Raw genomic sequence first — 72,089 nt, 5'->3', positions numbered from 1 at the left:
CAAAGGATCTGAGGAAAATAATAGCTGTCTGTAAATGACAGAAAGACTTTTTAAAATGTCCGTTGTTAAAGAGTTGATGAGAATTCATTGTAATGAAATTGACAAAATTTGGTTGTTTCTGTGATGTACAACATTTTAAAATAACTGGAATTATGACAATAACATCATACTAGGGCAAATCACGGAGAAGGAAATGGCAAGCCACTCCAGTACTCTTGCCTAGAAAATTGGAGGAGCCTGGTAGGCTGCAGTCTGTGGGGTCGCTAAGGGTCGGACACGACTGAGTGACTTCACTTTCACTTTTCACTTTCACACATTGGAGAAGGAAATGGCAACCCACTCCAGTGTTCTTGCCTGGGGAATTCCAGGGACAGGGGAGCCTGGTGGGCTTCCGTCTATGGGGTTACACAGAGTCGGACACAACTGAAGTGACTTAGCAGCAGCAGCAGCAGTAGGGCAAATCAAACTTTAGGATTTTCAGGAACACACACACACACACACACACATATATTAATATAATTATATAATATAATAGCATATATTAAGAAGGCTTAGTCTCACTTTTTATTTGGCAGTGTTTTCCATGTAGTTTAATATATTAAATCAGCCTAGTTTAACATCCTTATTTTTATGAAGATGTAGAACAAAATCTTTGAGATGTTCGAGGGACCATCTGGAAAATCCTGCTAGTTTGAGCTGAGAAAGAGTTCATTTAGAATTTGTTTTGTGGAAGTTTGTAAATGTTATAAAAAGGTTAAGCAGATCACAGCAAATAGAATCACAAATAATTATAAAATAATACTTATCTTTTGAACAAAGTGACAATAAACTATTTCAAAGGCAAATACTGAAGGTTACCTAATTATGAGAAAAACTAGTCAAAGATCAGATAAAGCTCAGGGAATTATTTTGTAAAACACAGTCTTTGCTTTCTAGGCAGATATTACTTAAAAGGGAAAGAGAAACCTTTTACAATAGCCTATTATCAAGAGCAGACCAATAATACAAAAAACTATGTCCTTTAGCAGATGAAAGAATATAATTTTATATAAGTACATTACTGATATTAAAGCTTACTTGAAACACTTTCATAATATAAATTCAATTTTAGCCAGCTTGATTACACAAGGTAAAATTTTCCCTGGCTTTCTTTCTTCCCAACTTCGTATTTAATTTGGCTTTCATTCTCTCTTTTTCCATTTAGAAATAACTTTTCTTTTTACTTTGGTAAAATTTACCTTATTTTTCCCCCAACATATATTTAAATATCTTATACTTTTTATTTTAGCCAAATTCTTTCCTACTTTCTTTGCAAATGGAATTGTTTTCCTTATTTATAATAATTTTAATTTCATGTACATACACATTAATTTTAATTACATTCAGTTCAGTTCAGTCGCTCAGTCGTGTCCAACTCTCCATGACCCCATGAATCACAGCACGCCAGGCCTCCCTGTCCATCACCAAATCCCGGAGTTCACTCAAACTCATGTCCACAGAGTCGGTGATGCCATCCAGCCATCTCACTCTCGGTCGTCCCCTTCTCCTCCTGCCCCCAAACTTTCCCAGCATCAGAGTCTTTTCCAGTGAGTCAACTCGTCGCATGAGGTGGCCAAAGTATTGCAGCTTCAGCTTTAGCATCAGTCCTTCCAATGAACACCCAGGACTGATCTCCCTTAGAATGGACTGGTTGGATCTCCTGGTGATACAAGGGACTCTCAAGAGTCTTCTCCAACACCACAGTTCAAAAGCATCAATTCTTCGGCGATCAGCTTTCTTCACAGTCCAACTCTCACATCCATACGTGACCACGGGAAAACCATAGCCTTGACCAGATGGACCTTGGTTGGCAAAGTAATGTCTCAATATATTATCAAGGTTGATCATAACTTTCCTTCCAAGGAGTAAGCATCTTTTAATTTCATGGCTGCAATCAGCATCTGCAGTGATTTTGGAGCCCCAAAAAATAAAGCCCGACACTGTTTCCACTGTTTATCCATCTATTTCCCATGAAGTGATGGGACCAGATGCCATGATCTTTGTTTTCTGAATGTTGAGCTTCAATCCAACCTTTTCACTCTCCTCTTTCACTTTCAACAAGAGGCTTTTGAGTTCCTCTTCACTTTCTGCCATAAGGGTAGTGTCATCTGCATATCTGAGATTATTGATATATCTCCCAGCAATCTTGATTCCAGCTTGTGCTTCTTCCAGCCCAGTGTTCCTCATGATGTACTCTGCATAGAAGTTAAATAAGCAGGGTGACAATATACAGCCTTGACGCACTCCTTTTCCTATTTGGAACCAGTCTGTTGTTCCATGTCCAGTTCTAACTGTTGCTTCCTGACCTGCATACATATTTCTCAAGAGGCAGGTCAGGTGGTCTGGTATTCCCATCTCTTGAAGGATTTTCCACAGTTTATTGTGATCCACACAGTCAAAGGCTTTGGCATAGTCAATGAAGCAGAAATAGATGTTTTTCTGGAACTCTCTTGCTTTCTCCATGATCCAGCGGATGTTGGCAATTTGATCTCTGGTGCCTCTGCCTTTTCTAAAACCTGCTTGAACATCTGGGAGTTCATGGTTTACATATTGCTGAAGCCTGGCTTGGAGAATTTTGAGCATGACTTTACTAGCGTGTGAGATGAGGGCAATTGTGCGGTAGTTTGAGCATTCTTTGGCATTGCCTTTCTTTGGGATTGGAATGAAGACTGACCTTTTCCAGTCCTGTGGCCATTGCTGAGTTTTCCAAATTTGCTGGCATATTGAGTGCAACACTTTCACAGCATCATCTTTCAAGATTTGAAATAGCTCAACTGGAATTCCATCACCTCCACTAGCTTTGTTCGTAGTGATGCTTTCTAAGGCCCACTTGACTTCACATTCCAAGATGTCTGGCTCTAGGTCAGTGATCACGTTATCGTGACTATCTTGGCCGTGAAGATCTTTTTTGTACAGTTCTTCTGTGTAATCTTGCCACCTCTTCTTAATATCTTCTGCTTCTGTTAGGTCCATACCATTTCTGTCCTTTATTGAGCCCATCTTTGCATGAAATGTTCCCTTGGAATCTCTAATTTTCTTGAAGAGATCATATATAATTATATATGTATACATATTAATACATGTATAAATTACAATTTTTAACCCTTAAAACCTTAATTTCTAAGGTAACATATGTGAGTGATTGTGAATTATGTCTGTTACACCAGCATTCTTTAGATTTGCAAATTTATAAATTCATTTATTAATTTCTAAAGGTACTTGTTTCTTCATGGAACAGTCTTTCAATGAAGTACTAGATAAGTTTACTAATATTTCCAAAATATCTTTCATTTCTTTGTCATAAGAAACCACAAGTAGATAAACTAACATTTAATAATTGTTTCACTATTTCATCTTATTTGGAAATAACCTAGATTTTCAATATATTTCCATCATTTAACTGAGATTAGTAAAACTCCAAGTTTTACTTGGAGAAGGAAATGGCAACCCACTCCAGTGTTCTTGCCTGGAGAATCCCAGGGACGGGGGAGCCTGGTGGGCTTCCGTCTATGGGGTCACACAGAGTCGGACACGACTGAAGTGACTTAGCAGCAGTAGCAGCAGTAAAACTCCAAAGTTTCAAGTTACCTGAAAGATTTTGAAAGCTATTTCTTAGTGCACATAGCATAAAATATAATTACAGCTAAAATGTTTATAAACTTCTAACCATTTATATCTATCTAAATAATTAGTCCCAACAATTGTGTTTAGATGACCCATGAAAACTTCACAAGCCATTAGGTAATATCAGCCATCATTCTAAGTTACTTTTGGCTGAGAAATTTTGCATCAGATAATATGAATTTGGCTATTAAGCCTGGGTGGAGTAAAAGTTATTTGCATTAGATTCAGTGTTTGTTGTAGTCAGTTACTCAGTCATATCCAAATCTTTGCAACCCCATGGGCTGCAGTGCACCAGGTTTCCCAGTCTCCCGGAGTTTCTTCAAATTCATGTGTGTTGAGTTGATGGTGCCATCTAACCATTTCATCCTATGTCACCCCCTTCTCCTACCTTCAGTGATTCCCAGCATCAGGGTCTTTTCCAGTGAGTCAGCACTTTGAATAAGACATCTGGTCTTGTGTAAAGATATGGATTATGAAAAAAGGATTCAGTTCAGTTCAGTCTCTCAGTCGTGTCCGACTCTTTGTGACCCCATGAATCACAGCATGCCAGGCCTCCCTGTCCATCACCAACTCCCGGAGTCCACTCAAACTCATGTCCTTCGAGTCAGTGATGCCATCCTGCCATCTCATTCTCTGTCATCACCGTCTCCTCCCGCCCCCAACCCCTCCCAGCATCAGAGTCTTTTCCAGTGAGTCAACTTGTCACATGAAGTGGCCAAAGTATTGGAGTTTCAGCTTTAGCATCAGTCCTTCCAATGAACACCCAGGTTTGATCTCCTCTAGAATGGACTGGTTGGATCTCCTTGCAGTCCAAGGGACTCTCAAGAGTCTTCTCTAGCACCACAGTTCAAAAGCATCAATTCTTCAGCAGTCAGCTTTCTTCACAGTCCAACTCTCACATCCATACCTGACCATTGGAAAAAACATAGCCTTGACTAGACGGACCTTTGTTGGCAAAATAATGTTTTTTAATATGCTATCTAGGTTGGTCATAACTTTCCTTCGAAGAAGTAAGCGTCTTTTAATTTCATGGCTGCAGTCAGCATCTGCAGTGATTTGGGAGCCCAAAAAAACAAAGTCTGGCACTGTTTCCACTGTTTCCCCATCTATTTCCCATGAAGTTATGGAACCAGATGCCATGATCTTTGTTTTCTGAATGTTGAGCTTCAAGCCAACCTTTTCACTCTCCTCTTTCACTTTCATCAAGAGGCTTTTGTGTTCCTCTTCACTTTTTGCCATAAGGGTGGTGTCATCTGCGTATCTGAGGTTACTGATATTTCTTCCAGCAATCTTGATTCCAGCTTGTGCTTCTTCCAGCCCAGCATTCCTCATGATGTACTCTGCATAGAAGTTAAATAAGCAGGGTGACAATACACAACCTTGACATACTCCTTTTCCTATTTGGAACCAGTCTGTTGTTCCATGTCCAGTTCTAACTGTTGCTTCCTGACCTGCATACAGGTTTCTCAAGAGGCAGGTCAGGTGGTCTGGGATTCCCATCTCTTGAAGGATTTTCCACAGTTTATTGTGATCCACACAGTCAAAGGCTTTGGCATAGTCAATGAAGCAGAAAGAGATGTTTCTCTGGAACTCTCTTGCTTTCTCCATGATCTAGCAGATGTTGGCAATTTGATTTCTGGTTCCTCTGCCTTTTCTAAAACCTGCTTGAACATCTGGAAGTTCACGGTTCACATATTGCTGAAGCCTGGCTTGGAGAATTTTGAGCATGACTTTACTAGCGTGTGAGATGAGTGCAATTGTGTGGTAGTTTTAGCATTCTTTGGCATTGCCTTTCTTTGGGATTGGAATGAAGTCTGACCCTTTCCAGTCCTGTGGCCACTGCTGAGTTTCCCAGATTTGCTGGCATATTGTGCTGTTTTTAATTCCTCAAAGAATTGTGCTGCTATCTAAATGATCTCAAAAGACTGATACACCCACCTATGTTGGATTGTTTTCCCTCCATCTGGGTACATTTCACAAGGTTTTTGAGGAGAATCTTTTTTCTAATGTCCCACTTGTTTACAATTGAGACATCTATCCCTTAATTATTATTTTTTTATGAAAAAAACCCTCGGAAGGTATATTAAGCGAGACCTAGGAGAAGAAGGAAATGGCAACCTGCTCCAGTGTTCTTGCCTGGAGAATCCCAGGGATGGGGCAGCATGGTGGGCTGTTGTCTATGGGGTCACATGGAGTCAGACATGACTGACGTGACTTAGCAGCAGCAACAGCAGGTGCTGTTTAGCTTTTGTAACAGACGTTTCAATGAAGCTATTTTGGAATCTTAAAACTTTTTAGAAGCTTCTACATATCAAATAAAATAGGTAATCCTTTCTATTTGATATGGGAACACTTACTTTTGAGTGTATTTCTTACTTTGATGTACAGTCTTATCTAATTGTAACATTCCACCTAATGGCTGGGCTTCCCTGGTGGCTCACTTGGTAAAGAATCTGCCTGCATTGTCAGCGTCCTGGGTTCAATCCCTGGATCAGGAAGATGGAAAATGAAATGGCAACCCACTCCAGTATTCTTACCTAGGAAATCCCATGAACAGAGGAACCTGGTAGGCTATAGTCCATGGGGTCACAAAGAGTCCGAAATGACTTAGCAAATAAATGGCCTCCACATAATGGCTTTTGTAATTCTGTGTTGTCTTTAGTAAGACTTTGCCATTTTGTAGAAATCTACAGCTTCTAGGACTATAGGTCTTAGACATGAAATAGGCAGGTATACCAGAGGATGGTGTGGTCCACTCTTCTTGTATAAAGAATCCCATTTCTTTTAGCTAGGGCTTGAATTTCTTAGAGCCAAACTAATACCTAAGGGGGATGTGCCTTTGGGTTGGGAATTATACTGTTTTCTACAGTATACCTTGTTGAGTGAAAATTTCCTTGAAGTTGGCAAGCTCCCTTTTGTCAATCTGAACATGTTGCAGGAAGGGCAAGTCCTTCCAGGGCCCAAGAGTGGGCTTTTCTCTCATGCTCAGGTGATTGTCCCAGGAGATGCACATGCTGACAAAGCAAAAGCCTTTATTGAGAAGGGGTGCCCAGACTGAGAGCAGTAGGAAATGGAACCCAGGAGAACTGCTCTGCCACATAGTTCACAGTCTTAGGTTTTATGCAAATGGGGTTACTTTCCAGGTTGTCTCTGGCCAGTCATCTTGCTTGGCCCATGTTTTGTCTTACTCAGCCTCCTTGGTGGCATGTACATTTCTCAGTCAAGATGGATTCCAGTGAGAAGGATTCTGGGAGGTTGGTAGGACATGAAGACTGGTATCTCTTTCCTTCTTTTGGCCCCTCTTCAATTTTCCAAGTTACTTTTCTGTGGCAGCACCATATTTCTTATTGATGCCTCTTGTTACATGCAAGTGGTTGTCATAGTGTCTGACTAAGGTGGGTGGTCTCAGCCAGTGGTTCCCTAACAATCATGACCAACTTATCCTATTAAGGGAGTCTTCCTGAGATAGCAAGAGCTCCAAAGCCTTTAAATTCTCTACTTGTGCCCACTAATTTTCATAGCTTTTTGGCTTTTGAGCTGCCCATTAGCAATAGCCTAGACATGGTACAACTCAAGCTGAACCCATTCCCACCTCAAACCCTGTTTTGTATTTAACTTGAATCTAGTCTGATCCCAACTGGTAACCATCAACAATTCCTATGGAACTTTGAACTGGGGAAAAGGATTGAATCAACAGACCTCAACAAATTGTGAACTACAGCTCCCACCAGCAGTTTCCGGTTTGGAATCTGGAAACATTATCAAAGGTTGGGACTTTCCACTTAAAAACTTGGAAATTGCTGTCTGAAAATCTAGGGGCTTGATTCTACATAGAATTAAGCCATTCACTGGCTTAATTAGGCTCTGGGAAAAACTGCTTACCAGCTCAAGCTGCCTAGCCCAGTAAAGAAAAGTCAGTTAGATGAAGGGCTGGATACAAAAAGAGTGGGGCTCATAACCAAGGAGAACTTAGTCATGGCTCTAGTAAACAGTGAGAAAAACAGTGACGTGAGATGAGTGTTCATGGGATACAGCCCCTGTTTCTCATTGTCTCTCAGTGCCATCAGAAATTCACTTTAGATCCCACTACTGACACCAAAATTGTTAAAACAAAAACTTCAATTGTGCAAATGTAAAGATCTAATGCTTTTGAACTGTGGTGCTGGAGAAGACTCTTGAGAGTCCCTTGGACTGCAAGGAGACCCAACCAGTCCATTCTAGAGGAGATCAATCCTGGGTGTTCATTGGAAGGACTGATGCTAAAGCTGAAACTCCAATACTTTGGCCACCTCATGTGATGAGTTGACTCACTGGAAAAGACTCTGATGCTGGGAAGGATTGGGGGCGGGAGGAGACAGGGAATGTGATGGCTGGATGGCATCACCGACTCGATGGACATGAGTTTGAGTGGACTCCGGGAGTTGGTGATGAACAGGGAGGCCTGGCGTGCTGTGATTTATGCGGTTGCAAAGAGTCGGACACGACTGAGCGACTAAACTGAACTGAACTGAAAGATCTAATTGATTCAACAATTCATGCATTGGGCAGCATCCTATCTAGTAAGTAGAAAGGTGTTCCCAGGAGTTGTACAAAAGGGAAGTTTTTTGTTGTTGTTGTTTTGTTTTTATAACCAGGAAGAGGGTGGACGAGAAAATTAAAGGAGTTGATTATTTCAGGTTTTCTTCTTTTAGGGGAAGACAGGAAGTCTTAGACAGATGACCTCACTAATGTTGATCAGGAATTTCCAGGCCAATTGATTTAAAATTTGATTCCTGAGAGAGGCTGAAACTGCAGTCAGGTTAGGTACTAAATCTTGATGGGGTTTAGCATAGATGATTCCACTTTGGGCCTGTTATTTCTTTTTAATAGCACGAATATACCTTGCATTTCAAAATAAAGTAATTTAAATGGTATATAAGTCATAACATCCACAATGCCGTTCCCCTTTATTCATGCAAATAACTAGAGTTAATTCTACATTTTGAAACATATTGAACTTTATTTTGTTCAAAACCTTTAGACCCATTTGTATCTTCCTTATATTTTTCACTTCAAAAAAATTGTTTTCCCTATTTCTGTTTTGCACTGGTTATTTATTTTAGATAAATCAGAATTGTAATATAACCTTGCCTTAGGATGTTTATGTTCCCTGGTAGAGGATAAGGGAGGACAGGAATTCTCTGTCTTCTGCAGCTGTTTGAAGGAGTAGGTAAAGAGAGAGTGGAAATGGATAGGGTGGAGCCAGCCTTCCACTCTTCTTCATAGTTTCTGTCTATGCTATAGAGATTTGCTTTCTTTCCTTTCTGTTTTCTGTTTGCTTTTTAAAAATAGCTTTGAAGGAATGGAGATTTTCTGTGGTAGCTGATAGCAAATACAGAAAGGCTCATTTGCATATAGATGTTTCAGCTTGCAACTGCATAATCCCCAGAGAGAGGCCTTGTTTAAATGGGCAGGCAGGCTGGCACAGGGCTGCTGGGTTCCTAATGAAAACTAAATTGAAACTTGGGAAACATTTGCCTTGGAGGTGGCCAGGCTTTTTAGAATATCAATTTAAATCTGAAAGACACAGGTAGTCCCCTGCAGAATTGCCCCTTACTCTTTAAAGCCCTAAGACAGAGGATAGAGAGAAAACAGCAAATGATTGGGTAAACCAGAGTTAACCATGCACTTCTTAGAAATTCTGCCTGAAGATTTCGAATCAGTGAGCAGGTGGGAAAGTGGGAAAGAGCAGAGAGTATGGAGGCACCATCTATTCTAGAAAGGCCTTGGAAACAGAAAGGCCCTCCTCGAGGTGTCTGGGTTAGCCAAGACTTTTGAGACAACTGGTAATTCATTTATAGGCTAAAGACTTTTCAGATTGAATGTTCCCCCTGAACTTGACTGTGGGCTAAGCAGATAAGGACAACTCTGAAAACAAGATAATGTGGAAAGAAAAGAGATTACAAAAAGGTCAAAAGATTAGCTGGGGTATAAATGGAAGTCAGAGGAAAATAAGGGAAAAGGTTAGAAACTGATACCAGCCAAGGAAGATAAATCAAGTAAGAAAGTAGAGGAAATGGACACAGGAGAAAAATAAGAAATGAGATCAGGGGAACTGACCACAGGATAGGAGAGGAATACAAGGATGATTAAAAATAGAAATGCAAGAAAACAAAAGAACTGAGAATGTGGATTAAAAAATAAAAGCATCAAACCGGATGCCTCTGAGGCTTCTGTGCCTGAATCTAATGAGAACTGGATGTGTCAAAATTTTTCTGTATTCCTTTCCCAGCAATAGTATTTCTTCATTGCTACCCAAAACATTATTTTATAATAATAAGATAATAACCCATTTTTATAACACATGTGTATGTACACAAGCACACAGATGCATGCCAGCTCACTAGATATAAAGCATATTTGTAATGAGGTACATCCTCCCCATGACAGAAAATGCATGCCGTGTAATATAAATCCCTATTTGCTGCCCCTCAGCTGAATCTCAAAGAAAGCATCTATTATTTTACCAAGGTCCAATGAAGCAGATTATCTTCTGGGAAAGAGGAGAATTGTGAATTCTACCTAAGGTTGCTTACTGAGAATCACCTACCTGTAAGGCTGCATCTGTTATGCATGAAGGGAAGTAAAAGTGAGGAGGATACAACAAGTACAGCTTATTTATCCAGTAGCTACTCTGTCCCAGGCCATGTCCTCTAATGGGACAGAGAAGTGTCACTGGGGTTAAGAGTTCATCCCTCTGCTCAAAAGGTACATGATCTATGGGACTTAAGTAGAAAAACATTTGATCTATCTTTTAATCCATCATTCATGGGTCCAAGACTTTAAAAAAGCAAAATAAATAAGCAAAACTCAAACAAATACAGAATCTAAGTATCTAAAGCTAAATGTACTGTGTACTAACTATATGTCATCTATTATGCTAGCATTTATATTCAATATTTAATTCCCATAGCCAATATCTGAGCTAATTTTCTTAAATGAAGTATAGTTGATTTACAGTGTTTTAGGTTTACAGGAAAGGGCTTTAGTTATGTATATATTTTTCAGATTATTTTCCATTATAGGTTATTACAAAATATTGAATATAGTTCCCTGTGCTATACAGTAGGTCTTTGTTGTTTATTGTGTGTGTGTGTGTGTGTGTGTGTATATATATAGTAGTATGTATATATTAGTCCCAAATTCCTAATTTATAGCCCCCACACTTCTCCTTTGGTAACCAAAGTTTGTTTTCTATGTCTGTGAGTCTGTTTCTGTTTTGTAAATACATTCATTTGTATCATATTTTAGATTCTGTGTGTAAGCAATATCACATGATATTTGTCTGACTTACTTCACTTGGTGTGATAATCTCTAGGTCCATCCATGTTGCTGCAAGTGGTATTATTTAATTTTTCATAGCCAAGTAATATTCCTCTATGTGTGTGTTGTGTGTGTGGTTGTATGTGGGAACATACACATCTTCTTTATCTGTTCACCTATCAATGGACATTTAGGTTGCTTCCAAGTCTGAGCTATTGTAAATAGTGATGTGATGAACATTGCGTGTATCTTTTTTAATTAGACTTTTCATTTTTTATGGATTTATGCCCAGAAGTTGGATTGCTGGATCATATGGTAGCTTTATTTTTAGTTTTCTAAGGAACCTGCATACTATTCTCCATAGTGTCTGTAGCAGTATACATTCCCACTAACAGTGTAGGAGGGTTCCCTTTGTTCTACACATTCTCCAGCATTTATTATTACAGACTTTTGATGGCCATTCTAACTGGTGAAAAATGGTACCTCATTGTAGTTTTGATTTGTATTTCTCTTATAATTAGCAGTGTTGAGCATCTTTTCATGTGACTTCCATTTAGGTCTTCTGCCCATTTTTGATTAGGTTGATTGTTTTATTGATATTGAGCTCCACAGTCAATTTTTGAGAAAGGTATTTTTGTTAAACTCATTGTATATACAGATGAAAAAACTTAAAAATATTAAGTAACTTTACAAATTCGTATTTTTTAAATCTGAGGCTAAACCAAAATATTTGATATGAAAACCCATGTGTTTTAAAAATATAATAGATATTCTTCAGAATGCAGGGTAAGTATCTTTAAAATGAAAACTAGTTAGTGCTTTATTATTTACCAAGGTCTTACTTCTAGGGAGAAATACTCAATTTTAGTTGTACTGACAACTCCGCTTGAAATCCATTTGAGCAATATCTACATCACGTTCATAAAGTATTTTTTAAAAATAAATTTAATTGTGCAAGTTTATGGCTGTTGGTTGTAATACTGTTCAGAGAGTCAATTAGATTTTTCACTTAGGAGTTCTGGCAGAGAGTTGACATAGAAAATCGTTCTAATCAATATTGCAAGTTCAGTCCCTAACGTCAAGCATTGTGTGATTGAATGGTGCATGACTTCAGGATATTGTTAAAGGTTTATTTTTGTTGGTAAAGATATTATTTAAATGTGACAAAATACTCACATATTAGTTATACTTAAGAAATTAAAGGAAGGAAGGAAAACAGAGAGGAAAGTAAATGAATCTTTTTGGATGAGAGGATCCTTACCTTCTGTTTTACTAGTTTACTTGGTGTACTTTCATCTTGTCCCTGACCCCAAGTGACTCTAAGCCAGGGCCAGATTTCTCCTCTGGCCAGAATTTCTTTTTAAGTGTTTATAGCTAAATTATGCAATTAAAGGCAAGATAAAATTTATATAGAAAATTATAACCTCCAATAAAGAATAGATGCCAGCAAAAGAGAAACCCTTTCTCTTAGGCATTTTAATGACTGTTGGAATAAAATCACTCATTACTCTCAGGCACACTGCATTTTGGTTGACCTTGTGGAATGTCTGTTTGATGGTTTTCAGAATCACTTATCCATGCAGTTTTGGCATCTCTGTGCTGTGTTAGCAATCTCCCTTTTGTATTAGATTTTACTTCAGTCATTTATGTAGGTTCTGAATTCCCCTCCTTATTTCCCATCAAAATTTGTACAAGTACAAAAGAGTACTTGCAGGCTCTGAAATAATCTCAATATTTGAAAATATTTAATCTAAATCATCAATATACTTCTAGGAAGAGTGGAGAAGTTAAATACCAGTTACCTCCTTGAAGTTCCAGGACCACTGAGACATTCTTTAATGTAATGATGAGAATCCTTAAGAAAAGTTTGGGAAACTTCTTAGTAAACCCATGGAATGTTTATCACCACTAGATGTGTTTAGTTTGGATTTTGCTTCTACCTTCTTATCAATGATTAAAAATGGCATCAGTGTCTGCTCAGAGATAAAAATTCATGTCTTTAGATTTTCTATCCTTTTAAGTAGTTTCACATTATTTAAATATTTATTAGGTGGTTGTTTACTATTTGCCTAGTAGTGTGCTTTGTATCCATGTGCAATCTCATGTCAGACTCTTTGTGACCTCATGAACTGCAGCACTCCAGGCTTTCCTGTCCTTCATTATCCCTCAGAGTTTGCTCAAAGTCATGTCTGTTGAGTTGGTGATGCCATCCAACCATCTCATCCTCTGTCACCCCCTTCTTCTCTTGCCCTCAATCTTTTCTAGCATCAGAGTCTTTTCCAGTATGTCGACTCTTTGCATCAGGTGGCCAAATTTTTGGAGCTTCAGCTTGAGCATCAGTCCTTCCAGTTAATATTAAGGGCTGATTTCCTTTACGATCACTGATTTGATCTTGCTGTCCAAGAGACTATCAAAAGTCTTCTCCAGTACCACAATTTGAAAGCATTAATTTTATGGTGCTAAGCGTTTTTTATGGTCCAATTCTCACATCCCTGGCTTCCCTTGTGGCTCAGATGGTAAAGAATCTGCCTGTGATGCGGGAGACCCAGGTTCTATCCTTGGGTTTGGAAGATTCCCTGGAGAAGTGAATGGCAACCCACTCCAGTATTCTTGCATGGAGAATTCCATGGACAGAGGAGTCTGGCAAGCTACAATCCATGGGGTCGCAAAGAGTCAGACATGACTGAGTGACTAACACACACACAACACATACTCATATCCATACTTGACTAGTGGAAAAACCATAGAATACCTTTGTCAACAAAGTGATGTCTCTGCTTTTTAATATGCTATCTAGATTGGTCATAGCTTTTCTTCCAAGGAGGGCATGTCTTTTAATTTTGTGGCTGCAGTCACTGTCACAGTGATTTTAGAACCTAATATTCCCATTTTATAGATACACATATAAAGAAATGAATCGCTTATCTGAGACCCAATATCTAAGGAGTGGCAGACTGGGATATGGATATAGGTCTGTCTGACTCTAAAGCTCTAAATATGCAGTGCCTACTCAAGGTTACACCAGAAACCAGCCATGGACATCTGATATCATAAAATTCATTTTCTGTTACTTTTAATAAAAATGCTCATCTTTGCTTGAGAACAAGAACCTATTTCCAGGCCATGAGGTCTGGGTGGGATGGTCTCACTTCCTGATTCCCGGGGTAAGCACAAGATGCAGGCCTGGCCAATCAGACTTTTGTGACCCTGGCCACTATGGTTGGACAGAGTGATACTTGGGATCACTATGTTGGCAGAGACTACATAAGAAGAAGCCAAGATCCTAAGAGGTGAGAAATGGAAAAAGCCCCAGGTCTAGCAATAATGTTTGACCTCCTGCATCTAATCAGACCTTGGATCTTTTAACTTATCAGTGTAAAAGCCAACATATGTCTTGTTACTTTTGTTTTCCTTAAATTAACTTGAATTGGAGTTCACTTTCAATTGAAAAAGGCCTGGTGAAGGAATACAGATAAACCTCACTTGGCCATGAGACGGTACAGTCAGGAACCACCAGGGAGCTCTCTGGAATCTCTTCCTGTGGTCTTTCACAGTTGCTGACTCTCTCAAAGCACTGGTGGTGCCCCCTCTTTCAGTTTGGTATTAAAATCAATGGTTGTATTTTAAAGTTTACACCATGCTGTTTCTTTGTTTTTTGTTTTCCTGTTAAAGTCTTTGAATAAATTATATCTTTCTTCCTTTGGCTGTTTTATTTGTTCTCATTACTGACAACTGGATCAGCAATTCAGATGGAGTCCAGGTCAAGGAGGTTTATAATGATCACACCTAGGTTTATAATAATCACATCTAGAAGTTTGATAATGAGTAGCCAGGGAAGATATTTTTTTAAGCATTTCGTTACAATTTCATGAAACAACCCATAAATTTCTGAAAGCAAGAATCATTGGATAATTAGCAGGTTATACTGCTACTTTAAAATTTTTTTATTCAAATGACCAAAAAATTAATGTTATATTTTTGAAAGGCAAAGATTTGCTTTAGAGGTCCAAATTTAGATCCCTCTGTCTTCCAGTATAGAAATATGCCCTACAAATGATTATTAAAAATTAGACAACGAAAATTGAATCTTGTCCCCTGGTCTGTAACTAATCTAAGGTACCAAAATCCCCAAACTGACTTGACTATATCGCCTTTGTCAAAGTAAAAATTTTCTTCTCCAGTTAAGCTCCTATTTGTCTGTCTGTCTGTCGTTAAAAGAGTGACTTGCCTACCTTGCTACCTTACATTGCTAGGCTGTGTAATCACATATTATGATGATGGGTTCACAATCCATGAAAGCTTTATAAGGTATATGAAAGATGTTGCTGTTAATAGTGAACAGGACCTTTCAAAATTTACTAATTAGCCACCACACAAACGTTCAGATGGGACCTGATCTTCCGTGTCATCTCTTCCCTGAGATGAAAGCCATCTCAGTCATAATCAACATTCCCAGAATCTGATTAAATGCAATAAGGAGTGGGGAAAATTGTTTGTAAATTAAAAAATGCTACACAAACACAAAGTATTTATCAGTAGATAATGTTGATAATCTGGAAAACATTGCCAAGAATTTTGGAATTAAAAAAAATGTATATCAAGGCATTCCAAGGATTCTGGGAAGCACGTGGTGATAAGGGAAAAGGGAATTCCCCTTTTGAGAAAGTTTATGCCTCTTGACCAAGTTTTATTAACCACAGCCATCTTATAGACAGGCTTGAGTGACATGTCCAAATAAGATAGTGAGGGTCAGAAGTAGGATTTGAAGTGACGTCTCTCTTACTCCTAAGACTGAGTACTCAGTGCTATTCTACAGAAGTGAGACCTTAGTTCTCAAAAGCCAAACACCATAATTCTTTGTTTGCATCTTGAAATTGCCACATCTCATTATAATACTATCATTCTGATCAGAACCTGATGATATAACTCAACAAGGATTTGTTAGACACCCACGGAATACCTTCTAGGTAGAAAAACAAGAAATAAAGGATATTGTCCTTGCCATTTTATATCTAACTCATGATATTAATAGGTAGATATTTAAAAAGAAACTCCATGCAATTAAGAATAAGAGCAAAAACCTAATTTGTAACACTTTTCAATTTCTTTTCCCCTTCAAATTTATTAAAGTATAATTGACAAATATATACTATATTTAAAGTTTACAGCATTATGATTTGATGAATGCATACTTTGTGAAAGGATTCCCACAATTAAGTTAATTAATGCATTTGTCACTCCCATGTTTACTCTTTCATTTTCATTTAATGACCCCCCCGACCCCGCTTTGGTGAGAACACTTAAGTTCTACTTAGCAAATGTTAAGTATACATCCAGTATGATCAACTATAGTCTCCATGATGTACATTAGATCTACAGACCTTATTCATCTTATAACTGAAAGTTTTTACCCTTTGACTAGCCTCGCTCTATTTTCTCTATCCCCCACTCCATGGCAATACCATTCTACTTTATTTCTATGAGATCTTTAGTTTTTTAATTTGCTTTTTGTTTGTTTTTAGATTCCACATATAAGTGATATACTACTGTATATTTGTTTTTCTGTCTGGTTTATTTCACTTACCATAATGCCCTCCAGGTTGATTCATATCGTAAAAGGCAGAATTTCATTCTTTTGAAGACTGAGTAATATTCCATTATATGTGTGTATGTTCATGTGTATATATGTGTATATACATATGCATGTACACACACGCATATATACATATATATGTATATATACAGAGAGAGAAAAGTGTCTCTTCTTAATACCATACTGTCTTGATTAATACCTTATAATACAGTTTGAAATCAGGAAGTATGATGCCTCTTGCTTTGTTCTTCCTTCTAAAAATTTGGGGTCTTCTGTGCTCCCATACAAATCTTAGGAATTTTTGTTCTGTTTTTGTAAAAAATGACATTGGAATTTTGAAAGAAATTGCATTGAATTTTTAGATCACTTTGGATAGTGTGGACATTTAAACAGTCTAACCATGAACACAGAATATCTTTTCATTTATTTGTGTCTTCTTTCATCAGTGTTTTATAGTGTTCAGTGTATAGTTCCTTAACCTCCTTGGTTAAATTTTTCCTAAGTGTTTTATTCATTTTGATATTATTGTATATGGAATTTTTTTTTTAATTTCTTTCTTTTTTTAAAGCTTCTTTTAAATTTGAAATAGGAAGTGATATTTTCCAGAAAGTTAAATTTTTGTACTAGCTATATCCTTTTACTAATATGCTGTATCAATTATAATCAAGCTTGTATTTCACTTTTGGTAAAAGGAAATTATTTTGTCCTTAGTTTTAAAAAGGATTTAATGAGATAACCTTGTAATTAATTCTTTAAATTCTTTTTGATAGCTTATTTTTCATATATAAAAATGTAGCTTATTTATGTATATTGATTTTATATCGTGAAAATTTACTGAATACTTCTATTCTAAAGTTCTAACAGTTTTTTGGATGGTATCTTGAAGGTTTTCTAAATATCATATTATCTGCAAATAGAGATAATTTTACTTTTCTTTCTGATTTGGTTACCTTCATTTCTTTTTCTTATCAAATTGCTCTGGTTAGGAATTTCAATATTTGGAGAAGGCAACGGCAAGCCACTCCAGTACTCTTGCCTAGAAAATCCTATGACAGAGGAGTCTGGTAGGCTGCAGTCCATGGGGTCGCCAAGAATCGGACATGACTGAGCGGCTTCACTTTCACTTTTCACTTTCATGCATTGGAGAAGGAAATGGCAACCTACTCCAGTGTTCTTGCCTGGAGAATCCCAGGGATGGGGGAGCCTGGTGGGCTGCCGTCTATGGGGTCGCACAGAGTCGGACACGACTGAAGTGACTTAGTAGCAGCAGCAGCAGCAGCAAGAATTTCAATATTATGTTGAATAAATGTGGTAAAAGTAGGCATCGTTTTATTATTTATGATCTAAAAGGAAAAGCTTTTCACTGTTAAGCATGATGTTAGCTGTGGGCTTGTCATATACTGTCTTTATTATTTTGAAGTACATTATGTAATTTGTTGAAAGTTTTATCATGAAAGGGTATTAAATTTTGTTGTATGCTTTTTCTAAGTCTTTTGATACAATCATATGATTTTTATGCTTCATTTTGCTAATGTAGTGTATATTGATTTAGCACTTCCTAGGTTCTGTAGTGTGAAAACTTCCACCATAGTAGATTTCAAGCTGTTAGCAGTTTCTTGATTGGCTTACAAACTTCCTGAAACTTTGGAAGTCAGCTCTTGTGAATCAGTACGAGACTGCTGATCAACTCCAACACATCCTAGAATGGAGCTTCTCTTGAAAAAGGGGGAGCAGAGGCTGGGAACGACCTGCTTTATTTGTGTGATATACTGTAACTTTAGATCAATCATCATGGATAGGTGTATAGATAACTACAGTTACCTGTCTTGGATCTTATGAACTCCTCCTACCCAACTGGCTAATATGTGGCTTTGTCTGCTTGGGCTGAAGTAACAACAACAGCGTAAACAACTAAACAAACAAAAAACGTAGACTAGGTGACTTAAACAACAGAAATTTATTCCTACAGGCTGAGTCCTAAAGTTTCAAGATCAGGGTGCCAGCATCTTTGGGTTCCAGTGCAGACAGCTGTCTTCTCACTCTCCTCACAGATCGGAGAGAGATCCTTTTTCTCCTGTTCCTTCTTAGGGCCACTAATCCCATTCATGAGGGCTGAATCCTCACAATCCAATTATCTTCTCTAGACCTCATCTCTAAATGCCATCACACTGAGGATTAGGCTTTTAGCATATGAATGATGTTGGGACATAAACATTCCATCCATGGAAACAGACATTGAGAGTGACTACTACACTAGACTCCCATACTTGATACTGGTGAGAAGCAGTTCCCTAAAAGGTCAAAAGAAGAGAAATATGAATTGGATACACAAAATCCGTGGGGTTATGTACAATCATAGAGAGAAAGACAAGATATACAGATATATAATTATCAAGAATGTATGACTGAATGGACATGAGTTTGAGTGAACTCCAGGAGACAGTGAAGGACAGGGAAGCCTGGTGTGCTGCAGTCCATGGGGTCACAAAGAGTCAGACACAACTTGGCAACTGAACAATAAAACAACATCCTGAGTAGTCACAATAATTGCATAGAAGAAGTGAGGGAACTGGGATATTTCAAGAATTCTTTTTTTTTTTTTTTGGTTTAGAAAGCAAAAGGATACATTGGAGAAATTACCTATCTGCATGATTAAGTTTTTAAAAACTTTGAATATGCCTTATTTTTAAAGATAAAGTGTACAAATAGACCCAGTGTTCTCTTTCTCACTAAAGTAATATTAGGAGAACATTTAAAACAGAACCATTAAGTATACTGCTTGTTTTAGGATTGCTAAGATTATAAATATGAGTTTTTCAGTTGCCATAAACATAGGTGTATTTTAAATGCTTCAGTCCCGAGCAGTTCTGTCACTATAACCTCAACCTTTGATACTTTGTTTTGATCAATTTTTGGCTCTGAAAAGGACTTTCTTTTTTGTTCTCTTATTCTGTATTCTGCTTCTTTATGCAGGATTTGACTGCCATGTTGCAAAAATACATTTCCCAAGCTTAAAAAATAACAACAAAACTCAGCACCACACATTTGGCCCCATTGAACAGTTTCATTCTTTACAATTAACAATTAATTCAAAGAGAGTTGAGATGTATGTTTCTTCCTCTATTCATCAAGGCAATTGTCAATTGAAAATGGAGGAAAATAGCAAATGAAGCTCATACACTTCAGAAGCTCTTAGCAAAAAAAAAAAAAAAGGCAGGAGAAGACACTCTTCAGGAGCCTTTACAACTTAGAATGAACTTTTAATTATACTGGTAAAGATTCCAGTGTTTTCATGTATATTATAGCTCAAAGGATGAAAAGAACATTCTCGAACATTTTCTTTAAATATTTTTGTGTGTCAGTTTGGACTGCTATGAAAAACTCTGTTGGCACCCAACATTGAGAAAAAGTAAGGATGTTCCTGACATTATTATTTATAAGATAAAATAATTAGAAACATTTTAAATACATAAATATAGAGGATGTATATCATAACCTCAGATATGCAGATGACACTACCCTTATGGCAGAAAGTGAAGAGGAACTCAAAAGCCTCTTGATGAAAGTGAAAGAGGAGAGTGAAAAGGTTGGCTTGAAGCTCAACATTCAGAAAACAAAGATCATGGCATCTGGTCCCATCACTTCATGGGAAATAGATGGAAAAACAGTGGAAACAGTGTCAGACTTTGTTTTTTTGGGCTCCAAAATCACTGCAGATGCTGATTGCAGCCATGAAATTAAAAGACGCTTGCTCCTTGGAAGGAAAGTTATGACCAACCTTGATAGTATATTAAAAAGCAGAGACATTACTTTGCCGACCAAGGTCCGCCTAGTCAAGGCAATGGTTTTTCCTGTGGTCATGTATGGATGTGAGAGTTGGACTGTGAAGAAAGCTGATCGCCGAAGAATCGATGCTTTTGAACTGTGGTGTTGGAGAAGACTCTTGAGAGTCCCTTATACTGCAAGGAGATCCAACCAGTCCATTCTAAAGGAGATCAATCCTGGATGTTCATTGGAGGGACTGATGCTAAAGCTGAAACTCCAATACTTTGGCCACCTCATGAGACGAGTTGACTCACTGGAAAAGACTCTGATGCTGGGAAAGGTTGGGGGCGGGAGGAGAAGGGGACGACGGAGAATGAGATGGCTGGATGGCATCACCGACTCTGTGGACATGAGTTTGAGTGTACTCCGGGAGTTGGTGATGGACAGGGAGGCCTGGCGTGCTGTGATTCATGGGGTCGCGGAGAGTCGGACACGACTGAGCGACTGAACTGAACTGAACTGATATTATGGTGTATCCACAAAATAAAAATTAGGCAGACATTTAAAATATTTCTAAAAAAATGAAAATTATGCTCCCATTTTAAGTGGGGAAAAAACATTTGATACTTTGATAATTTTTGACAAACATGTAATTCTATGTAACAACATCTCCATTAAGATATATACAATATATATACTATCTGTACAATATATCAGTTCAGTTCAGTTCAGTCGCTCAGTCGTGTCCGACTCTCCGCGACCCCATGAATCACAGCACGCCAGGCCTCCCTGTCCATCACCAATTCCTGGAGTTCACTCAAACTCATGTCCATCTTGTCGGTGATGCCATCCAGCCATCTCCTTCTCTGTCGTCCCCTTCTCCTCCTGCCCCCAATCCCTCCCAGCATCAGAGTCTTTTCCAGTGAGTCAGCTCTTCGCATGAGGTGGCCAAAATATTGGAGTTTCAGCTTTAGCATCAGTCCCTCCAATGAACACCAAGAATTGATCTAGCTTTATTCTTATATCCCTGTCTTTCACTATCTCCCAGAGTTTGCTCAAACTCATGTCCATTGAGTCGGAGATATCATCCAACCATCTCATCCTTTGTCTCCCCCCCACCCCTCCTGCTCTCAGTCTTTCCCACTATCAGGGTCTTTTCCAATGAGTCAATTCTTCACATTAGGTGACTGAAATATTGGAGCTTCAGCTTCAGCATCATTCCTTCCAGTGAATATTCAGGGTTGATTTCCTTTTGGATCGACTGTTTTGATCTCCTTGCTGTCCAAGAGACTGTCAAGAGTCTTCTCCAGCTCCACAATTGGAAAGCATTAATTCTTTGGCACTCAGCTGTCTTTATGGACCAGCTTTCACATCCTTATGTGACTACTGGAAAAACCATAGCTATGACTATACAGAACTTTGTCATCAAAATGATGGGTTTGCTTTTTAATATGCTATCTAGATTTGTCATGGTTTTTCTTCCAAGGAACAACTGTCTTTTAATTCCGGCTGCAGTCACCGTTTGCAGTGATTTTGGAGCCCAAGAAAGTAAAATCCGTCACTTTTTCCACTTTTTTTCCATCTATTTGCCATGAAGTAATGAGACCAGATACCATGATCCTAGTTTTTTGAATGTTGAGTTTTAAGCCAGCTTTTTTACTCTCCTCTTTCACCCTAATCAAGAGGCTCTTATAAACTGTGTTTACAGTTTCCTAGCATTATAACAATTTTGCTTTGAATGATTTAATCTGAGAATGTCTTCTTGGTTAGTTTTGTTGGTATACCTGTCCTTGTCCCTTCCTGATTTGGGCAGTCACTCCAGAGAAAAGTAATAAAATAGCTGATATTTTAAAAAAGTGTCAGGTTCATTGACTGTTTAGAATGCTTTGATCATTCATTTTGTGAGGACCAAAGAGTAGGGACTATTGATTACCTAGTGTTCTATGCCAACCTGCTTCTGTGATACAAAGATTACTTGAATAGCATTGACTGTGTCTCTGGAATCCCAATGAAAATGGAGATGATTCTTCTGGGAGGCTGTCATTTGAAATAACATCAACTATAGATTATAGAAAAACAATCTAAAAAGTGATAATGTTAATAAGAAAATGATTTGGTATTTAAATATTTATAGAACACTTTTAGTCAAAATAACCCTTGGGATATAACAATCTGTGAAATATTATAGTCACAGATTGTTGTATCTCCTTATAGGAGATGTAACATTGTAGGAGAAGTATTATAGTCCTGTTTTCCAGATAAAGACACTGAGGTTTGGGAGAATCATCGCAGACTGAAAATACAGAACTGCCATGCAAGTCCAGGATTCCTGAAGTATTACTTTCACTATTTGCCTCAATGAATTTTTAAAATGCCCCTTCCTTTTATATCCAGATTGTCGTTCCTAGAAACTTCCTCTTCTAGGTTGAATGAAGAGTAAAAAATTTATTTTTGTTTTCAGGGATTTGGTTATAATTAATTTTTGAGGAAAATATTTTTTATTTTCAGGGATTTGGTTATAATTATAATTCTTTCCCTGTGTTGCTCCTAGTTTGAAGATGGGGGAAAATGAATTGTGTTATACACTATTATAGCTTGCAAATATTTTTGGACTAGGGCCATCAAATTCACAAAATCTGAAGACTCCCTTACATGTTTTGCTTCCACTGGCGAAAATGTCAATATTCTAGATCCAGCAGAAACTTGACTGATTTGTAACTGTGAGTTATTAACAAAGGAATAGGAACAGTGGGTAATGCAACAACACACATGGAATCAACTTCAATGAGGGTGTGCAAATCTAAGCATCTTCTGATTCAGATAGAGAAATAAGTTCTCATTTCTGGCACTTCAACTTACTCAGGTTCTGTAATCAATCAGTTTTAGGATACAGAGGGTTCCACAAAAACTTTTGTTTCTCAGGAAAACACTTTTGATTGTCAAATGAATCAGTGCCAGAAAGACATATTTTATCAAAACATTTGTTTTATAGATTTAATGTTTACATATCCAGAAACATGATTACTTTTCTCGTTGGCATGAAAATTTCTTTCTCGTTTAGAAAACAAAAGTTTTTATTTAGATGCCTCACAAGAAAGCAATTGAAAATGTTTCAAAGAAGGTAAAGTAGTTGCTTCCACACTATCATATAGACTGAAATGCAGGGATGTAGCAGTGCTTTTAGCAGAGTGATAACTCTGCTATCAGAGTTATGTTACCTAACCCAACTTATCTAGGTTTATGCTTTTAATTAACTAACGTTGCTATTTTCAAAGGCAATACAAATCAAAGGTGCCAAAATTGCTTGATGAAAAGAAGGAAATACTTTATAAATCCTTTCTGGACATGGAACAATGGACTGGTTCCGAATTGGGAAAGGAGTACATTAAGATTGTATATTGTCACCCTGCTTATTATATGCAGAATACATCATAAGAAATGCCAAACTGGATGAAGCACAAGCTGGAATCAAGATTGCCTGGAGAAATATCAATAACCTCAGATATGCAGATGACACCACCATTATGACAGAAAGCAAAGAGGAACTAAAGAGCCTCTTGATGAAAGTGAAAGAGGAGAGTGAAAAAGCTGGCTTAACATTAAAAAAAACTAAGATCATGGCATCTGGTCCATCACTTCATGGCAAATAGATGGGGAAACAATGGAAACAGTGAGAGACTTTCTCTTCTTGGGCTCCAAAATCACTGCAGATGGTGACGGCAGCCATGAAATTAAAAGACACTTGCTCCTTGGAAGAAAAGCTATGACAAACCCAGGCAGTATATTAAAAAGTAGAGACATTACTTTGCCAACAAAGGGCTGCCTAGTCAGAGCTATGTTTTTTCCAGTAGTCATGTATGGATGTGAGAGTTATACCATAAAGAAAGCTGAGCACTAAAGAATTGATGCTTTTGAACTGTAGTGTTGGGGAAGACTCTTGAGAGTCCCTTGGACTGCAAGGAGATCAAACTAGTCCATCCTAAAGGAAATCAGTCCTGAATATTCATTGGAAGGACTGATGATGCTGAAGCTGAAACTTCAATATTTTGGCCACCTGATGCAAAGAACTGACTCATTTGAAAAAACCCTGTTGCTGGGAAAGATTGAAGGCAGGAGGAGAAGGGGATGACAGAGGATGAGATGGTTAGATGGAATCACTGACATGATGGACATGAGTTTGAGCAAGCTCTGGGAGTTGATGATGGACAGGGAAGCCTGTGTGCTGCATTCCATGGGGTCACAAGTCAGACATGAGTGAGGGACTGAACTGAATTGATGGGTTCATGTTTTCTGCCTGAAATTTCACTGAGCAAATGTTCCATTTTTCTTGAAAAATAAAAGTGAAGTAACTCAGTTGTGTCCCACTCTTTGCAACCCCATGGACTGTAGTCTAGGAGGTTCCTCTGTCCATGGAATCTTCCATGCAGGAGTACTGGAGTGGGTTGCCATTTCCTTCTCCATTTTTCTTATCTTTATGAAATATGGTTTAAAAATCATCCAGAGGAAAATTTAAAATTTCATGATGGATGATGGTTTTTAGGACCCTTTTTATATCTTCCAGAATGTTCTTCTTTAGGCAGATTATTCAGTAAGAATTCAAGTTTGAAAATAATTATAAACCTTGAGAATTCATGTGCCTAAAAATAAAGAACTTGTTTGAACAAAGTGTAGAACACAGTAGACTCCAAGGAGGAAGGTTGTTTGCAATGTAGTTGCTCTGAGTTCTGAAATAATTTTTTGTCCCTCAATTTTTTTGTTATATGTAGAGGCAAGTTCTGTCAATCACATTAACTCCTTCTTTTAGTTTCAGATTTTCTTAATGATTCAAATATATTTTAGTTGCTTAGGGTGAAGTTTGTCTAATAAATACTTTCTTCTGCCTTCCTGCATTGTTACCATTTTGTAATAGTGGAGTAAGAGGAAAAAGAATGCACACTCTGGAACAAGAAAAGAGCCTGATTATCAGAAAGTATTAGAAAGTATGATAATGCAGAATTTGCTCATTCATTCAACTGTACCTGATACTTAAAATTATTATTCAAATACTGATATTTTGCAAATGACAAGATCTGTCTTGGTTTAATTCTTAAAATTATTAGTTAGAAATCTGCTGTTTGCAGGCTGACAGTGTCAAAGTCTCTCTATTGCTATTTTCAGGACACTTTCTGGTACAATGGAATGTATTGGATGAATATCCAATTAGCCAAGAAAATAGATCCCTTTGTGCATGCTCAGTTACTCAGTGTGTCCGACTCTTTTCAACCCCATGGACTTGTAGCCCCCTGGAATCCTCTGTCCATGGGATTCTCCATGCCAGAATACTGGAGTGAGTTCCCATTTCCTACTCCAAGGAATATTCCTGACCCAGGGCTTGCATCTCCTGCATTGGCAAGTGGATTCTTTACCTTTGGTGCCTCCTACAAAGCCCATAGATCTATTTGTACCCTCACACATAATCATCATAGTCATATTTTATCTTATATATGATACTATTTAAGCAAAGCAGAGAGCCTTTCCACCCAACACCCTCTTCTCCAAGCTTAAAAGAGCACCAAATCACTGTAAAAATGGGCTACTTTCATACAAGTGAGCTGATAAATTCCTCAGATCCAAAGGCCATTTCTTGCGGGGTGGGATGGAGAACAGGAGGTCCTGTTCAAGATGTGTGCATTTTAGTTGCTTCCTAGTATTCTGTCACAGAATAGGTCTGTCCTTTCTTCCTGTCCATATCTTTGTACTTCCAAGAGAGAGTGTGTAGCTCAGTTACTAAGAACCTGGGTCTGGATTTAGAAAGGCCTGGGTTTCATTAATTCTCAGGTCCTGCTACTTACTAAATGCATTAGTTTGGATATGTTAATTTTCTTAGGTTCAGTGCCCTAATATGTAAAATGGGATTAATAATAGTACCTTCCTTACTTTGTTATTGTGATGAAGCAATTAGCAAGGCACCAATCCTCAATATGCTCAAAATGTTTATTACTAATATTAAAATTTGTATAGCTCAGCATAAAATAATTCAGAAATGAAATCTTTATCTTTTATATTCTCAGTGGTAAATAAATATACATATACACTGGTGTATATATGTCTACATATGCACATATATACATACGTATATGTATTCTTTTTAAAGTGGAGTTACTTTATTCTTTATTGTTGCTTCTAACAAGTGATAATTGCAGTGAAATTTAAATAATACAGAGAAAGTAATTTATATAATGTCTGTACAGAGACTAGAGATAGATAAGAAAATAGTTCTCATCATCAGAGGGGAGACTGAGTAAGGCCTCTGGACTCTGTTTCCATTCTGTAGCAATCACTTCACAAATGAAAGGGGCCTCTGGGAACCTGCACTGTGAGAATTGGACAAATACACACCAACGAGTGCAGAGGCTATTTTATTATAATAAAGTGTAAGTGCTGTTTAGTAAGGTACATTCTGCCAGACCCCATTTTCTCATGATGACATAATCTTTCACAGCATTGTTTGAGGATTATTGTTTTAAGGCTTCATGGAATACTCTGCCAAGTCTATGGCATGTGGATTAACAAGAAAACTCTGGATTGAAGAACTGTCAAAGGATCATTTTGTAGGATCCTGGACAATATCAGAACTTTTAAAATATTGTCATCAAAGATTTCACTAGCTAAAATTCAAGGGACTTTTTTTCCCCTCAAAGCTTTTGTGATATATCGTTATTTTTTCTGTTTCTTATTCAGATATGAGTTTGCATCCCCCAGACCCCAATCCCTTGCCTATTGAAAAACCTACAGAGGTGGAGTGCAGAAACTATTCACAAGAAGGCTGGGGAGAGGACTTATCCCTTTAATCATGTACCACAAGTGGCTCCGTAAATTGTAAAAGGAAAGGCCAGTCTCCCTGCTCCTCCTCTACTGTCTACACAAAGAGTCTGTGGTTTAGTAGAGGGAGAACTCAGTGTCATGAGCATTTCATTTTTTCAGTATGTGAAGATTTGCTGTAGGGGAGTGGTGGGATTTATGTTGAATTGGGAAAATTCCTCAGATGAGAGTGAAACCACAGCAGTGTGTATATTGCATGTTCTGGATATTCATTGAATATTTATTGAATGAAAGTGAAGTGAAGTGAAAGTCGCTCAGTCGTGTCCAACTCTTTGCAACCCCATGGACTGTCCATGGAATTCTTTAGGCCAGATTACTGGAGTGGGTAGCCTTTCCCTTCTCCAGGGGATCTTCCCAACCCAGGCATCGAACCCAGGTCTCCCGCATTGCGGGTGAATTATTTATGATCTAAGCCACAAGGGAAGCTCAAGAATACTGGAATGGTTAGTCTATCCCTTCTCCAGTGGATTTTCCCAACCCAGGAATTGAACCTGGGTCTCCTGCATTGCAGGCAGATTCTTTACCAACTGAGCTATCAGGGAAACCCTATTTATTGAATAGACTAATGAGTAATGAATGATCTATAGATTCTTGCCTCAGCTTTTCTCTTAAGTCCTAGGTTCCTTATCTCTATGGAGTTTAGACCAAATCAGAGATATACACAGTGTTTTTGCTTTGTTTTGTTTTTTTTAGGGTGAGAAAGTTCTCTGCTCCTATCCCACATGTTGACAGATGAAATAACTATGATTGGTCAAGCCACTATCCCCCCACCAGGATGTATTCAAATCTGGCTCCAAATATTCAATCTTTGTAATACAGTGGTATTCCTCTGTATTCAGACAGGAGCCTAGCCAGTTATTAGCAAGACAATGACTGTCAGGAAGAAGGGAGAAAAGAAAGAGAGAACTTGATTTTTTCTCCCCAGGGGAAATATCTTTGAGGAGCCAGGCAGTGTGTAGGGCCTTAGTCCAGAGTGCTGTGACTCTGCGAAGGACTGAAGTCCCAGTGGGAAGCTGAGGCAAAAGGCCAGACCATGTGGACCAGGCCCAGAATACAGAGGGAAGGAGAGGATTACCATTTGGTCAGGCCCCAGGTACCCAGAACTCACACCAGGGATACCAGATTCTGAATTTATGGCTAAAAAGCTATTTTCGGACCCCTCCTGCTAGTAAAGCCAGGATTCCTCACAAAATGCCTGCTTTGGTTCAGGAAGTAGGTGGGATTTTCTGCAGATGGAAAAGCACAGCTGAAAAGGGAGAGGGAAAATGGCTTTGACAGACTCGGAACAGCATCCTTTCTGTGGTGCTGATTTGAAGTGCTCTTTTAGTAAAGTCCATCTGAGAGCAGTTGCATGGCCAGAGAGTTGGCAGTGAAATGAAACAGTATTTTCTTTAGTCTGGATAACAGCACAGGCTATACTGAGACTTGCAAAATCACCTGCCAGGGATTTATGTCAATGTGTCCCCCTCCTTAAAAAAGCAAAGGAAAAGAAAAAATATAGAATGCCGGATTTTGTGTGGTTTTTTAAAATAGTATTTCTGATCCCAGATATGTCCACAGTGTTTGGAAGGATGACCAAGTGGCAGGCAGTTACAGCAGATTATGTATTAGTTTAGTAGAGTCTGAAATATAGTTGGATTCAGCTGGAAAAGGTACAACAAATTAATAAATGTGGAGGAGTAAAATTAAATGTTAAACCTTAACATTGACTTCTACCATTGTACAATAGTGTGACTTTAAATATCAACCACAATAAAGAGCCCACAATTCAGATGCAGCTGGGAAGATTTTTCCATTGTGTAAGGACAGCTCAGGTGCAAGACTAGTCATCTTTTCGTTTAGCTCATGTCTTAGGTATCTATATCCCAGGGCCTTGGGTTGCGTGTGTCTGATGAGGACACCCCCAGTAAGGCAAGGGCCTTACTCAAGCTGGGAAGCTACTTTCATGGAGCCAGTGAATATAGATATGAGGATGTCCTCAAGGTTTGTTATATATTTGATTCCCAACTATGGCTGGAAGATGTGCCTAGTGGTGGAAACCTCAGATACTCAGGCTACCTTTGGGAAGGAAAGGATTAAGGCAAGAGGGAGACAGGGGTCCTTATAGTTGTTTTTGTCTTTTTCTAGTGCCCTCTAAAGTATTGTGGCATAAGTGGCATGAGGCTAGAAGTGTAGACACCTGAGTCCAGAATGGGGCTAATCGGGTACCCCCACATTCTTCCTCTCTGTATCAGTCAGCTCATGCTGACAAGGTACTACCAACTGGGTGGTTTCAACAATGTGCATTTATTTTCTCACAATTCTGGAGGCTGGAAGTCCTAGATAAAGGTGCTGGCAGATTCATTTCTTGGTGAGAGGTCTCTTCCTGGCTTGCAGACAGCTGTCTTCTTGCTGTGTCCTTATGTGACTTTTCCTCCCTGTGCATATGGAGAAGGAGATCTGGTGTCTCTTCTGCTTGTAAGGACACCAGCCCCATCAATTACCTCTTAAAGGCCCTATCTTCAAATACAGTCATGTTGGGTGTTAGAGCTTCTACATACTTCTTTGGAGGGGACACAGTTTAGTCTGTAACATTCTCTAAATGATACTGTTTTTGCAGAGGTGAGAGATGACATCTGAGGAAAACTATAACTGAATTCCAAAGAAATAAGTCCCCAAATGGTATCTGGAGGCAAAATATAGAAATGGCTTATGTGTATGCTTATATTTTTCTCAAATCTCTATTATATAGGTCTTTAAAATTGTATTTTTATGACAACCATGTAAGGTAAATTGGACAAAAAATACTGTCCCTGCTTGCCAGACAAGAAACGTTAGGGGATGATAGGGAGGGTATAAAGTGACTTGCCTAAGCAGGTCTGAGAACTCACAGGAGCTGGGGTCTTCATAGAGACCCTGCCATATACATTCCATGGCTTTGTCTTCAATACTTGTCTTTCCTTTGCAAGCTACCAATGAAACATTTGTCAGATATCCCATAATGATGCAACAGGACAAATATATATATATGAATCTCAGAGACCAGCAGTTATTTAAAATAAGTGATTCAACCCAAAAGGTTGAAGTTCTGTAAGTTATTTCATTCTTGGTGTAATTTCATTCTCAACATATTTTCTGGGCACAATTCCTCAAGTAAATGGAAGAAATATACCCCTGGAGGAAGATAAAAACTTTAATGTGAGATCTATTGTATTTTTTTTCCAATAAATATGAGCAAGGTTCAGACAGACAGAAAAGAAATGAGTACCTGGGGTGAAGTGGGAAGGTTGTGGTTTTTATCTTTTTTCTTTGACCACACGGCTTTCTGGATCTTAGTTCCCCTCCAGCAGAAAGTGGAAGGTGTCCAGTGGTTAGGACTCTGCAATTTCATTGCTGAAGGTCCAACTTTGATCCCTGGTCAGGGAACTAAGATCCCACAAGCCACATGGTAAGAAAAAAAAAAAAGAAAAAGCTGACTTAAAACTCAATATTAAGATGAAGATCATGGCATCCAGCCCCATCGCTTTGTGGCAAATAGAATGAGAGAAGGTGGAGGCAGTGACAGATTTCTTCTTATTGGGCCCTAAAATCACTGGAGATGGTGACTGCAGCCATAAAGTTAGAAGATGATTGCTTCTTGGCAGGAAAGCTAAGATAAACCTAGACAGTGCTTTCAAAAGCAAAGACATCACTTTGCCAACAAAGGCCCATATAGTCAAGGATATGGTCTTTCCAGTAGTCATGTACAGATATGAGAAGCTGGACCATAAAGAAGGCAGAATGCCAAAGAATTGATGCTTTGGAACTGTGGTGCTGGAGAAGACTCTTGAGAGTTCCTTGGACTGTGAGAAGATCAAACCAGTCAATCCTAAAGGAAATCAACCCTAAATACTCATTGGAAGGACTGATGCTGAAGCTGAAGCTCCAATACTTTGGTCACCTGATGAAAAAAGCCTCTTCATTGGAAAAGACCATGATACTGGGAGAGATTGAAGTCAGGAGGTGAAAGGAGCAACAGAAGATGAGATGGTTGGATGACATCACTGATTCAATAGACATGAACTTGGCCAACTCCAGGAGATAGTGAAGGACAGAGAAGCCTGGCATGCTGTACTCTATGGGGCTGCAAAGTGTTGGACACAACTGAGCAACTGAACTACAACAAACCACTGGACTGCCAGGGAATTCCCAGGAAGGTAACATATATGGAGCCTTTAGATGATTGGTATCTCATCAGGACTGATGCCAATCGGATATGGTTGGGGATATTCCTGAGGAGAAGGTGCAGCTTCATCTCTTAGAGACTCAGTAGCCTCTCTGTATCTCCCATGCAGATGTATGAGAGATGCATCTGTGGGAACAGCTGCTTTCAGAGTTTTTTCCTTGGTCTATCCTTTTTCATTTCCTCCTGTTTCCTTCCTTGATCATCGAGTAGTACTTGGAGATGAGGGTATGGACTCTGGAAAACAGAAAATGAGAGAGATAAACCAGTGGTTCTCTGGATACTTATGACAAGGGGTTTCTTCTTGTTTCCAGATAATATGTCACAGCCCTACATGTTTTGCCCTGTAAGAATGGATTGGACTTAGCAATAGATTTCTATTCCCTTTCCTTACCTTTTAGAGAGTGATAGGGAAGGTATAAAGTGACTTGCCTAAGTAAATCTAAGAGCTCAAACTTCCTTTTGTTTCTGCTTTTTTCTTTTGTTTCTGTTTGCTTTTTTCTACTCCTTTACTGTTAATATGAACATTTGGCAAATCACCAGTTTAGGAATGATTTACCAACCCACGCACGTGGGGTACCTGAAACACTCTCAAAAGGTTGCTTTGGCTCTGCAGGCTGACAGGTACATGTTCAGCGCTATGTAACATGGATACATTATCTATGGATTTGTCCTCAGTGGAGAGATACATGGAAAGGAAAGTTGGCATGTGCTGTTTCATAGTTGTGACTGTTCTTCAAATAATAGCTTTCACCATACCTACAACATCCTTGGCAATTAACCGTTCACGTAAATTGCTACCCTACCTATAGGTCTGCTCAGAAGTGGTCCACCTATATTATATAGTTAGTTAAGTGCAATCTATAATGAAACTTAAGGAAAAGGAGCTGAGTGGAAAATAAAAGCAGCTTATTGTTGAGCATGTGTTACAGGCTGGGCTTCCCTGGTGGTTCAGATGGTAAAGAATCTGCCGGCAATGTGAGAGACCTAGGTTCGATCCTTGGGTTGGGAAGACCCCCTGGAGAAGGGAATGACCACCCACTCCACTATTCTTGCTTGGAAGATTTCAGAGGCCTGGCAGGCTGCAGTCCATGGGTCAGACACATGTGTCAAACAAGAGTCAAGACACGACTGAGCAGATAACATTTTCACTTTCTCTTTTCTGTTATAGGCCAGGTCCCTGGCTATCTGTTGTGTGTCTGCTACCTCAGTTCACACTCACGTTCATTCTGTCAGGTCATTATTATCCCCATTTCACCAAAGACAAAGCTGAAACTAAGATGAACCAAATTGGTGTTCCAGACTACCCAGTGGCAGAGCTAGGATTGGAACCAACGGCTTCTGAACACCAAAGCCTATCATTTTGACCAGATGCTATACTTCTGCTCCCAGAAGCACTTCATCACCTTCCCAGTGTGGCATTCACTCTACTGGACTATGGTCATTCCACCAGCAGGATCTTAACCTTCTAAAATAGCACCAGTCAGATTGTTTGTTCACACTGATTCCACTGACTACCTTTGAAATACTTGTAATCTGTGTTCACCATCTCTATAATGCAAACGAAGTAATTAAATTGTAAAAGACTTTGAAAAGCAAATTGTGATTAAAATTTCAGACATCCATGTAATACGGTGGTGCCCTGTCATTCTTATTCAAGAGCATGTGATCAGTGGGAAATGACTGTCCTGGAATTGTAGATGAACTGCTTCAGAGAGCAGAATTGAAGCTCGTTACCAACTCTGAGAAAACTCCTGTTCATTACCAGCAAGATTACAGATTGATTCTATCTGTCCTACAACCTACATTTTTTCACATTTTGAAATAACTTGTTACACAAACACATAACAATATCGATGGATTACAAAAAAGAGGGATGAAAATTACCCACAATCCTGATACATTTAAAAAAATCTCTTTTCATTTTTCTCTATTCTATTCCAGTCCTGGCCCATGTATATAATTTTTACAATGTGAAAACCTATCAGTGGTATAATTTTGTCTTTTGCTCATTTTTTTTTTTTTCAATAAACATTGGAGCAAAAGCTTTTTCCATGTTGTTTCAGAATCTTCACCTGCTATAGCCATGCAATAGCAGTACTTCCTTCCAGCTGAGACCATGCTGTTGGCAGAATCCAAGCCCTAGTAGGGCAAAATAAATGACTCTTGGGAGGAGCACTTGCTTCTTTCATTTCCCATTATGTTTTGATGTATCCATGTTGAGAAGTGTGGCAAGAGTTCATTCATTTTAACTGCTGTGAAATGGTTCATAATATGAATATACCACAGTGTACCTACATTCGAAGAATCTAAGCAGATGGGTAGGGACTGGTGGGGACAGGTCTGCCAGGGAAATGATTCAGTACTCACCACCTGGATTAAAATCAACTTCTGGAGTCTGAAAGCTTTGTACCAGGGTGTTGCTATAGAGTTGAGGAGAGAAACAAAAGGAGGACCCAGTAAGCAGTCCAGATTGGAAGCCAAAGATGGATGTTGAGGGGAAAGGTGGTATTTTATCCCAATTAGAGCTGGGAAAAAATTAATGCAGTTATTCCTTAGCCTTGAGATCCAGGCAAGTCATTATAAGCTGGGATAGTGATACATTATTGGTGTTAGTTATATTTGAGTTCCCCAAGCTCACTATACTCTTTTTTCTTATTAAAATGTTTTTATGTTAAAATCTAAAAACATTCAAAACTATAAAGAATAGCCAAACAAAACCCGTGTACTATCCACTACTTAGCCCCATCAAATTTTTAAATTTTGCTTGAGAAATTTTTAAGCACTGAAACATTACAGATATATTTGAATCAACTTGTGTGTTCCTCCCTAGTCCCATTTACCTCCCTCCTATGCAGTAATAATTTATCTTTAGAAGTTCTTCTCTTCTCCACCCATGTTTTAGAACATAGTATGTATGAATGTAAACAGTATATTGCTTACAGATTTCACAATATGTACAAGTAGTATCATGCTGCTTTTTTCCTTCTGCAATGTGTTTCTTTTGCTGTACTTTGATATTTAATCTTGTAACTAGAGTCATTAATTTTAACTTCTGTGTAATACTCTACTGTATAAATGTATCCTAGTCTATTCATTTTTCCTTTGGACTATTTATTTTTCCTTTGGACAGTCAGGTTGTTCTTAAGGTTTTCCATTCATAGTGATATTACAGTTAATATCATTGTGTATATCTCCTTTTGAATATGTATGACCTAACACTGCTGGGTTGAAGCAGTTTAATGACCAATTGCTCTTCAGACTGTATTCGTTTACATCGTGGCATTAGCAAACTTTTCAGTCTTTGCTGATATGATAATGTGAAATGGTATTTCCTTTTATCAACATTTTCCTGTTTACTAATAATGTTGAGCATCTTTTAATAAGTTTATAATTAATTCTGATTTCTTCTTCTGTGAAGGACCTATTTATATAATTTTTCTTCCTTTTCATTAGGTTGTTTGATACTTTAATAATTATTAATAAGAGTTCTTAAATCTGAATAATTATCTTTATCAGTTGTCTCTTTTGGGTCTGTTCCTTGTTTTTTAAACTTACAGAGAGACTTTGAACAGAAATTCTGATGTCATCAACTTTAGCAGGCTTTTATTTATTTATTTTTATTATGCTTGTGTTTTAATGATTTCAATAATTTTTTTCGTAACCTGAAATCAGAAATAAAAATTGCTTTATTTTAAAAGTTTAAAGTGTTAGTTTTCACATTTAGATCTTTAATTCATCTGGAACTCAGTTTTATGCCCAGTGTGAAACAGGCATCTGATAGCATTTTACTTTTTCACGTGGAGAGTCACTTTCACGTTATCTGTTACTCTGCAGTCTGTGGTACGCCTCTGCCTTGTGCTAAGTCCCCCTGTGTCAGAGCTCTCTGTCAGCTGGCCCGCCGTCTATCCAGGTTCCAAGGCCATTGCCTTCGTCGTCGTTGTTGTTGTTCAGCTGCCACGTAGGGTCTGACTCTTGCAACTCCATGGACTGTAGCCCTCTAGGCTCCTCTATCCATGGGATTTCCAAGGCAAGAATACTGGAGTGGGTTGCCATTTCCTTTTCCAGGGAATCTTCTCGACCCAGGGATTGAACTTGCGTCTCCCGCATTGGTAGATAAGTTCTTTACCACTGAGCTACCACAGTGGCCTGATTGTCTTCATTACCAGAGTCTTAATAAGGCTTAATATATGGCACAAAAAGTCTCTCCAACCTTGTTTCTCAAAATTATCGTAGCCTTTTCTGTTCATCCTTGATCCTTTGTTCCTCCATATTAGTTACAGTGACATGATTGTAAAGCATGCCTCTTCCTAATTCTCATACCTCCTACTTCTTGGCTTTGTCTTACTGAATTGCCTAGGACCTCCTATGTGATTCTGAACAAAATAAGCAATAGTGAAAACCCTTATGTTGGGACTGCATCTAGAGTTTTAATATTAAGTAGAGTATTTGATGTAGTTTTTGGTAAATATTTCTTAAAGAAATTATTTTCTATGTGTAGCTTTCTTTGAGGTTTTTTTTTTTAATCAAGCATGGATGTTTAATTGTAGTGAATGCCATTTATTATTTTATTATGATAATTATATGAACATTTCCTTTTAAGATCTTATTATATTTTTGAAGTATTGCATTTTGGTAATTAGGAAAAATCTGTGGTTGGTAAGGTAGTATTTAATATACTACATTATTTTGCTAATAATTTAATTAAGTTTTGTTTATAATTGAGATTGGTCTCTGTGTTTTTTGGTTTGTTAAATATTGCTTTTTAATTTAATTTAATTTGGGGGACATTGAATTATCTGGTTTTGGTATAAAGTTATACTAGTGCCATAAAACAAAACAGATGGATAAATTTCCCTAATTTTCTATGTCTAACACATTTTTATGCAATTGAGATTTTCTGTTGAAGGAAGATTTAGTAAGGCATTTACTAAAATCTTATAGAAGAAATTTTTAGGAAATGAATGTATTATCACTTGCTACAGAAATGGTTTGGAGTAAAATTTTTGATTACTGATTTCAATCTTAATAGTGATAATTGATTTCTAGAATTTTGTTTTTTCTTGAGTGATTTTTTATATTATTTCTAGAAAGCAATTTTGGAAAATTGTGGAAAATTCTTCTTGGCTTTCAATTTTGTTGGAATCAAAGTGTTTATAGTGGCCTTTTTTTGGTCATCTATGTTGTAGCCATAGCTGTTTCTCTTTTTTGAGTCCTAGGATTATTTACTTATCATTTTTCTTTGCTTCTTGATCACTTGCTTAAACTTCCCTCTGCTGTATTGGAAAAGTTTCAATGTCACATAGAGTTATTTGCTGCTTTGCTATGAGTACTATGGGTTATAATAGTAGATAATATATATTTAGAAAGCAATTATGGAATCCAATTAATGAGCTTCTGACATGTTGATGTTTAATATGAATCACCAGAAGGAGAGTTTTGTGTGTAATATTTCTCAAATGTTTTTGATAATGGAAAACTTTGCTTTTAGGTCCATAGTATATATAGTTGGCATTCCATGGAAACTTTGGGAAATTTTATCTTGGCTAAATTGCCTTATAAATAAAGAAACATCTTCACAGAATCAAAGAAAGTACATGGTTTGATTGGGGCCCTCATAATATATTACTCCTTCACTTAAGCACTGAACTCACAAAAGCAGATGTGAATCAATGCAACGTTCAAATTTAAGAAACTGATCATGATCACGTTATCGTGACTATCTTGGTCGTGAAGATCTTTTTTGTACAGTTCTTCTGTGTATTCCTGCCACCTCTTCTTAATATCTTCTGCTTCTGTTAGGTCCATACCATTTCTGTCCTTTATTGAGCCCATCTTTGCATGAAATGTTCCCTTGGAATCTCTAATTTTCTTGAAGAGGTCTCTTGTTTTTCCTATTCTGTTGTTTTCCTCTATTTCTTTGCATTGATCACTGAGGAAGTCTTTCTTATCTCTCCTTGCTATTCTTTGGAACTCTGCATTCAGATGCTTATATCTTTCCTTTTCTCCTTTGCTTTTCGCCTCTCTTCTTTTCACAGCTATTTGTAAGGCCTCCTCAGACAGCCATTTCGCTCTTTTGCATTTCTTTTCCATGGGGATGGTCTTGGTCCCTGTCTCCTGTACAATGTCACGAACCTCCGTCCAGAGTTCATCAGGCACTCTATCAATCAGATCTAGTCCCTTAAATCTATTTCTCACTTCCACTGCATAATCATAAGGGATTTGATTGAGGTCATATCTGAATGGTCTAGTGGTTTTCCCTACTTTCTTCAATTTAAGTCTGAATTTGGCAATAAGGAGTTCATGATCTGAGCCACAGTCAGCTCCTGGTCTTGTTTTCGCTAACTGTATACAGCTTCTCCATCTTTGGTTGCAAAGAATATAATCAATCTGATTTCGATGTTGACCATCTGGTGATGTCCATGTGTAGAGTCTTCTCTTGTGTTGTTGGAAGAGGGTGTTTGTTATGACCAGTGCATTCTCTTGACAGAACTCTATTAGCCTTTGCCCTGCTTCATTCCGTGCTCCAAGGCCAAATTTGCCTGTTACTCCAGGTGTTGCCTGACTTCCTACTTTTGCATTCCAGTCCCCTATAATGAAAAGGACATCTTTTTTGGGTGTTAGTTCTAAAAGGTCTTGTAGGTCTTCATAGAACCGATTAACTTCGGCTTCTTCATTACTATTACTGGTTGGGGCATAGGCCTGGATTACTGTAATATTGAATGGTTTGCCTTGGAAACGAACAGAAATCATTCTGTTGTTTTTAAGATTGCATCCAAGTACTGCATTTCGGACTCTTTTGTTGATCATGATGGCTACTCCATTTCTTCTAAGGGATTCCTGCCCACAGTAGTAGATATAATGGTCATCCGAGTTAAATTCACCCATTCCAGTCCATTTTAATTCACTGATTCCTAGAATGTCGACGTTCACTCTTGCCATCTCTTGTTTGACCACTTCCAATTTGCCTTGATTCATGGACCTAACATTCCAGGTTCCTATGCAATATTGCTCTTTAAAGCACCGGACCTTGCTTCTATCACTGGTCACATCCACAACTGGGTATTGGTTTTGCTTTTATTCCATCCCTTCATTCCTTCTATAGTTATTTCTCCACTGAGCTCCAGTAGCATACTGGGCACCTACCGACCTGGGGAATTCCTCATTCAGTAACCTATCATTTTGCCCTTTGATACTGTTCATGGGGTTCTCAAGGCAAGTATACTGAAGTGGTTTGCCATTCCCTTCTCCAGTGGACCACATTCGGCTGTGGTCCATGTGATCAGATCGGCTAGTTTCCTGTGATTATGATTTCAGTGTGTCTGCCCTCTGATGCCCCTTCAAAATAAATACCGTCTTATTTGGGTTTCTCTGATAATGTGATCACTGACCTAGAGCCAGACATCTTGGAATGTGAAGTCAAGTGGGCCTTAGAAAGCATCACTACTAACAAAGCTAGTGGTGGTGATGGAATTCCAGTTGAGCTATTTCAAGTCTTGAAAGATGATGCTGTGAAAGTGCTGCACTCAATATGCCAGCAGATTTGGAAAACTCAGCAGTGGCCACAGGACTGGAAGAGGTCAGTCTTCATTCCAATCCCAAAGAAAGGCAATGCCAAAGAATGTTCAAACTACCGCACAATTGCACTCATCTCACACGCTAGTAAAGTCATGCTCAAAATTCTCCAAGCCAGGCTTCAGCAGTATGTTAACCATGAACTCCCAGATGTTCAGGCAGGTTTTAGAAAAGGCAGAGGCACCAGAGATCAAATTGCCAACATTTGCTGGATCATGGAGAAGGCAAGAGAGTTTCAGAAAAACATCTATTTCTGCTTCATTGACTATGCCAAAGCCTTTGTCTGTGTCGATCACAATAAACTGTGGAACATTCTGAAAGAGATGGGAATCCCAGACCACCTGACCTGCCTCTTGAGAAACCTGTATGCAGGTCAGGAAGCAACACTTAGAACTGGACATGGAACAACAGACTGGTTCCAAATAGGAAAAGCTGTACGTCAAGGCTGTATATTGTCACCTTGCTTATTTAACTTGTGTGCAGAGTACATCATGAGGAATGCTGGGCTGGAAGAAGCACAAGCTGGAATCAAGATTGCTGGGAGAAATATCAATAACCTCAGATATGCAGATGACACCACCCTTATGGCAGAAAGTGAAGAGGAACTCAAAAGCCTCTTGATGAAAGTGAAAGAGGAGAGTGAAAAGGTTGGCTTGACGCTCAACATTCAGAAAACAAAGATCATGGCATCTGGTCCCATCACTTCATGGGAAATAGATGGGGAAACAGTGGAAACAGTGTCAGACTTTATTTTTTTGGGCTCCAAAATCACTGCAGATGCTGATTGCAGCCATGAAATTAAAAGACGCTTGCTCCTTGGAAGGAAAGTTATGACCAACCTTGATAGCATATTAAAAAGCAGAGACATTACTTTGCCAACCAAGGTCCCTCTTGTCAAGGCAATGGTTTTTCCTGTGGTCATGTATGGATGTGAGAGTTGGACTGTGAAGAAGGCTGATCGCCGAAGAATCGATGCTTTTGAACTGTGGTGTTGGAGAAGACTCTTGAGAGTCCCTTATACTGCAAGGAGATCCAACCAGTCCATTCTAGAGGAGATCAATCCTAGATGTTCATTGGAGGGACTGATGCTAAAGCTGAAGCTGCAATACTTTGGCCACCTCATGCGACGAGTTGACTCACTGGAAAAGACTCTGATGCTGGGAAAGGTTGGGGGCGGGAGGAGAAGGGGACGACAGAGAATGAGATGGCTGGATGGCATCACCGACTCTGTGGACATGAGTTTGAGTGAAGTCCGGGAGTTGGTGATGGACAGGGTGGCCTGGCATGCTGTGATTCATGGGATTGCAGAGAGTCGGACACGACTCAGCGACTGAACTGAACTGAACTGAACTGATCTGATCACGAACTGGTATAGCTCTTTGTATTGTTTTCTAAAATATTGTGAAAATCATTGTTTAAACTTAATTTTTCAAAAAACTGGATTGCATTATTTTAGATGATAGGGCATTTATCATTTAAAATAGCCTAAGAATGACAAGATTATCTCCACTTGTTACTTATAAGAAGAGATTCTTAATAATTGGTGAGGTAAGGACAGCCTCCTAATTGTATTTGTCTTATCGCTTATCACACAGCCCGTCTTTATTAACCACTATAAGTCAACATTTGTAATAGTGAAGTATCATATCACTCTGGTGTGTTGAAACCAAGAAATATTTCAGGTTATAGTTTTTTTAATTAAGTGAGGATAATATCCAAAAGAGAAGTGCAATAATAATAATGAAAGGCTCACAGTACTGAGTCAGAAAACAGTTAGCTGTATATAATTTTATGTATTAAATTAACATTGAAAAACTCAAAATCTACCTGTCATTAATAAAATATGTACAAGGAACCCCAAATAAATGACTTACTAAAATACTTGTTTATCATCTATTTACAGACATAGTGTAGAAAGATGTTCAATGAGAAAGTATGTTATAATGAGCAAAAATATGGCGGTATTTTACATAAAATGCAATATTCCTCTTTTCTTTCTGTAGAGAATTTGTGTAGCAGTGGTGTCCAGTGTTATAGCTTTCTTTGATCCTATTTCAGGATCTACCACTCTCAATATTTACATCAAAAATTTTAATATTAAGTAAGAGTATCATTACCCATCATAGTGGATTTTGTACATTTCTATATGAGAACTTTGTAAGAACATCAAAATTATTCTTCTCTTTGAAAGCATAATTCTAGCACTTCCAGGATGGCCTTCATAGTGTGGGTCATATAGCAAATATTAGCAAAATAGGAGACAGGAAGAAAAAGTTATTACCACAAGTAACATATTTCAGTTAAAATTTTGAGATGTTCTTGGAATAGAGCCTTTACTCTTCTCACCTTTGGACCTAGTCCAGCATTCGGAAGGCAACAGCTATAGAAACAAAATCACCCATAAGACAGTAGATGTGCTCTACTTAATATATTGATATAAAAAATAACCGTTTCTAAACAAAATTGGCATCCATAATCTGATAAATATAAATGAACCCAAGAGCCTATACAGAAAATATTTGAAGCTGAAACTTACTTGAAAAAGTGAATGCTTTTAAATACTTTGGTTAGAGTATGGTTTTGTTACTGAGTTCTAGTCCTTTTGTTCCTTTAGTTCTGAACTTTTAACCTACTCACTATCCTTTATATAAATGGTGAGCACTTTAGTGAAGTGTCTTACTTTTAATAGCCTATAAAGTACTATGCAAACTTACATAAGGAAATGTATATATGAAAAGTTGAGGGCTAAGCTGGGGGCAGATTTGCAATATGTTCTAAGTGCCTTATTCCATCCTGTGACTTTAATGGGAACAGTCTTGTTCAGGGACATTTCTAAATAAATACCAAATGAACTTGGAAAAAAATTAAATATAAATAGTTACTGGACAGCATTATGTTAACAACATGGACACTGCAAAGATCCATCTGTTCCAGAGTGATAATAGTTGAAATACCAACATAGAAAAGCAGGCAGGATACTCTCTGGAGTTAATGGTTTTTTTCACAGTTGTTCTTCTTTCTTTTAATTGAATTATGGAAAGTAAGAAGAATGAGGGTAAAAATTTCCATCACCTAGAAATAAGTTAAAATTTTATTTATAAAAATTAACTGCATCTTTTTAAGAGAAATAAAACATTTCCAAAGCAATGAAAAATCATTCTAACTCCCTCTTCTCAACCTTTTAGTCAGCATTGTTTTCTCTTGCCCTTTTTGGCTTCTTCTACTAAAAGCTAGAGGTTGGGTATGGAGTGTGGGCAAGAACTTTCCCTGATGGATGAATACAGAAAGACATCCTTGTAAGAGTTGAGTTAGAGAAGGGCTTGAGAGAAGAGGTGCAGGTATAGAATTTGGAGATACTGAAAGGGTAACAAGTCTTTTTACAAATGAGGCAGGTTTTCTTTTGCTTTCTTTTATGCTTTCCTATTTTTAATGTGTTATCATTCCCTGAGGCGCTAAGCCATGCATATGCTTCTTTAAATAAATCTCACAAGATAAAAGCCAAGTGCATCAAAATCACCAAGCATTGATGCTGTCTGTAAAATATAATCACTTGCTAATCATGGAGTATAGATTTGCTTTCTTCCCCAAGGCAAGATGTTCCTTGGCACCTGTGGAGGTGAGCCTCAGCATGAATGATCTGTTTTTGACAGTCTTTTTTATATGTGAAAGCTCATTGACAAGTTACCTTGGCACCCAGTTCAACAATCCCAACTGGTATTTGTGTTGCCTGTGAAATTGTACATCCGGAAGACCAAAAACTGCTTCCCCTTCCACACCCAAGTTTGTTGCTATCCTGAAAAGTCTAACTCTGCTGTGCATTGTAGTATCACTGTCTACTACTATGGGAGTTTTATCACTGTATACTATATATGGGAATTCCTTATGGGCATTTTAATTAAAATTAATTAAAATTTAAAATTTGGTTCCTGTCACACTAGTTACATTTCAAGTGCTCAATAGCTTAATCTGAACAGTGACTACCATACTGTACAGCAGATTTGAAATAGTTGCACCATTGCAGAAAATTCAACTGGACAGCACTGGGGCAGAATGCAGTATCTGGTGACATTCTTCTCCACATGATTGAGTAATAGTGCTCTGCAGAAAGAGTTCTCCTTGGTCAGGGTAATAACGATCCTTCTAGACTTTGGGGCCTTATATAGGTGAGATCAAAAAAGGTACTAGCTCTTTGCTGCTAAACATATCTGATACTCTTGAACATAATCTGTCACTTACTTGAGATAAGAGATGTAGAGGAAGGCGCAATATTTGGAACATAGGAAATGCTAAACAAGTGTTAGCTCCTGTGTCTGCAGGGCCCATTTAGGAGATTGAATCCATACCACTTATGCGAACATGGATAATTAATAGAATGGAGATTAATTAACTTGGTGAGTAATTGAGATTAATTAATTAATCAACATGTAGAATGGAGAGAATGGAACATAGAGAACTAATTAAGTAAAAATTTTTAAGATTAAAAAGTCTTTAATAAGGTATAGCTTTGTTAACCAAGTAACTCAGATATCATGGAAATAGCAACTCCAGGAAGTAGTTTTTATCAGCAGAATTGAGAGGACAGTGGTAGAGATTGAAATTCTAAATCTTAGAAACTTAGAAGAGAATTTGGGGGAAGACAGATGGACAGCAGATTAGAGAGGACCAAAGTGGAGAGAGAAAAAGCAGACAAGGTCTGAGAAGCATGGAAGGAGGCTGAAGGTTAACTAGGCTAAAACAGCTAAACGACTTTTAAAAAATATGGACATGTAATATTTAATTGTAAATGGTTATAGTTCTGGATATAAATTCTCATACTATTGGTAAGTTCATTGTTAATGAGTCTTTGCAGATAGGGGTTTGTTCTGTGAAGATTAAAAAGATGAGTCTGTTTGCATATGTGGATTAATAACAAGGACTTTTTGGCCGCTCAATCCTTGATTTGTATTTAATTTGGAGAGTATATTTTGCAAAAAGATGACCCATGAGGCAAGAATGATGGAAAAGCCTGGTGAGATGGTAGGAAAATCTATGTAGCTTATTTATAGGACAGGAGTAGGAACCTTCTGAAAAGAAGTCAACTCAAGGACCAGTGTTAGTTTAATCCAAATATCTATCCTCTCCTTGTCAGGGCCACTTGTGGGGGGTGTGTGTGGTATGTGTGTGTGTGCACGCGTGTATGTACAAAATACCATTTTTAGTAAAAATAATATAGCTATCATTTACCAATTACTTAATACTCTATTTAATCTCAACTAAAACTCAATTACACATATGTATGTATGATATGTGGGCTTCCGTGGTAGCTCAGCTGGTAAAGAATCTGCTTGCAATGCAGGTGACCCCAGTTCAATACCTGAGTCCAGAAGTTCCCTGGAGAAGGAATAGACTACCCACTCCAGTAACCTTGGGCGTCCCTGGTGGCTCAGATGATAAAGAATCTGCCTGTAATGTGGGGACCTGGTTCGATCCCTGGATGAGAAGATCCTCTGGAAGAGAGCATGGCAACCCACTCCAGTATTCTTTCCTGGAGAATCCCCATGGACAGAGGAGCCTGGCAAGCTATAGTCCATGGGGTTGCAAAGAGTCAGACATAACTAGCGACTAAGTACAGCACAGCAAATGTATAATATATAAAATAAAATATATATCTCCAAGACTCCCCACTTAAGATATAGATTTGAACCAACCCAGGTGTGTGTGATTCCCAAGAGACCCTGCATTACAGTACCTGCATGATGATATCTGTCTCTTGGATTAGCACTTGAAAGTGGGAGTCAAAGCTGGTAAACCATGTGCCATAGACAGTAACATGGTCCCATTTTCAACCCCAGTGGGTGTGACCTCTTATATCTAATTAGCTTTACCAACCCTTTCCCCATACCCATTAGAGGAAAAAAAAAAATCTTTAATGATAAAAACATCAATCGCTTTGCTTAAAAATAGCACAGTCAGTCAGTCCAGTCGCTCAGTCGTGTCCGACTCTTTGCAACCCCATGAATCACAGCACACCAGGCCTCCCTGTCCATCACCAACTCCCGGAGTTCACCCAAACTCATCTCCATCGAGTCGGTGATGCCATCCAGCCATTTCATTCTCTGTCGTCTCCTTCTCCTCCTGCCCCCAATCCCTCCCAGCATCAGCACAGTCACACACATAAAATTAAATAAACAAATCTTTTCCATAGTCTATTGACTGCTGTCATGTAGGCCTGACCCCCATTACCTTTCTTCCCTGAGCATCCCAGGTGATTTGATGCCGTGTTCTTGCAAACTGCACTTTGCTATGTCTTTGGAACAGTTCTGCCCTCCTACATGGAGGTTTTTCCTCTTCCAGCTGACCATATGGTGGCTGTTTGGCTAGCCTGCTGCTGTCCGTCCTCTGCACATGGCCATTAAAGCAGTGCTCTTGCAAAGGTACAGCATGGAGGTCTTTTTTATACTTCTCTTCCCATTTAGAGAGCATTTGGTTAAATACTGTACTAAATTATATATATATATATGTGTGTGTGTGTGTGTATGTGTGTGTGTATATATATATACACAAATATACCCAAATATACTTTGTATGTATATTATATATATAGTATGTATAGTTTGGGGTATGTTATATATTATGTATCTTTATTTATTATATAGTCAGTGAGAGAATGTTGGCTCATTTAAGAGGATTTTTATAAATAAGGGTTCTACTTGTACCTCAAATAAATAAAATCCCTCCCCACTCCCTGTTCTTTAATTCTGTTTGGCAAAAGTAATTCTGAAATGGAGAGAGAAAACAATGATGCATAATTTTCAGTAAGTACAGAGTTCTGAGGCTCACAGTAAGCATTGCCATAATTCATAATCTCTCATTTAGTAAGCATTCATTAGACATCTACTGTAATAATAATAAATTATTTTTTGCATTTCTACTGTGTGACACATGCTTTGCACTTTCTAATCTGCAAAACAACTCTGTAGAGAAGGTAGCATTATCCCTATTTTACAGACTAAGAAACTGAGGCTTAAATAATTTACACAATTTAGTTAATTCAGTATAGCTAGCAAGGACCTGGGACAAGATTTGAACTACTGTCTGATTGATTCCAGATATAATTTTATTTCTGCTCTGCCTGGCAGCTTTTCTTTGTGCCTACCACTATGCAAGGCAGATCACAGATGAAGATGCATAGCCTGGTAGGGAAGGTAGACCACTGAAACTTCCACTGTTACATTTTCTTGTTTATTAGTTTAGTTTCTTTATACATTGAGCTTCAGAAAGTCAGCAGAAAAAGACACCCGTGAAGATCCCCTGGAGAAGGGAAGAGCAACCCACTCTAGTATTCTTGCCTGGAGAATTCCATGGACAAAGGAGCCTGGTGGGCTGTAATCCAGGGGGTTGTAAAGATTCGGACACGGCTGAGTGACTAATGTGCCACCCTTCCCTGTCTGGAGGGGCAACCAAAACAAACTATCAGAAGTGGTGCATTGGAAATACCAAATGAGATAAATTTCTTTTCTATTCTTAATCCTTAAATTTTTGTTTTTAAATGGGATCCTACCCACTGGGGATTTGCCAAATGCAATCTGTAGCACAGAAGATAAGCTAATGAGAGTCTCAAAGAAAATAATAGACTCACTCAAGAGGACATTTTAGATCGAGGCCTATCTTCTCTTGGCCAATGTCAGAAGTGAGGACTGTTTGAGAGATGCAGCATAATCAGACCTAAGCCTGGAGGTAGAAAAGCAGTAACACCCCTTCTATACACACAGTATATGATTCTAATTCATGGTCAGAACTTTACAAGATCCTATCCTTTGGTAGGTTGGAAGCAAGTGTATGGATTAAAACTAATAAATATGTTCTTTGCTGCACCACAGTAGTTGTGAATCATCCCTTCCCTGATGATTTCACTTGAGAAGCTGTATTCTGAGTTAAAGAAAAGTTCTAAGTGACTGATGCCAGCCACCTTTGGACACACTTTTTCTTGAGGATAATTTTTGGTATTGACCTGCCAATAACCTGCTGGGTGACCCTGAATAAGTCATTTCCTTCTTTAGTACCTCTCTGTATAATGGGAAAAAATCATTCCTGCTCTTTGAATATTAATTATATATATTCTAGAATTTTAAAGAATAGTTTTTAAAATTAAGCTTCTATTTACAGTGTTCTGGGCACTGTGTAGTCATATTGCTCACATAATTTCTGTGACTATCCACAATGTCTCTGTGAGGGTATTATTGCCACTGTCTTCATTTTACAAATGCAGAAATTGAGGCTTAGAATAATTAGGTAACTTGCCACAACCCACCCTGGTTGTAAGTGGTTGGGTCAGAACCACTTTATCTACACTCGAAGCTCATGTTCAAATTATAAATTACCAAGATTCTATGGGCAACAATATAAGCCTCTCATTAGATTGCAAACTTTTCGGGTTTGTATCTCCTGAAGCATCTCACAGAATATTGGCACCTAGTAGGAACTCAGCAAGTTTTGTAAATCATAAATATGAATGAAAGAACAGATAAGAATGTAAGTTATTGTTACTGTTATCATTATTAATATCTGTTTATTAACAGTATAATAGGAAAGGCCACATTCCCTAGCAACTGTGGTGAATTATATATCATGATATATAGACCTGGAGAATATTAGTTAACTGTGTCACATTATTTTTCCAAAAATGAAGAGAAGAAGCACAGTTGGAGTCTACATGGAAAGATAATAGCAATGTCACACTCCAAGAAGATTTTATATGATTTGCAACAGAGCAGTCCCAATATATCTTAATGTTTTTTAAAACTTGATCAGTCAGATTTAATTAAAACAATGAACTCTGTACTCCCATGTCATAAATGATAATTCTTCAGTATAATACTTTAGTACATTTTACAGAATGTGAATTAGTGATATAAGAGGCTCACATACTTGTTGTTTTGTCTAAATTAGTTGTGAACCTTGTCCCATGACACTAAATTTTGGGAATTATTTATAAACTAAATTTCAAATGCAGTTTAAAGAAATAAAAAATTACCCAGTGTTTAGGGCAATTAATGGAAGTATACACATACACACACAAGTTAAGGGAAGGGCACATATGTGTGTGTATATGTGTACTTGTGTGTATTTCTATATAAAAGAAATCATATTTCTTATGTTTTTAAAATCATGAATCTGTTGCCTGGATCTATTCTATGTAGTTCAGAGGTGTGGGGGAGTCAGGAGACAGAAAATCATAACTTCCATATTTAAGGTATGAGCAAAAATGTGTTTCGAATGAGTGAGTAAGCCATCTGTGCACCTGCGGATTCCTGAGTCCACGTGTGCACTGTGCAGACATGTGTCTGTCTGTTAGGCACTGTGGCTAAAAAACGAGGAACCGGTGTTCGAGTACGGATGTTTTGGATAATAAAAGTTAAAATAAAGGCTGTGCTGCATATGTAGAAATCAGTTTGGGAATTCTGAGGCACATCTTCAAAACAGGCAGTCACCTTCTACAGGTGGCTAAATCTAATCTGGCTCATGAGTAGTAAGACATCATGCAAAGTTCCAAGGGCACATATGCTAAGGAAGCTGATTTTCACATGAACATCTGTGTATGGTGGGTTCCAGAGCAAGTAGAAGAAAAGGTTTATTTAGTTATGGATAGGCACTTTTTCTTCTATTTATTTTTGTCTGTGCTGGGTCTTCACTGGTGCGTGGGCTTTTCGCTAGTTGTGAGGAGTGGGGTTGCTCTAGCTGCGGTGCAGGCTTCTCGTTGCAGTGGCTTCTCTTGTGGTGGAGTACAGGCTCTAGGGTATGGGGGCTCAGTAGTTGTGGCTCCTGGGCCCGAGAGCACAGGATCAGTAAGTAGTTGTGGTGCCTGGACTTAGTTGTTCTGTGGCATGTGGGATCCTCCTGAACAAGGATCAAACCTGTGTCTCCTGCCCTGGCCACCAGGGAAGCCTCCCCAGGGAAGCTTTGATTGGTACTGCAGGCAGTTCTGATTAAACTGTTAGGGTTGCTCTAACAGGTTTTACTATTTGTAAAATAAAATTAAAAAACAATTCTTCAGTAGGTACAGTTTTGAAGCTAACTGGTTAAATCAATTCATTGTTCACTTTAGAATCAGGTTGCTGCTTGTTATCTCTTCTTTTGATTGCAAGAATAAAACTTTCCTGTCCTCCAGGAAGGTACTAAACATCTTTTCAGCCACACCAGCACTTGGGTTAAACCCCTTTCAAACGAGCATTTACTTTCGTGCCTCAGAACCCAGCTTCTGAGAGTCAGCCAGTCAGTAATAACCCTAGTTTTTGAGAGCCAGTCAGTGGTAGCCTCAGCGTCTCAGAGCCAGTAAGCAACCCCTGCTCTCCAGGCTTCTGCATTAAGAACCAACAAACCTATAAACAAACCAGGCTCATTTGAAAGCCCACCAATCCTGAACTCCACAGTTCCTAATACACTATATTTGTTTTGATGATGTATGTTCTACAGCATAGCCTTTCCTTCCCTGCTGCTAAGTCGCTTCAGTCATGTCCAACTCTTTGCGACCCCAGTGACTGTAGCCTGCTAGGTTCCTCTGTCCATGAGATTTTGGGATTTTCCGGGCAAGAATACTGGATTGGGTTGCCATGCCCCGCTCCAGGGGATCTTCCTCACCCAGGGATGGAACCGGGGTCTCTCTTTACCACTAGTGCCACCTGGGAAGCCCTTCCCTAGCAAGCAGCAAGTTCAACTTCTTGTTTCAGGTACTGTGGTGGGGGCTGCCTCTGTATTTGTTGACAAGTGACCTTCCTAATAAGGGGTTGGAAGAAAGATAATACAGCTCTTTCTTCTTACCCACCAAACTTTGGCCCTCATGCAAGACTTGCCTCAGCATTAAACTAATCCTACAGTGCAGTGTGTGCATGTAATCCTATAGCGCAGTGTGTGCATCTGAATGTACTATTTACTACTCTGTATTCTTTCTCTGTTTTCAAAAGTGAGATGCATGTATCACTGGTGGTTTGGGAGATCATTCTGCTGGTCCACAAGCAAACAATTTTTGTATGTATGTGCAATCTCTAACATATTTGAAAAATGTGAAACAAACATAAAATTGGTTATTTCAGAAATAGGATTGCTTAAGTCAAAGCTAACATAAGATATAAATTTAAAAACTGAATGAAGTTTAAAAGTTATTGAATAAACAAAATTAAGGTGGTTTATATAAGTAATGTTGTTAGTATACATATGTTTAAAATTTTAGAAATGTTTCTCCACATAAGTTCTTTGAGGAAAGAAACTAGACTGGCCACTTTGGTCTAAAACAATGTCTATGTTTAGCACATAAAAAATACTCATTAAATATTTGTTAGGCAATGGGTAGAATTCCAGATGAGCCTCAGAGTAATCAAGAACAATCAAAACATGAACAACTGTAGTATAAAATAGTGATGGCCAGAGGAGGTAAGGATAAGTGTATAGCCCAGTATAGTGTCCTTTAAGAAGTTTTTCTTGCGAATGCATGCCTAGAATGATGTCATTCAGACTTCTCTGAAAACTCTTAGAATTTGTCTTCGTTACTCATTTGACGTCTAAGCATATTCTCTTTTATATTAATCGAAAGAACTTATGGTTATTTGGCATTTCAGTTCACAAAACAATTTCACATACATTATTGATTGTATTGTTTTAGTAGCTCTATGAGATAGGTAGGGCATGCCTTCCTATTCTATGAGAAAACTAGGGCTCATGGAGGTTAAGTGATTTGCTCACCTTGAACAAATATTTATTAAGCCCTTTTCCTGTGCAGGGCTCAAGTGACTGGAAATTCCACAGGAAGCTCATTGGGTTTTGGGCTTTTCATTTAACAGGGGACGCTTCCATCACCAACTCCCGGAGTTCACTCAAACTCATGGCCATCGAGTCGGTGATGCCATCCAGCCATCTCATTCTCTGTTGTGCCCATCTCCTTCTGCCCCCAATCCCTCCCAGCATCAGAGTCTTTTCCAGTGAGTCAACTCGTCGCATGAGGTGGCCAAAGTATTAGAGTTTCAGCTTTAGCATCAGTCCTTCCAATGAACACCCAGGACTGATCTCCTTTAGAATGGACTGGTTGGATCTCCTTGCAGTCCAAGGGACTCTCAAGAGTCTGTCTATGTCTAAATCCTGAATTTGTGTTGTAACTTGTACAGCTACAATTATTATGATAAAATGTAAAAGCTAGTATTAAAATTTTAATTCCATACAGCTACTTCAAATGTAGGGAAAAGGGTCTGTGCTTTAGGAAAGCAGTTTATATAATAACAGGGCCAATATCTTACCTCTATATATAGATAATACATTTCCTTCTCATCCTATTTTATTTGAATTTTATTTCAGGAATTGTTGAATATTATCAGATTTTTTTCTGTTTTATTACTTAAGTACTGTTTCTGTTTAATTTGTTAATACAATGAATTATATTGGTCGATTTCCTGATTTAAGGCCACGGTTAAAATCCTGGAATAGCCATTTTTAGTCAGTCTAGCTTTTGACACCATCTGCATTCTATTTGATTATGTCTTGTTTATAATTTTTGTACTAATATTTATTAGTGATATTGGCCTATGGATTGTTGTTTTGATATATTTGTTGCATGTTGTACAATTTGTGATGTCATAAAATGAATTAAGCAGTCTACCAATTTTATCCAGGAGATGTAAAATAGAAGGTAAACTCTTTTAGGACAAAGACCTTCCTCTATTTAATGGTACATTCTCAAGCCTAAAACAGAGACTGACATACTAAGCACTAGATAAATGTTTGTCTAAGGTATAAAGGAAGACAGGAACAAGAAATGGGAGGGAAAATGCAAGGGTCTGATTTTTTAAAAGCTTGGGAGGAATCAACTATAATGTTACCAGATCAATTGCTATTTTTGGTAGAAAAGATTTATACTTTTTAAACCTGTTCTCACTGACTGATCTACTCAAGTTATTTGATATTTCTTTATTTAACTGAGTTATTTATATTACTCATTTTATCTAGGTTTTTTTAATTTGTAGCCATAGAGTTACATGTAATATTTCTTATGTTCTTTGAGCTTATTCTGTTTCTAGATGTGGTTATGTTTTCTTTCCTATCCAATTATCTTATAGATTTTTGTCCTTGTTTTTTCCTTCTTAATTTGGAATATAAGATGTTTATCACTTTTGGGCTTATCAAAGAACTAGCTTTATTTGTCTCTTCTACTGCTTTCATTTTGTTTTGTTTTCTAGTCCATTACTTTCAGAATGCATTAAATTAATTCTCTTTTCCTAGCCTGTTTGGTAGGTTTTCTTGTTTCACACTTTTTAAGATCAATACAAACTTCCCTTAATTTCATTCTTTATTTTCTAGTATGAAGCCATTTAAAGTGATAGCCTTTGTCACGAATATTGCTTTTGCTGTTTCCCAGAAGTTTTAGTACAAAGTATTTTTATTTTCTTTCTTTTCAGATAAATTATAATTTTACTTTTACTTCGCTTTTATACCAGTGAAGTGAAGTGAAGTGAAAGTCACTCAGTCATGTCCGACTCTTTGTGACCCCCATGGACTGTATGCTGCTGCTGCTGCTGCTGCTAATTCGCTTCAGTCGTGTCCGATTCTGTGCGACCCCATCGACGGCAGCCCACCAGGCTCCGCCGTCCCTGGGATTCTCCAGGCAAGAACACTGGAGTGGGTTGCCATTTCCTTCTCCAATGGATGAAAGTGAAAGTGAAGTCGCTCAGTCGTGTCCGACTCATAGCGACCCCATGGACTGCAGCCTACCAGGCTCCTCCGTCCATGGGATTTTCCAGGCAAGAGTACTGGAGTGAGGTGCCATTGCCTTCTCTGATGGACTGTATAGTCCATGGAATTCTCCAGGCCAGAATAATGCAGTGGGCAGCCTTTCACTACTCCAGGGTATTTTCCCAACCCAGGGATCTAACCGAGGTCTCCCACATTGCAGGCGGATTCTTTACCAGCTGAGCCACAAGGGAAGCCTGGAGTGGGTAGCCTATCCCTTCTCTAGTGGATCTTCCTGACCCAGGAATCGAACTGGGGTCTCCTGCATTCCAGGCAGATTCTTTACCAACTGAGCTGTGAGGGAAGCTTTAAACCAGAGGTTATATATATATAAAGAAATTTGTTATTTCAAAGAGGATAAGATTTTACAAGACAATATTTTGTCTTATTACCTTATTTTCAGTGTGGGCTTCATGATGGAAAAATTTTATTGAAACCTTATTTGTATCCAAATATATGATTGATTTTTATAAATTTCTATCGAATGTAACACAAATATTCTCTATTCCCAAAATAGAAGATTCAGCAGGCCTTTTAAATAAAATTGATTGAATATATGATTAATTTTTCTATATTCTTATTAATATTTTCTCTACTAGTTCTGAAAAATATAAAATAAATTGCCATCATTTATTTTTTAATCAACTCTCCTAGAATGACTATAGGTTTTTTTTTTATTTCTTTAATTTTTGTGTTGTTTGGTATTTATAGGATTATGATTATTTTTCTTGGTTTATAAATTATACATTTTTGATATTGCCCCTCCTGCTTTGTTTTTATTTATATTCGTCTTTGTTGTTGTTGTTGAGTTGCTAATTTGTATCTGAATCTTTGCAACCCCATGGACTGCAGCATGCTAGCCTCCTCTGTCCTCCACTATCTCCCTGAATTTGTTCAAATTCATGTCCATTGAATCAGTGATGCCATGTAACCATCTCATCCTCTGTCACCCATTTCTCCTGCCCTCCATCTTTCCTAGAATTAAGGTCTCTTCCAAGAAGTCAGCTCTTTGCATCAAGTGGCCAAAGTATTGGAGCTTCAGCATCAGTCCTTCCAATGAATATTTGGGACTGACTTCCTTTAGGATTGACTGGGTTGATCTCCTTGTTGTCCAAGGGACTCTGAAGAGGCTTCTCCAGTTTGAAAGCATCACTTCTTTGGCACTCAGCCTTCTGTATGGTCCAACTGTCACATCCTTACATGACTACTGAAAAAAACAGCTTTGAAGAGACAGACCTTTGTTGGCAAAATAACGTCTCTGCTTTTTAATATGCTATCTAGGTTTGTCATAGTGGCTCACATGGTAAAGAATTCACCTGTAGTGCAGGAGACGTGGGTTCAATCCCTGGATCAGGAAGATCTTCTGAAGAAGAAAATGGCATCCCACTCCAATATTCTTGCCTGGAGAATGCCATGGACAGAGGAGCCTGGTGGGCTACAGTCCATGGGGTGGCAAAGAGTCAGACATGACTGAGTGACTAACACTTTCACATAGTTTTCTCATAGCTTTCCTTACAAGGAACCAGTGTCTTTAAACTTCATGGCTGCAGTCACCATCTACAGTGATGTTGAAGCCCAAGAAAATGAAACCTGTCCCTGCTTCCACTTTTCCCTTTCTATTTACTGTGAAATGATAGGACTATATGCCTTTGAAGAATTAAGTCTTTTATGTTTGTGTCATAATATAGTTGATTTTATGCTATACTTAATGCTTTATTATTTATTTTTTCTGTTTTTTTCTTACATTTTCATGGTTTTATTAACTTTATTAATTGCTTCTTTACCTTTTTTACCTAAGGAGTTCAACTATAACTAACTTTCATTAATGGTTACCTTCTTTTTCCTCCTGCTCCTTTATATGCCTGTTTATTTATTAAGGTTCTTTATTCCTCTATTGCTTCTCTCCCTCATCCCAATAAAATAAGACCTCTAGAATATTTTCACTTGCTTATTAACTTTCCCTTATCTGTACATCATATGAAACTCCAGGAATGCTATTAGTTTACTCTTCTTTCTCCCATCCAAACCCTTTCTAAAATAATTGCTTCTTAAAATTTCATACAGTTGTTAGAACTTTCCATGCATTTTGTGTCTTTTAAGAATTCTTGTTTATCCCCTTAGTGTACAAATTCCCAGATAGGCTATAATTGTTCAATTACATTTAATTATAAATCTGTTACCAAATTCTTTGCTCACCAACTTTACCTCTTTTTCTATTTCAACTACCATGAGATTCAGATTTATTATTCTCTGGTTTGAATAGTTTAAGTATTTCCTTAGGTGGAGTACATGGGTGAAAAAATCTCTTTGAATAACATTCTTATAGACTATTGGGGAATAATATCTTATCACATATCTAGTCCTTTATTTGAAAGCATCTGTAGATATTATGCCACCGCTTATAGGTTTTATAATTGTACAAGAAAAGAAGAGAAGCAAAAGGCAAAGGAAAAAGGGAATGATATACCCATCTGAATGCAGAATTCCAAAGAATAGCAAGGAGAGATAAGAAAGCCTTCTTAAGTGAAAATGCAAAGAAATAGAGGAAAATAATAAATGGGAAAGACTAGACATCTAGAAAATTAGAGGTACCAAGAGAACATTTCACGTAAAGATGGGCACAATGAAGGACAGAAATGGTGTGGACCTACCAGAAGCAGAAGATATTAAGAAGAGATGGCAAGAATACACAGAAGATCTATACAAAACAGATTTTCATGACCCAGATAATGAAGATGGTGTGATCACTCACCTAGAGCCAGACATCCTCAAATGCAAAGTCAAGTGGGCCTAGGAAGCATCACTACAAACAAAGCTAGTGGAGGTGATGGAATTCCAGTTGAGCTATTTCAAATCCTGAAAGATAATTTTGTGAAAGTGCTGCAGTCAATATTCCAGCAAATTTGGAAAACTCAGCAATGGCCACAGGACTGGAAGAGGTCAGTCTTCATCCCAATCCCAAAGAAAGGCAATGCCGAAGAATGTTCAAACTACTGCACAATTGTACTCGTCTCACACACTAGCAAAGTAATGCTCAAAATCCTTCAAGCTAGGCTTCAACAGTACATGAACTGAGAACTTCTAGATGTTCAAGCTGGATTTAGAAAAGGCAGAGGAACCAGAGATCAAATTGCCAACATATGTTGGATCATAGAAAAAGAAAGAGAATTCCAGAAAGATATCTACTTCTGCTTCACTGACTACACTAAAGCCTTTGACTGTGTAGATCACAACAAACTTGGAAAGTTCTTAAAGAGATTCTTAATAACTGACTGCCTTATCTGTCTCCTGAGAAACCTGTATGCAAGTCAAGAAGCAACAGTTAGAACCAGACATTGAACAATAGACTGGTTCCAAACTTGGAAAGGAGTAGGTCAAGGCCGTATATTGTCACCTTGCTTATTTAACATATATGCATAGTACATCGTGCAAAATGCCGTACTGGATGAAGCACAAGCTGGAATCAAGATTGCGGGGAAAATTATCAATAAGCTCAGATATGCAGATGACACCACCCTTATGGCAGAAAGCGAAGAGGAAGTAAAGAGCCTCTTGATGAAGGTGAAAAGAAGAGTTAAAAAAGAAAACAAACAGAAAACTGGCTTAAAACTCCATTCAAAAACTAAGATCATGTCATCTGGTCCCATCACTTCATGTCAAACAGATGGGGAAAAATGGAAATGGTGACAGACTTCATTTTCTTGTGCTCCAAAATCACTGTGGATGGTGGCTGTAGCCATGAAATTGAAAAATGCTTGTGTTTTGGAAGAAAAGCTATGATGAACCTCAACAGTATATTAAAAAGCAGAGACATCATTTTGCCAACAAAGGTCCATGTAGTCAGAAAAACCTGGATGGTGCAGCCCATGGGGTCGCAAAAAGTCAGACATAGCTGAGCGACTGAACAACAGCAATTATCCATCTAATTTTTTTGTAAATTATTAATTTCTGTCTGGATGATTAAATATATACTTGTCTTCATCACTGGAGTTCAGTGATTTGATAAGAACACACATATCTCTGAAAATTAATGAGATGTAAATCTGCTAGCATAAGTGTTCATTGGCTCAAAAATTTTCCTCAATCATTTGTTTAATTGTTTTCTCCTTTGTTTAATCTTTTTCTCATTCTAGAACTTCTATATTTTTCATGAATTTCTTTTCCAAAATGTGTATATTTTCCCTAATTTTCTATATAGTTGTTTTCCTTTTTCCTCTCTGTAATTTAATATATTCTTACACCTGATCTTCCAAGGCACTGATGTAAGCATCTATAGTGAATGATAACTTGTACTTCATCTATTCAATTTTTAAATAAAAAAAAATGATGTGGTTTTAGTGCCAGGAACCATGCTGAGTGCTATATTTGTATTTCTTTACATGTTCTTCTACTTCTTTTAAATCTAGTTTTTAGAGAAGTGTCTCTCTTTCTTTAGTAGTCTATTCTAATTTGCCTGTGTTTTCTGCTTCCTGGCTTATATACAATTTTAATGGGATACCTACCATTTTTTTATATCTGCTCATTTGGATACCTTCCATAGGAGTGCTTCAGAGGGTACAGGAGAGAGCATCTATCCCTGCACTATGGCTCCCTGAACATACAGCAGACCGACCATCTCTGGTACCACAGTGCGCAAAGGCAGAGCATCTTCACTCTACGATCTCTTTGTGTTCTCTGCATCTCAGCGGTAGAGATGAGTAAACCCAACTGTTCACCTCGTCTGCAGATTCTTAGGGTCAGGGAGACCCTAAAGTCCAGGAGAGCTGGAATGGACTTTCTTCCTAGCGAGGGCTGCTTTCAGATCCTTTCCTTGGGCTTTTGTTCTGAATCCTAGAGTACTGACCAAAAGGGTAGAAAATATGGTTACAGGTCTTGGCTCACCTCTGCCTGTTGGCCCACAGGAAGTGGCTGAGTTGGGGTCAGAGCACTGAATGGAGGTATGTGGAAAATCTCAAGTCACCATTTCCCCAGAGTTCTCTTTAATTTTGTCTTTTTAGGGCAGTATTTTTGAAGGCTCATCATCTTGAATGTGTCACTAGTCCTGCCTTTCCCACTGGTTAACAGCGCAAGTTTGGACTCTTTGGGGCCCCGGGTCCTTATCACTAAAATAGCCAGGCCTCTCCCCCGAGTCTAAGAGGTCCTCCCTCTTCCAGTCTGCCAGTTGGCTCAGTTGTGTAACTGCCATATATTCAAGTGAGAATTGCCATTCCCTGTATCAGCTCTGAGTAAGAAAATTATTTTGGAGTAAAACTTGGCAAAACAGTATCTTGAGCTGCCAACAAATTATTCTGCAAGATTTCAAAACATTAAGTTTTCACATTCCCTCTCAAAGTCAAGCCAATTTTGCTTAAAGGAACACTATTGTTTGAGTTGAAAAAAATCAAATCTAAATTGTGGTTATGCATCTGGCATTTCTAATATAAGTATGAAAGCAATAGATTTGCCTGTTTTTTGCTAAATCACACAGGCTGCAAAAAGTATATACACATATGGAATTTCTTTTCACGTTCAAAAAGTTAAGCTTAAATTGTAACTGCAAAGGCTTGTTTCTTAGAAGTATGAGAAGAAAATGCCTAAGAATTTTTAGAGTGCACTATTCTTTTGTTGAGATAGCTTTTCCTTTTGTTTTTTTTTTTATTGCTGCTTTTAGTTTATATTTAACTACAGGCAGTTATTGAAGAAGTCACAAACCTAAGTACCAGGTGCTCTTTCTTAATGCCTCATATGGAGCATTTTAGTAATCCCTTTGACTCCAGTATGCTCTCTCTGTCTCCTTATTGCTCCTATAATTCCACGATACAATGGCCTTTCAATTTCTAGCATGGCTCTTTTGATTATACTAGCAATGGATGCAGGGATTGGAGTTTGCAGAATCTAAACTTAGGGCCAGTGGCCTAAAATACAGAGTTATAGATGACTCAGTTAATTCTATAGTCCACTTTGGAACCTCTTTATTTCTTATGGTTATATGTGTAGACTTTTACTCCTCTCTCCTAAATGGTAAACAGCTTAAGCATGGGATCATTGGCTCTGTCATCTTTGATCTTTAAAGGAATAGGACCAGTCCCTTATATGATGAATGTTCATTAGTTTGAATCAAAATTATTTGAGTTCCTAAATATGGCTCTCCACTCACTCACTTATCCTTAAGTACATTTTTGAGCACACATGAACTAAGGTTGGTTTCCCAGGTAGCGCAGTGGGAAAGAATCTGACTGCCAGTGCAAAAGGCACAAGAGGCATGGGTTCAATACCGTGGGCCAGGAAATGGCAACCCACTCCAGTATTCTTGCCTGGGAAATCCCGTGGACAGAGGAGCCTGACGGGCTACATACAGTCCATGAGGTCGCAAATAGTCAGACACGACTGAGCACATGCACACATGAATTAAGATTCCGTTCCGTTCCGTCGCTCAGTCGTGTCCGACTCTTTGCGACCCCGTGGACTGTAGCCTAACCAGGCTTCTCCATACATGGGATTCTCCAGGCAAGAATACTGGAGTGGGTTACCGTTTCCTTCGCCAGGGGATCTTCCCGACCCAGGGATCGAACCCGGGTCTCCCGCATTGGAGGCAGACGCATTAACCTCTGAGCCACCAGGGAAGCCCTTTAAGATTAAATTCTCCCAAATCCATTAAAGGTAATTAGATTAAGCCCTATTGCCATGATGTCCAATCAGAAGAGTTAATGACAGAACGTGAAGATTGTGGTAGGTAGAAGCTGCTCTTCCTCATGTGTAGGTTAAAAATTCTTAACATCACCTCCACTATTACTTTGTTACTGAATGTTCACAGACATTAACCTTTTTCTACTGGAAAGTGGGAAATTATCCTAAAGGCAAAGAATAAAGCCAAGTTGTATGATGATTTTCCTTGACCTAGAATGAACAAAAGCATTTCTTGATTCTAAAGTTCTAGGGTTTTTTTGACCTCGTCATGTCCTTGACTGTAGTTTAAGTGATGGATAGATTGAAATCCATTGTATGCACTCTAACTATCCCTGCTGTTGCTTATGTGCAATTGTGCTGGAGCAGCAAATGAAGGATTAGAGGGTAACTCTCTGGGGGCAGTGAAAATACACATCAGTCTATTGCTGCTGCAGGGTAATGTGGATGATGTAAAGCCTGGGTTGTGAAGGATCACAGCATATTGTTCTTCTGGAGGGAAGGATCATCTTGAGGGTAACTAACAATAACAACAACTATTTTACATTGTGGCTGTCCAGCACACTCCATATACACACACTCTCACTCCATACACGCACACAGTCTCATTCCATATACACATACATACACACACGGAGAGCAAAATATACATTGTTAAGAATCATAATTAGCTGTTAACTATCAAATTGCTGTAAAGTGGCAATATATACCATTTCATGATGACTAGCATAGATTATATCTGTCAAGGAAAGTACTTGTTCTTAATTCTAGGGAGTTGACGTTTTGCAAAATCCCTTACCTCTTTCATTTCTGCTGTTTGCTACTAAAGAAGAGAAGTGAAGATTTCCACCCCTCCCCACCGCCCCACCCAGCCTTTTCCCTGTGCATCTTACAGCAATTATGGAGAATTCATTGGGTCTGTTACCAGCAGGAATGTTAAGCAAATTAATGAGTGAGAACTCTGGAAAAAGGAGTTTCCTGGGGATTTGCAGAAGTGGGAGTTGGATTTTTTGTTTTTATTGTTGTTCCTCTTGAGGAAAGAAAGAGAAAAGCAACCCTTTGATGAAGAGATTGGGAAGCTGAGGCCTCCTCTTCTCTCCTTCCTTCTGCTGACTGTGGAGCACTTGATGGATCAGATCTGAGACTATAAAGGAGGCAGGAGACACTCCTGATGTCTCAGCAGTTGAGGAAACAGAACACACAGCTGAGTCTTCAGAAGGGACCCGAGAATCTGGAACACAGGTCCCATTGAGCTAAGGTAGAGAAAAAGAGAAAAAAAAAAAAAAATGTATGGGATAAGACACTGCCTTGCCTTTAGAGCAATTGTAAATTAGGAGATGGATATTTAGTTTTTGGTTTGTTTTGTTGTGTAGGTATATGTGTGTGTTTGATCTTGGTTTCGCTTCCATATATCACCTGCAGATATAATATTTCTTAAATTATTTTCTATATAACCAAGACTGTAAAATTGGCTCTGGGATTAGGAGTCAAAAGACTTAGGTTTGAGTTCCAACTGTGCCATGTACTGTTGGATTACCATCCATTCTAAAGCCACAAAGAGTTGGCTTGAGTCCTGGCTCTGCAGCTTATGGTTGTAAGACCCTAAGCAAGTTGCTTAAACTTCCTAAGTGTCAGTTTCCTCATCTGTAAAGTGGAGATAACAATAGCACCTAATTATAGGGCTATGGGAAGAGTTTAATTAAATAATCATGCATACTTATAGAACTTTCAGAGCTGAGACTTGTATGCAGTAAATGCTCAATAAATAGTAATATTTTAAATTTCATTCTGTGAGTTTAACTATGCATGCATGCCTGGGGAAAAATTTTGCCATCTAATACTGTGTTTATTCTGAGTGACACTTGGTAGGACTATGTCAAATGAAGTGTGATACCTCTTTCCTCCATGCCCCAAAGCAAACATGTGAGCGTTCTCTCTCCTTCTCTCTCTCTCTCACACACACAGCAAATTTGAACCTTTGTAGCAAAGATACAGATACCTGGATTATACCCATAAGTAACAGGCCATGGTGATGATTTCAGTTATTGAGCATGAGGTGAATAACACTGGTCCCTAGAACTTTAATGTAGAGTGATGAACCTTGCCCTTAGGTGACCTTCCTCAGCAAGCATTTGTACCCAAAAAAGTAAAATACTACTTTTCTTTTGTCAAAATTTAGCAGCCTCCTGCCAAAACAAACACTAATTAATAGATAACATTTGAACTCTGTCATTACTATTTTTGAAGTACCAACTGTGTGCTAATTTACCTTTATATGAAAAAAGGAAGAATAGAAGAAACTCTTGGAGAAGGCAATGGCAAGCCACTCCAGTACTCTTGCCTAGAAAATCCCATGGATGGAGGAGCCTGGTAGGCTGCAGTCCATGGGGTCGCTAAGGGTTGGACACAACTGAGCGACTTCACTTTCACTTTTCACTTTCATACATTGGAGAAGGAAATGGCAACCCACTCCAGTGTTCTTGCCTGGAGAATCCCAGGGACGGGAGAGCCTGGTGGGCTTCTGTCTATGGGGTCACACAGAGTCGGACACGACTGAAGTGACTTAGCAGCAGCAGCAGCAGAAGAAGAAACTCTTGATGATTTCCTTTTGCTCAGATACTCTGGAAAACCATTTAAGTTAGGATGTAATTGCTATTGGTGACTCTTCTGCTCACACTATAATGGAGTATGTCTGTGCGTATGTGAAACCCCAGGAGAAAAGAATCCTCAGACAACACTGGAACTTTGGTCATGCCTTGCCAGGAAATCACAGAATCCTCATGGACCACAGGGAATAGGTTCTGACTTTCACAGATGCAACTGCTTCAGAATGGTGACTTTCTATGTAGTTCATACAATCAATTCTAGCCAATTCTCCCTGCCTCCTTTTATTCCCTAATGGGGAATATACGTCTAAAAGTCAGAAGTGTCTAAACAAGAGAGAACAGACACAACAGCATGGAGAAGAAACAGAGGATCAGAGAGAAAAAGAAGAGGAAACCATAATGTCGTGGTTTATAACAGCTTTCTCATAAATGTTTCAGCAAGTGCAAAGTCTCTGATTAATTTTTACAGTTCCCATTCATTTCTTGCTAATAGAGCTAACAGCAGATGCTCATTGAAGCTTATTTCTGGCTGGCATATGACCCTGGCTTCTTTGTTTAGTATCTGATATATGAGGACAGTGTCATCAAGCATAGACATTCTTGGCTAGCGATTTTATCACACAAAATAATGTCCGCCTTTTCTACAACTATGCTTGCAGGAGATCAACTAGTTGCTGTGGGCCTTTGGCAAAAGCACACAGTTTGAGTTTGGGGACTGTTTATAACCCACTCTAAGGAAAGGACAGCTAGCTATGGACAAAGGAATAAGCATGAGCTCTGAAGGAAGTAACCACAGAGATGTTTCCTAGTGTACTTTTATAGTAGACTCAAGATTGCTCAGTGATAGGCCTTATGGAAGTGAATTCCTGAAACCTAACTTGCTTTTGAACTGTGGTGTTGGAGAAGACTCTTGAGAGTCCCTTGTACCACAAGGAGATCCAGCCAGTCCATTCTAAGGGAGATCGATCCTGGGTGTTCACTGGAAGGACTGATGTTAAGGCTGAAACTGCAATACTTTGGCCACCTCATGCGACGAGTTGCTGCTGCTGCTGCTGCTAAGTCACTTCAGTCGTGTCCGACTCTGTGTGACCCCATAGATGGAAGCCCACCAGGCTCCCCCATCCCTGGGATTCTCCAGACAAGAACACTGGAGTGGGTTGCCATTTCCTTCTCCAATGTGTGAAAGTGAAAGGTGAAAGTGAAGTTGCTCAGTCGAGTCCGACCCCTAGCGACCCCACGGACTGCAGCCTACCAGGCTCCTCCATCCATGGGATTTTCCAGGCAAGAGTCCTTTGACTCACAGGAAAAGACTCTGATGCTGGGAAAGGTTGGGGGCAGGAGGAGAAGGGGACGACTGAGAATGAGATGGCTGGATGGCATCACTGACTCTGTGGACATGAGTTTGAGTGAACTCTGGGAGTTGGTGATGGACAGGGAGGCCTGGCGTGCTGTGATTCATGGGGTCGTGGAGAGTCGGACACGACTGAGCGACTGAACTGAACTGAACTGAACTTAACACATAAGTACTCTTTATTTAATCTGTACACACAATTATAATTATGACCTGCCAAGTGGTAGATGAAGGGATGTACAACACACATTTCCTTTCAAGGAGAGACTAGTTGCCCAACTGTGGGCAACATGGTTGGCTGATAGCTTCTAGCTATCATTTTCTAATGGGTGGACCTCAGCTGCCACGAGCCTCCTCACCATACAGTGACTGAGTATGTCTGTGTTTGTTAGGGGGTGGAAGGTTGGGGAGTATAAAGATCCAGCCACTTTGATGCCATATGCATAAGAACATCTCTGACAGGCAGTGTTTGCTCCAGACATCCCCTTGTCCTGGCTTAGATTGGCTCAGGGTTTTGGACCCACATGAAAGTTTGCCATCATCCTCTTCCCAAATGTGCTTCTTTTAACTTTCACATATGTTGATCCCTAATGAACAGCTTGCACCTCAGACTCTGTCTCAGCATTTTTTTTCTTCTGGAGATTCCAGTCTGCAACTTGACATTGTTGTAATTTCTTACTTATGGACTGTTTTGTTTGTTTGTTTCCTTTGTTTCTGGAATCTAATCCCTGAGACTCTAAGGTACAGATTTTGAGACCACCACTGCACTAAGATCAGAATTAGAAGTAGTATGGAATCTCCAACCACTTCACTAGTATTCAAGGTTAATTCAGTGACAGCAATGTGCGTCCATACAAGACTGAGGGCTGTTCATTTATCAACCTACTGAAAACTTACCTTAGTATATTGTGCCAAAAATATAAATACTGTAGAAACAATGCAAACTTGGATTTCAAGAGGGGCACAGTCTAGGAGAGCATAAGAGACCAGACAGAGCTATCTATGAAAAAAAATGAGAAGAGTATAGGATTGAAGGAAACACAGTAGTCAGAATAAAGGCAGAGAGGCAGATTCGGAGAATGGATGGCAGAGGAAAAAGAGAAATTGACATGAGCTTAGCATCCAAAAATACCACAGAGGAGAAATTTTTCCTCTGACTCAATCTTCATATTAGTGTTTTGAGGCTAGGTTATATATTTATATTGTATATAAAAGTGGGAAAAATGTGGAAAATAGGGAGGTAAAACCTTCTTCAGTCTCCTTAAAACACCTGTGAGTGACTTTCCATCTAATTCAGAACATCATTTTTTGTGTGTCTTCTCATTTGCTATTTCTTTTAGTCTTCCCCTCACTTTTTTTTTTTTTAACCTCACTCTCTATGGATTCCATACTTCCACCCAAATGCATTAGCATTCCTTCAGTTCAGGCGAACCAGCTGTTTGCATTTCATCTCTTTGGTCCAAACAGAGGGAACAGTACAGCCAAACCAGTAAAGTCAGACACCTGGATGCAGTTTGATTTACTGCTGGGATCCTTGTATCTTATCAAAGTGAATGCTGGCCAATGTCACCCAAGAATACATACAAATTAAGTGCAGATATGTGGACATATCAAAGGAAAAAAACGTTTAGGTTAGGTTATTACTAAAGACTTTAATTTTTAGGGCAGTTCAACCTACTGTCTGTTGTATGTTTCTTTTCAACATACTGTGAAAACAGAAGGATAAGTAATTTTTGTGTTCATTTTAAAATGAGAATACTGAGGTTTGGAGAGGGTAAAAAGTCCATTTTTATAAATTGAACCACTAGTTAGGGAAAAGGCTGAGATCTGTGTCCCATTCTTTTGGGTCTGAGTCTGAGTCTGTGATCTCTTCTCATTAGACCTTGATGAATGTTATCTAAGACTGTGGAGGGTGAATACTGAGCTGCCAGGACCCCCATTCTTTTTATAACCCATAGAAAACTTGAAAGAAAATAAAGAACTTTGTCCTTAGAAATAAGCCATCTGTTACAGAGCAGAGCAAAACAGCCAGCTCTTGTGAGCCTAATAGTGGTTCTGCCAGAGTCTGGCTGGGCGGCCTCTGTTGCAAGCTGTTTAATCTCTAATTCCTGTGAATCGGGAACAATATCAACTGCTTGATAAAGAGTTTGGAGACATCTAAGACAAAGTAAGTGCAGCAGCAAACTCCATCTTGGCACTCTCCAGGACCAGCTCGGCAAATTCTTTCTCTTTGGGCTACAGGTCCTTGAAGGTTTACCACGAGCACGATGCATGTATTACCAGGAAGAGTATTTGTATCATTGAGTTCTTTTTGATTAGTAAGAATGATTATTCTTACCTCAAAAGAAACATAAATTAAAAGCAGAACTTGTTTTTATTTTTATTTTAAGGCACAGTCTTGCCTCAGGGACTTTGCAATTGCTGTTCCTTCTTCCCGAACATCTTTACTGTAGCTATTTATCTCTTGCTCCCTCACTTCCTTCGAGCGTTTACTCAAATGACATGTCTTATTCACGTCTCTCCTAACTACCCAATCTAAGACTTTAACCTCCCTTGGCATTCTACACTCCCTTTTTATGCTTAACTTTCCCCATAGAAATCACTGCATTCTAACATACTGGATAATTTACTTATAAGCTGGTGGTGGTAGACTGGAGGAACTGAGAACTTGAATAGACACTGGATTAGAGTCAGGCAGTCAAGGTGGAAGTTAAGCAAAGGGGATAAGACAGGTACTCAGAGAATATAACTGACATCACAAGATAGTATTTTAGTATATTTACCAACATGTCTCTCCTTCCTGGGGCTCTTCCTCTGATATATTACAAAAGAAAAAAAAAGAGAGTCAAAGCTCAGCTCTTGAGTGTCAAACTTTTAAATGTTGTGACAGAGAGTGGCATGAGAGAAAAAGAGATACAAGTTTCAAAAGCCTTGGTTTTGTGTTTCAAAATCCACAGCCCCGAGGAACAGTTAGGCACTGAGCAATAGATGGGGAAAAACACAAAGCTGGCAAGAGCTAGTTTTTCCCAACTCATCTTGCCTCTGCCACCAGGAAGGTTAAATTTCTTTAGGCTGGATGAGAAAGTTAAACAGAGGAAAGACAGGCTTTAGACACATGAGAAGGGGTCCTGTGTCCACGTTTTTCTATCCAATTGAGAACTTTCTATCCAATCCAGACTTCCAAGTAAGACTGGGAGGACTGACGTAGGGTAGATCAGTGCCTTGCTTCCTAGTTGAGCTTGAAAGTGGCAGCCAGCCTTGGCCATTTCCCCTCTGCCATGCTGAGGAGTAGAGATGGCCAGAAATATTCTGGCTCACTGTAAGGTAGCCTTATGAATTTCCCATGTCCTGGGCATCCTCAGAACTTTTACCCTGTGCCTGAGAGTGGCATATATTCAGCCCAAAGAGTGTATAAGCCTTTGTAGTCTGAGGAGTGAAGTGTATTAACAGTTTGTTTTTTTTTTTTTCTTCTGTATTCTAATGCTTTGTTATCAGGGGCCTTGCAGATCCTGGAGGGACTGCCCTTCTCAGATTTAATCAGTTCATGGACATAGTAAGCAACTTGCTGCTCAAGCTAGCCAGCTTTTCAAATGCATACCAACCAATCCAGAGCCCACACTCCCAACCACCTTCCTTTCAGAAGTCTGACTCTCTAAGCCACTATCCAGCTGCCCTAATTGCTCCACGGCCAGGTACCAGACAACTAGGAACTAGGGAGAGGTTCTGTGCCCCGGAGCTGGCTAGAATTATTCAAACCAGTTAATCCTAACCCTGCCTACCCTTCACACTCACTTCTTCCCACAGAAACCACAATAAGATCTCTCACCCATGGTTTTCGTCTTTTCTCTCTCTGTCTCCTGAAGACCCTAGTGCTTCCTCATGTGACCTCATGACACATGGTGTGCCTCTTCCTCTTGGAATCTGTGAGTAAACAAATTATACTAACAATTGCTGATCAGTTGGCCTGACCATACCTAAGTAAGAATAAAACCTATATTAAAACAGGGAGTACACTGAGATAAATAAAGCAGAAGGCATGTTAAGGCCAGTGGATGAATCAAGGCAAGGGACTACTTACTTTCTACCCCTATGTATAGTACTACAACAGCCTTCCAAAACACAGATAAAACCTAGTAAGGTAGGAAACATCCTGAGTTGATGGGAAAAGCTCTAAAATCAGTGAGATCATCTTGAATGTATTATGACTAAGGTGAGATGAATCTGAATTGGCTGAGATTTAGTTTTTGCCATCAGAAAGCAGGCCTGAAACAAAAACTAGTTTAAGTTATAGAAAAGGCTCAGTGGTAAAGAATACAACTTCCAAAGCAGTAGATGCCACAGACACAGGTTCGATCCTTGGGTCAGGAAGATCCCCTGGAGGAGGAGGAAATGGCAGCTCACTCTAGTAATCCCATGGACAGAGGAGTCTGGAAGGCTATAGTCCATGGAATCACAAAGTCAGTCACGACTGAGCGACTGAGCACATACACATGCACAGAAAAGTAAAGGACGTTATAAATCCTGTACCTGTGATCTTATAGAATACAAATTGGATCCTGGGATGGGTAGAAGAGAGAGTGATAAAGAATGAATGGAGTTCATCGAACTAGATAGAGCAGTTTGGCAAACTCTATACCCGTGGGCCAAGTCCAACCTGTTTTTGTAAATAAAGTTTTGTTGGAACAGAGCTGAATCCATTCATACACACACACACACACACACATACACGCATGCACACGTGCACACACACACGCACACACACACAGTATTTATGGTTGATGTCTACCTAAAAGGTAGAATTGAATAGCTGTGATAAAGATTATGTGTCCTACAAAGCCCCAAATATTTGCTGCCTAGCCCTTGACTAAAAACGGTTTGCTCTGAACTGGAATATAATCTCAGCCAGTTCAGTTCAGTTCAGTCACTCAGTCCTATCTGACTCTGAGACCCCACGGACTGCAGAATGCCAGGCTTCCCTGTGCATCACCAGCTCCTGGAACTTGCTCAAACTCATGTCCATCGAGTAGGCGATGCTATCCAACTATCTCGTCCTCTGTCATCCCCTTCTCCTCCTGCCTGCAATCAGAGTCTTTTCCAATGAATCAGTTCATGCCATCAGGTGGCCAAAGTATTGGAGTTTCAGCTTCAGCATCAGTCCTTCCAATGAATATTCATGACTGATTTCCTTTAGGATTGACTGATTGGATCTCCTTGCAGTCCAAGGAACTCTCAAGAGTCTTCTCCAACACCACAGTTCAAAAGCATCAATTCTTCAGTGCTCAGTGCTTTCTTTATGGTCCAGCTCTTACATCCATACATGATTACTAGAAAAGCCATAGCTTTGACTAGACAGACCTTTGTTGGCAAAGTAATGTCTCTGCTTTTTAATATGCTGTCTGGGTTGGTCATAGATTTTTTTCCAAGGAACAAGCGTCTTTTAATTTCTTGACTGTAGTCACCATCCCCAGTGATTTTGGGGCCCAAGAAAAGAAAGTCTGTCACTGTTTCCATTGTTTCCCCATCTATTTGCTATGAAGGGATGGGACCAGATGCCATGATCTTAGTTTTCTGAATGTTGAGTTTTAAGCCAACATCTTTGCCCTCCTCTTTCACTTTCACCAAAGAGGCTCTTTAGTTCTTCTTCACTTTCTGCCATAAGGGTGGTGTCATCTGCGTATCTGAGGTTATTGATATTTCTCCTGGCAACTTTGATTCCAACTTGTGATTCATCCAGATCAGCATTTCTTATGATGTACTCTGCATTTAAGTTAAATAAGCAGGGTGACAATATATAGCCTTGATATACTCCTTGCCCAATTTGGAATCAGTCTGTTGTTTCATGTCCAGTTCTAACTGTTGCTTCTTGATCTGCATACAAATTTCTCAGGAGGCAGGTCATGTGTTCTGGTATTCCCATCTCTAAGAATTTTCCACAGTTTGTTGTGATCCACACAGTCAAAGGCTTTGGCATAGTCAATGAAGCAGAAATAGATTTTCTTCTGGAATTCTCTTGCTTTTTCTGTGATCCAACAGATGTTTGCAATTCTGATTCTTCTGCCTTTTCTAAATCCAACTTGAATATCTGGAAGTTCTCAGTTCATGTACTGTTGAAGCCTAGCTTGAAGGATTTTGAGCATTACTTTTCTAGCATGTGAGATGAGTACAATTGTGTGGTAGTTTGAACGTTCTTTGGTATTGCCTTTATTTGTAATTGGAATGAACTGGACCTTTTCCAGTCCTGTGGCCACTGCTGAGTTTTCCAAATTTTCTGACATACTGGGTGCAGCACTTTAACAGCAATAATCTCAGCAAAGGCTAAATTAATATTGTGATGGTGGCCTACTGACCTGCAGTTTAAATTTCTCCTACTGAGAATAAGGTTGGCCTCAAAATACAGGGTAGTTAGCCCAGTTGCAGAAGTTATGAAAAATATAAGGAATAGGAACATGAAATAGGTGGCACATTATTACAGTTGCCCTAGAGCTCTTCATGTGATCCTTTTCATGTGTTGGGTGTCTGTTTATACTTGATGATTTGATTTTATATCTGGAAGGTGTATGTTCTGTGCTACCTCTGGGCATATGCCTATATATAAGTGGTTCTCATAGCTGGTTAATCTTATCCCCTGAGTTTCAGTTCTCCAAGGATGAAAGCACACACTAGGAAATCAGGTGGGGTAGGTCTTAGCTTTGGTTCTGTCACACTTTGGGAGTGCCTTTTTCAAGTCCCCTAAACCAGTGTTCTCACTAGTGGGGAGGCGATAATTTGTTCCTCCATCAGGGGACATTTGGCTATCAGGAGACATTTTTGGTTTTCTCATCTAGAGGCTGGTTGGTAATACAATCAGGGTTTAGGCAGATGGTACTGTAGCTAATAGAGACCAAACATGCTGCTAAGCATCCTACAGAGCACAAGGTAGCCCAATACAAATGAAGTCTTTTCCCAAGTCAGGACCTCCAAGGGACAATACCACTGCCGTTCTCACTGGAGCACTGTTCATCATAGCCAAGATATGGAAGCTACTTGAATGTCTGCTGATGGATGAATGGATTAAAAGATAGGGTATATACATACAGTAGAATATTATTCAGTCTTAAAAAGGAAGAAAATCCTTCAGTATGCAACAACATGGATGAAACTTGAGGACATGATGCTAAGTGAAATAAACCAGTCACACAAAGACAAATACTCCTTGATTCCACTTATATGAGTTATTTAAACTAGCTAAACTCACAGAAGTAAAGAATAGAATGGTCGTTTTCAGGAACTTGGAGAGGGAAGTGGAGTGTTGCTAATTAATGGATATCAAATTTCAGTTACGCAATGTAAGTTCTAGAGATCTGTTGTACAATACTGTGCCTATAAATAACAATTGCATATTATACACTTTAAAATCTGCTAAGAAGGCAGAGCTCATGTTAACTCTTCTAATACAAATTATCTAGCCTACAATGTCAACAGTGCTAAGGCTGACAAAACCTGACTTAGACTTTTTTGGGAGTTCAATTTCCCATATCTACACATGTATCCAACCTCACACCAGTTTTTTAAAGATAAAATGAGATAATAGTGTAAAAGTTTCCATAATAACACATAGCAAACATATACTATTCACATTATTCATTGTAGATAATGATTTACTATAATAATATTCATTGTTAAAAACTTAATATTCCTGCTAATTTGTTAAATATGCAACAATTTGCTCTTTTACCAGACTATTCCATTTTATTGGAGGTAGTCCTTATAGTCTATCAGAGAAGGCAATGGCAAGCCACTCCAGTACTCGTGCCTAGAAAATCCCATGGATGGAGGAGCCTGGTAGGCTGCAGTCCATGGGATCACTCAGTCGGACACGACTGAGCGACCTCACTTTCACTTTTCACTTTCACGCATTGGAGAAGGAAATGGCAACCCACTCCAGTGTTCTTGCCTGGAGAGTCCCAGGGACGGGGGAGCCTGGTGGGCTGCCGTCTATGGGGTCGCACAGAGTCGGACACGACTGAAGCGACTTAGCAGCAGCAGCAGTCCTTATAGTCTATACCAAACTCACCTGTTTTCTAATAGCTCAGGGAATGTGACTCCACTTTACCATTTACCACATAATCTTAGTTGTGTATCTTCTTATATATATTATTTTTCTCCTTGAGAATCTGGATTGTACCTCACTTTTGCTGCTAGCCTGGAATCAGCACTCAGTAAATCGTAGAGTAGGTTATTTGAAATGTCCAGTTATAAATGGATGTCAGTTGTTGAAATCATCATGTCACTTAGGAATGTTCTCAGCTGCAAGTCACTGCAAACTTGACTTACATTGTCCGCAAGGATGGGAGGGGTTTAATGTAGGCTGTTGTAGACCCAATAGTGTCAGACTTGAGATGTCAGCCGTAACATCTCTCAGTTCGTTGGCCTTTTCACTTCAGCTATAGGTATCACCAACCATACTCAGGGTAGAAAGTAGAGAAAGTGAGGAGCATTGCTTAGGCTGCATATATACTTTAATTTCAGTAAACAATAACTTTTCTAGAAGCCTCCCTAACTGAATTTTACATACATGTCATGACCTGGATGTAGAATACAAACTCCTCTCTGCAAAAAAAAAAAAAAAAAAAATGACTGGGAAAGTACATGAATTTCCAATTTCTGTATTGGAATGTTCCAGGAAGACGGGGGATGACAGTGGTTTTGGGAGCCATCCACACTAGATTCCTTGGGTGGTCAGGGTATAGTAGTCATTTTGAAATAAACATGATTTTCATG

Source organism: Moschus berezovskii, chromosome 7 (genome assembly GCF_049115385.1).
Source record: "Moschus berezovskii isolate FMDL1 chromosome 7, NW_MosBer_1.0, whole genome shotgun sequence".
NCBI classification, from domain to species: domain Eukaryota; kingdom Metazoa; phylum Chordata; class Mammalia; order Artiodactyla; family Moschidae; genus Moschus; species Moschus berezovskii.
This window is presented reverse-complemented; position numbering follows the sequence as displayed.